This window comes from Haemaphysalis longicornis, unplaced genomic scaffold (genome assembly GCF_048455015.1).
Source record: "Haemaphysalis longicornis isolate Haplotype H1 unplaced genomic scaffold, Haemaphysalis longicornis Haplotype H1 scaffold_13, whole genome shotgun sequence".
Taxonomy (NCBI): Eukaryota; Metazoa; Arthropoda; class Arachnida; order Ixodida; family Ixodidae; genus Haemaphysalis; species Haemaphysalis longicornis.
This window is the reverse complement of record NW_027526233.1, coordinates 51,471,912-51,544,000: the sequence shown is the minus strand read 5'-3', so window position 1 is coordinate 51,544,000 and position 72,089 is coordinate 51,471,912. Positions and strand designations below refer to the sequence as shown.

The window sequence follows — 72,089 nt, the reverse complement described above, 5'->3', positions numbered from 1 at the left end:
CGTAGCGACAGACTACATGACGCGCTACGCAGAGACCGCCGCTCTTCCGAGAGGGACTGCACAAGAAGTGGCAAAGTTCTTTATAAGCCAAGTTGTGCTGCGACATGGAGCCCCGCAAGTCCTAATCACAGACCGCGGAACGGCATTTACTGCGGAGCTGATGCAAGGAGTATTACGCTACAGCAACACGGATCACCGAAGAACGACGGCGTACCACCCCCAAACGAACGGACTAACAGAACGTCTGAACAAGACAATCGCAGATATGCTGTCAATGTACGTTGACGTTGAACATAAGACTTGGGACGAAGTGCTCCCGTATGTCACGTTTGCGTACAACACGGCTATCCAGGAGACGACGCAGCTGACGCCGTTCGAGCTTGTCTACGGTAGAAGGCCGACTACGATGCTCGACGCCATGCTTCCGCACGTAGAAGACGACGACCTCAACGCCGACGTCCACGGATATCTTCAACGTGCGGAGGAGGCCCGCCAGCTCGCTCGAGTTCGCATAACGGACCAGCAGCTGGTGGATGCGGGCCGCTACAACCTCCGTCGCCGAGACGCCGAGTACCAACCAGGGGATCGTGTGTGGGTTTGGACTCCCATTCGACGACGCGGACTCAGTGAGAAGCTCCTGCGACGCTATTTCGGACCCTACCAGATTCTACGGCGTGTTGGCCAACTTACCTACGAAGTGATCCCTGATGGTGACTCCGGCACATCACGACAACGCAGGCGGCCTGAAGTCGTCCACGTGGTTCGCCTAAAACCTTTCTACGGACGATGACGAACTTTTATTTTCATTTGTTCGGACTGTCGCTTATGTTAGCATCGGGTCGATGCACTCTTAGAGGGGGGGTAATGCCGCGAACCATACATTGGGTTTGCTTATTTGTGTTTTGCTTTTACCGCCCGGCTGCGCCGGTCTGCGTTATCTCTGCGCCAAGGGAAGCGCGTGTTCCATTCTTTCTTTCTGTGCCGCATGCGTTATCTGTTGTGATGGGGAGAGCGTTCCGATCTAACGTGAACAGCCCAGAATGATCTTCTTGGATCTACTATGTTCTCGATGCGAATCGACGTTTCGAGAACCACGCGCGCCGAAAGATAAAAGGCCTGCAGTGCGGACGCCGGGGCATTCGATTCTGCGATGCTCGCTGACGCAAGTCACTTTGTTGACCGCTGCTTCGCCGCCTCTGTATTCTTTTGAGTTGTTAGGGGAGCACAAGTTCGCTCCAATAAACTTGTTTCTCCTGCAAGACAACTGCGTCGTCCTTGGCTTCGTGACAATATATATATATATATACAGAAAGAAATGCCGGCAGTCTACAAGGCCAAAGAAGGCATAGGGGAATGGTTAGACAATTTTTACCGTTAGTGACGTTACATTGTTTTTTTTATTATAATACGTGAGAAAGAAAGAAAGAAATCACGCGCCCAGAGTGGGGACCGAACCCACGCCTTTCGATTAGATCTCGAATGCCTTACCAATTCGGCTATCTGGGCGACTGTGTTCTCCGTCACTTTCTGGGGTATTTATATTTACCACAACTGTATCTGACGCTCGAGGGTGGTAGCCAGCGCCACTCAGACTCAGAGGGTTCCCCGCCAGTTGACCCGCTCATGACAGGTTGTAGACGTTTGAGTCACACCCCGGGGGTTGAAAAGAAGGTCCCCTTCTCCTCGTGTAGTCTGAGTGGCGCTGGCTACCACCCTCGAGCGTCAGATACAGTTGTGGTAAATATAAATACCCCAGAAAGTGACATCCCTTGCGGTTAGTGTGCGCCAATCTCACCTGTACAACCGACGGGGTATGACCGGAGGAAGGACTACTATGGGCCGCATGATGATGGCAGGCGCAAGGTGCTGCGCGAGAGAAGAAGAGGCACGGTCAGCATCGCGTGGCTCGCTCTAAGAGAACGCACCGAGACATCGGTCTGCGCTGCCACATATATATATATATATATATATATATATATATATATATCTATATATATATATATATATATATATAGATATAGATATAGACATATATCAAAATATTTATATATATATATATATATATATATAAATATATAAATCGCGGCAGACCGGTATTCTGGAGGTCGTGGGTTCGCATCCCACCTGGCGGGCATTTTTTCTCCGCTTTCTTTCTTTCTTTCCAAATTCTTTATCTGTTTGTTTCAATGACCTACCACAACCTCCCCTATATATATATATATATATATATATATATATATATATATATCTATATATATATATATATATATATATCTATCTATCTATCTACCTATATTTATATATATATATATATATATATATATATATCTACCTATATATATATATATATATATATATATATATGTATATATATATGTATGTATATATGGATTGCGAGAAGGGCTGTCTTTGGTTGCCGTAGCGAATAGTAAAAAATGGTATAGCTTCTAACAAAACTGTTTATTGGTCGACGTTTCGATCGGATGCCGATCTTTGTCAAGACAACATTTCGTATTTCAGTGCACGTATTTATAAGCTCGTCGTCCAACGACGCCGAAAAAAGAGAGAGGGGGATTTGGGGAGAAAGGTAGCAACAGACACGCTCTCGGCGAGGTGAGGTGAAGGTTTGCAAAAAATAGAGGAAAAAAAAGAGCAAAAGAAAGAAAACGGAAAACAAATACAAACCTAAACATGCAGAAAAGAGAGAGGAGTACACAACTCTTTCAAAAGGCTGTCCTCCATCGTTCGTCAGCTTGTAGAACGAGTGACAGGTAGCCCCCGCTTCAGAGGGGGGCCGCTCTGCTTAAGAAACGAAAGCGCAAAGCAGTAACAGGGACGCTCTCACACCATCACTGGGAGGCACTGAATTCTAATGGTCACTGACATTGCGGGAAGAGTTGACAGGAAGCGGTCGCAGCTGCACACATTTCTCAGTGACGCCAACCCTACAAAACAAACAGGCAGGCTCGTTAAGAGTGTAGGTACGATCTCCGCATTGTGGCTCAAAGCATGCACGATTCCGCCTACCGGCAGGACGGGCGAGCGTCATTCATCATTCTTAGCTCTCTTCTTCTGCCCTGTCCGCGCAGCCGACAGGGTCGTCCCTGACTATGAACCAGGGAAAAGGAGCTTAACTAATCCTCTAACCGAACGCGGGAGTTGCGCGGGTCCTTTGTTGAAGTAAACGGCGGCGGGCCCCTCGATGTTGTTTGTGGCATATGCCGCCTGTGTGGGCAGCCCAGGAAGGAAATAAATAAAATAAGGATAGCTTGATTACTTGTTTGAACAACACAGAGACTTACAATTTAGATAGGGGATTATTCTGCAGCCAGATTATCAACAGCATGTATAGACGACGTAATGCCCGGGCTAACATTCATTCCTGCCTTTACGGTATTGAATTTCTAAATACTGTAAGATTCACGCTGTTCGCGTTCCCTTGTAGTAGAAAATCCACTCTGTAAAAGTGTGACCCTGATGGAGTCGAACGGGTGGTTTTCGGAGTTTATATGTCGTGATAAGGGTAGATCCGGGAGTGAACGAACGTGTGCGCGATGGTTGTTGAAGCGCATGCGGAATGCCGTGTCCGTCTGACCAATGTATTGGATGCCACAAACACCGCACTCCAGACGGTACACCACATTAGAAGAGTCGCAATCGACTGTCGCGTGAATTAGATGCTCGAAATTTCAGTTGGTGCTTTCTGCCACCGTGCTTGTCTGCATGTGTTTAATTACGCGGCACCGTGCCTTTCCGCATGGTCGACACGCACCCTGGGTGCCCTCTCAGTTTTGGCGTGTACAAGGTAATCTTTATTATTTTTGGGGCGCCTGTATACGACCCAACGAAGGGTGGGGAAGATTTTCGAAAGCCGTTCACTCTGTTATAGCATGTTGAAGTGCTTTTTCAAGATTTTGTTAATGTTTGAGGAATTTCCCCCGAACGTCAAAAGTAGGTTGCCTCTCTCCTTCTGGTTTAGTTCTTTTTCATGGTGCAGCAACTCTTGGCGATCAAGGTTGACCGCTTTGCAAATAGCGTCGTTGACTATGGGTGGTGAGTATTGTTGCTTCGCGAGTACATTGCGCAGGTTTTCTGCATTTGCCTCGAAGTCCTCGGTGCGGGAACAAATTCTCCTAAAGCGGTGGGACTGCGAGTATGAGATACTGGTTTTACAGTGGCGCGGATGACGACTGTCGAAGTGCAGATACTGCTGCGTATCGGTAGGTTTTTTGTACACGGTAGTGATCAGTTCTCCTTTGTCTGTATTTATATGCACGTCAAGGAAATTGATTTCCCTGGTTGAATAGGTATAAGTGAATGCGATGCTTGGATGGGCCTTGTTGAAACACTCGATGAAGTCGATTAAGTCGTCCTCCGTACCGGTCCAAATAAGGAATACATCGTCCAGAAAGCGTTTGTAAAAGAATGGCCTAATTCAACGGGTTGATAGAAATTTTGTTTCGAGATCGTTCATGAATATATTACCGTAGTTGGGTGCCATTCGAGTACCCATCGCAGTGCCGTTTATATGTAGGTAATACTGTTTGTGGAATTTAAAGCTATTTAATTTCAGCACTAGCTTGGTCAAAGTTTCAATGACTTGTGGGCTTGGCGACTCATGGTCCCGATGTATGCTATAGGATTCAACCAGGGCTTCAATCCCATCTCGGTGAGGTATATTTGTGTAGAGGGAAGTTACATCTAGAGTTACAAGGAAGGCGCCATGAGGGATTTTTATGTTGTCGATTTCCCGTAGGAAGTGCTTAGTATCACGAAGATACGACGAATGGGTAGCGGGTATTTTCTTAAACAGGGAGTCTATGTAGCTTGATATCGGTTCAGTGAGAGTGCCTCTTCCCGAAATTATTGGCCTACCAGGGTTTCCTTCTTTATGAACTTTAGGCAGCATGTAAAACCTTCCTGGCGTTGCCTGTGCTGCTGTAAGTGCTTTACAGAGGCGTGGCTCTATTTCCCCAATTTTGACAAGAATATTTAGTGTTGTTGTTAATATTTCCTGATGTTAAACAGTTGGATCCGCGTCAAGTTTTTGGTAGAAAAATTCGTTATTTAACTGAAGGTGGCCTTCTTGAATGTAGTCTGGTTTACTAAGTATTACAATACCTCCACCTTTATCGGCCGGTTTTATGACAATGTCTGTTCGATCACCCAGTGCCTGAAGTGCCCCGCGCTCCTCTTTATAAAGGTTCTGGGCCCCTGGTTTGCGAGCGTTATAAGCCCGGAGGACGTCTCTTTGAACGGCCTCATTGTACGAGTCCAAGTGTTTTTCCCGCTCTGATTTCGGTGTCCACTGCCGCCCTACATTGACGGAGGTTGGTGCAGTGCGCTCTTTGTCCGGCTTATCGAAAAAATATTCTTCTATGCGTAAATGTCGTGAAAAATTGTCCAGATCTTTCAGCAAGCTAAACTCATTGTATCGGCCGGTACTGGGGCAAAATGTCAGCCCGCGAGAGATTAACGACCGCTCATGAATAGTAAGCTGTATCCCGGACAGGTTAATTATGTTTTCATCTATGTTCATTTTGGTTTTTGACATTTCTTTCGACTTGCAGGGTGAAATTGGGTGTGTAATTTTGTGATTTCCAATGTCCGTGTGGTGCGGAGCTGAATTGATTAGAGAAAACTCGTTTGAGTATGGAACTTTATCCCTGGACAATTGTTTTAATTTTGATTCTCATTATTATATCTGTCTTCTTTTTCTAGAAAAATTCCAGTTCGCTGGCCTCCAGCGCAGAAAGGACAATATTATTCCTAGCACGAAGCTCCTCCGCCCTCAGAGACACGAGTATATTATCACAATGATCCACTACGATTTTAGTTAGCTGAAGTGACTCGGATTTGAGAGTTTCGTTCGAATTTTGTGTTTCACGTTTGTTAAACGTATGCATCGATGGTTTTAATGACAGAAGAAGGCCCCGGGGGGCGATCCCAGCCGTTAGATATATTTTGAGTGTACGCACATGTAGATCATGGCGCACCCGCTTGTCAATTCTTAAAATCTTAAAAAAATTAGGCGTCAGCAGCTGATCACGCGTGTCATCTGAGGAAGAGGAGGTCGGAACATTTCGCGGCCAGGATGTCAATTCATGCAAATGCGACGTGCAGAGCCACAGTGTTTTCGGAGATCGTACCTTTTGACGGCAGGGCCGGCAGGGCTTTTCTCGTTTTCTGGACTGGATTCCAGAATCTCACAGTCTCTCGCGCTCGGCTGGGGGTCAGAAGGTTGTGGGCTCGTTGAAGTCCGTGGGTTGAGTTCTGACTTCCCGGGCTTGGGCTCGATCATCTGCAGGTTTTCCGACGGAGATGCGCTTGTGGCTGAGAGCCCTGGGTCCGGGCCTTGGTGTTGTTCAGGTGGTGCACTGCTTGATCCGGCGATGGGTTTGGCTAGTTGCGGTGCTTTACGAGGCTTTTGGGGTTTTTTGTTGATAGCCCCAGAAAGAACGCTGCAAGTTGTTTCGCTGGGTTTCCACGTGGAGTCCGCAGACGCTGCGTCACCTTTCTGGGGGGTCACAGTTGTACGCGCACTCCCAGCTGTAAGCCTTCGGTGGACGTTGGGACGAGCGACCGGGCTGGGCGCCGGTTCTCTACTGCTAGCAGAGGGACTGTTCGAGCTGACCACCTGGGCGAAGGATGGTATCACTGGCTGCAGCTAGCAGCTAGAAGGATGGTATCACTGGCTGCAGTTAGGAGTGATACGGTTAGCCACTGATTAGCAGGAGCCGATCATTGGCTAAGCCGTTTGCTGCTGACCACAAGTGGCCTCTATCTCCCTTCTCCACAAACCGTTTTTCTGAAGTAGATGAAACTCAAGAACGTCCGCGTATTGAGATTTTGATGCACGTTTAAAATCGCAAGCTGGTCAAAATATGTCTGCCGACCTGCAAGATAACGTGCGCCTCGGAGCAGAGATATAGCGCGGGCATCAAATGCGCCAGTTTTTTCAATGTGTTTACACGGAGAACAACAAAAAAGAAAAGGCGGATCAGGGTATTTTAAAATATTAAGCAAAAAGTAAGTAAAACCAAGTAAGTAAAAAAGCACCAACACGTCGATGTTGCTCTATACTTGGCTTTGCCCTGCCTTTCACATACAACCGTGCCACCAATGCGAATAAAGTGAGTTCCGTGGTCAGTATTTGAGGTCAGCACAGTGGAAAAGTACCGTTTTTACAGATACAAATACCAACAGATATGTCAGGCAAAACTACTAAAGGGCGCACTTCATCCCTTGGCAAAAAAATGCAGCCCTCAACCTTGTCGTGGAAGCAGAAACAGTAATAAAGCAGATGACGCGTGCAGAAAGGCAGGCAGGTGCCTCACACTGTCCCATTCGCCCAGCGATCATCTTTTTTGCTGGTTCTACAGTTTTGTCTTTCGGATGCGCTTTTTTCGAAGGTGCACCTGCGCTGACTGCCCAACTCGCCACTTACTTCTACTGTTAGTCTTCTCGGAGGGGATTGCTGCTGTGGACGAATTAAAGAGCGTCTACCTAAAAAAGTCCCATCTCTAGCTCCACGCGTCAAATTTCCTTTCATTTTTAACAGCATATTCTGCTATAAGATTCCGCAATCTAGCACGCCTAACGATGGCCGGGGGTACGGTGACATTCAGATTGTAATGCACACATCCAGAATAGCTACCGCAAAAGGAATTGCAGTGGTCAGAGATATAATGCAGTGACTGAGCCTTAACTAAAGCTTACATTTAACAAAATTGTGGCTAACACATTCGATAAGTTGGCAGCTAACAAATTATTTAGGGTGACCAAATATTTTAGTTATTTGTAGTATTTATGTGCCTGTTGTAGGATTTTTTTGTTTTGTTACAAATATAAAAAAATGTGCGCCATTGGTATTACCCATTGGTATTAGAACGCGCCACTACACACGCCTAAATTTAAGGCTTCAACGTTAGCGTGATGGGCGATTTCGTAGCAACGATTGCGATTTCAACAAAAAAGGAACCGGCAGAAAATATATCCCACCGTCATATCTCTTGGCGGTGGCTTTGTGAATAGTATCTAGGACAACATGAAGTCTGTGCGAGAAAGTAGGTTGTAAATCGTCGCCACTTCATATTTTTTCCTAATATCTCGTGATTGCTTAACGTTTTGTTTGCAATTGCGTTACTGACATTAGAGAACAGCAGCATTTTGAAATTTTGTTTATGTTTTTGCACTAAATCTGTTTTCAAATTGCAGAGATAATTGAGCTCATTGAACTTTTCGCGAACCGGATGAAGCTCCCGACTGAACCGGGACGAAATTATTTCACCCTGAACCCGAACCTTTACCGAACGCGTATTTTTTTTGGTTCGACACCCTGATACATATATAGTTTTATTATAAATTGGTGTTTTTAGAAGGGGGCCTACAGCAGGGTATTGATACCTGTTATGAGCCAGAGTCCAAGCTAGATCAAGAGTCTGCACAGAGGTCTCGCGGGGGAGCGTTGTCGATGGAGCTGCTGCACTGTCCGTGCTTTGCATGTATGCTCACTGGCTATCGTCGGTTAAGATACCACGTTGCAATCAACGGTTCTGGGTCCCAGTTGCAATTAGGCGTAAACCTTTTTCAGAAAATAAAGATCGCGATGGAGTGATCAGAAGTGTCAAGCAACCCATCGACATTGTGAATTTGCTCCTACTGAGGTATTTTCGGCAGCTAGCAGAAGATGGCAAGCAAGAATGCATGGGTAATGCTGCCTGCACATCGGAACCAAAAAGGGACTGGCCCACTTACCAAAACTGTTTGATGTTGTGGCCGCCAGTTGCTTGTCGCCTGGTTGCGGACGTTTAAAAAGGGAGTGTTCAGCACCAAATAAAGGGAGGAAAGAATAAAGGATAGAGGCTGACCGCGAAACAAATGCGCAATGCGGAAAAACGTACAAAAGTGCTGACTTTATAGAGTCAGAAATGAAGTACATTGGACAAGCTTCAGAAAAGAAACGGGTATCAGCTTTATGGTGGGGTACTTCATCCGTCTGCAACGTTTTTAATGAAGGAGAAAATGATACAAACATCCCATGTTGAGCTTGAACGCCTGCCAGTTTATGTGAAAAGTTCTTATGAGATTTTAAGCACAATGCCCGATACTTACGAAACTGGTACATGGTTACGAGAAAACACAGCTCGATCTACCAGTCGGCTTCGCAATATAAGTGAAAAAGACAATTAGGAACTCGCAGCGGTGTCGGCACAGAGCGCCTACCGAAGAACACCAGACGAGGAAAAGAAGTGGAAGTGAGATGGCACTCGGAGGCAGGACGAACGCGGTGATCGGCGAGTTCTCTGCTGGGCGAGAGCATCCAGAAGACCTCAAGGCCACGCCACATCCTCCATTTCGTATTCAAGTTTGTCTACCACGTTCTATAATTTCTGAAGCACCACTAGAGAGTGCACAATTTTGATCGGGCCTTTGGAGCTTCCCAACAGCCAGCGCAAACGTCAAGGTCACTGGGCATGCAGCCATCACAACAAGCCCACCATCGACTCCCCGAACGTGAGCCCGACATACCCTTTGGGTAGAACTTCCTTTCGTAGAGTTTTGACTGTTGTGTTGACATTCCTTTTGTAGTTGTTCTGGATGTCCCGTCAATACAATTTGTCTTTTGTCTAAAGCCCAAATGCCTTGTTCCGCTCTTCCTCATACAATTAACAACCGTCCTCACATTTAAAAACCACCTTCATCACAAAAATGGCGTCCGCGACAGGACTCTCCGTAATATCCAGAGAATTGCGTAGTCGAATACGTGGCGCTCGAATGGACCTGGAGTTGGAGAAATTGTTAGCGGTTCGCAAAGAGTCTGGTTGAAAATGAGCTCAGGGAGTGGGTTGAGAAAGAGGCGAAGGCCGCGAGGAAAGAAAGGTTTCTTGCGCGAGATTGCGAGCACCAGTCGCTGGCGCTAAAATCTGACATTGTTGACGGTAAGTTCCGTCCTCTCGGAGGAGAAAAATTCGAGGTGGGCATGGGCAGAGCTGGATCTTAAAATCCCAGAACGAGAGCGTCGCATCGTAGAAAAAAGATACGAAGTAATTCTTGAACCTGACGCGCGTTAGGGACAAGGTACGTGGGTCGAGGCCGGCTAGGAAAGTACCGGCATAACAGGAAATAGATTTTCAGAAGCCATGCATTTATGTTAAAGGGTTCTTCGAAGTGCGACAACACTAATGGAATGAGCATTGCATGAAGTTATGCAAACTGCAGGCAGACCAGCCGCGTGGAAGGTAGCGTACTAGGCAAACGTCAGTGGAAGGCAAGGTGCTGCTATTAGGCATATTGGACAAGTTTGATAGTCGCACAACGATCTCTGATATAGCAGTGAATGAAGCTGAGGTACTTGCGGTACCGTGCGTGCTTACACAAACAACCAAGAACCAAGCGGCCAGTGGCTAGAACAGACTGCCAGGGGAAATCCCGCGAGCAAGTGAACGCAGTTCGCAAAGCTGCCCACGCGTACCTCTAGTAAAAAGCGCTGGAATGTGCCCGAACCCTCGGTCGCAAGCGAAAGAGCTCTGGTAACATCCCAAAGTTGTTAGTTCTAAAGAGTATATTGGACGACGTATGGAGCAGTTAGCACTGCAGGAAGGAAAAAAAATTGTGCGTCTGGATCAAAATAGATCACGAAATTCAGTGTACCCACTGGAAGTGGCGCAAGAAAGTGAAAATTAAGGAGATCGTGATGAAACCGGATTGAAACTGCGGAATAGACTTCGCAAATAATAGAGTAATACAGGTGAATTACGCGACAGGGAAGGTAATTGCAGAAAATTATTTTGTGTTGTAGCTTTGGGTAAAGATGTGAAATGTTCAGGGTAACTGTAGTAGTACTGTGAAATGGTGATGCACTTTTGGGAGTCTGAATGAAGAGATGGCTAAGAAAAGTAGAAGTACTATTCTCGTTGTTTGTAAAATATGAAAGTGTACACGTTGAATTTTCGATTCGTCATTTTAAGGCTTTAGGGTTGTCAAGGCTTTCTGGATTTATTTCTGACACGCTGTTTAAAACAGTGAGCGATATCTTTGTATGACCGAGTAGGTGTATTTTATATTTGTTTTTTGACTTGTGTGTTACATCGTGTTAGCAAAGTGCTACGCCTGGTTGTGCTATTATTTTAACTTTATAGTGCGGGAGTATTGCTATAGGGTTTATTTCTTGAGAACTGTGTTTGTGGATATTAGTGATGGGCGGTGCAGTGCGTGGACATTGACTGGAGACTTTATTTGTCTAGACAAAAACTTCGCACTGGAAGTTGATTTTCTGAAAACCTTCTTCGATGGGGCACATGTGAGTAGGCGCTGTTAGAGTCAGCAGTTGGCGTCGCAGTAGAAGTGAACAAGGCAGCTAGGTGGTTGCACAGGTGTCGGCAAAGAGGGCCTGGCGAAGAACACGGGAAGAGGAAAAGAACCGGAAGAGAGGTGGTATGTCGGAGGCATGAGAAACGTAGTTATCGGCGAGTTAGCGTCTGGGCGGAAACGTCCAGGATACTTCAAGTCCGAGCCCCCTCATTTGTTTGCCTTCAGGATTTTCAACCACGTCCCTAGAGATTCTGCGGCAGCACGAACGAGCCTATGAGTTTTATTGGCCCTTCATGACTCCAAACTGCCAGCGCCAATGTCAAGGTCACAGCGCAAGGAGCCATCACATCGGCCAGCCATCGACTTACCGAACGTGAGCCCGAAATATCTTGTGGGTAGGACTTTCTTTGGTAGAGACTTGACCTCTAATTTATTGTTATTTTATTTTTCTGGTTGTTCTGGATGTCCCGTCAACACAATTCGTCTTTTGTCTAACGTCCAAACGCCTTGTTCGCTGTTCCGATTAAAATTAACTGATACTCCTCTCCTATAAAAACCATTTGCATCGCAATAGTAAATGAAAATGAACCGCATCCAAATACACAGACCCCCTCTTCCCACGCACACAGGCACCACGATATAAGTGGCCGAAAGTTATTGTTCATTGGCACAAGATCAGATTCACAAAGTACGACCCCAGGACCTTGCCCACCAATCAACCGAGAAGTCAACCAGGCAGTTCACAGCATTAATTATATATATTTTATGTTTCTTCTGACAAAAATGTATACTTTCCATGAAGTCATGGGTATTACTATATGAGGGTGCTATTCAGGGAGTACCAAATATTCCCTGTCCTTCTTTGTCACAACATTCGTCGATTTTTTGTTTCCCTTCACTATTTTTTATTCTGGATGGGTATCATATTTACGCTGTTTTATCATATCCCTCATTACTTTGTAACAAGGAATGTGGTAAATACGTGGATTTCTGCAGAATGAGAAAAAAAATTGCCTGCATTCTTCTCTTTCAACGTCCAAGTCCCTGAGCCACCAGGCGCAATCGATTGAACCTGAAAAGTGTTATCGAGAGAACCATTTTAAATTCGTGTGTAAAAATACCAATGTCTCCCAAAGATGCGCAATAAAAATTAAACGTGAACAAGTCGCCGCCAACAACTCAAGCGTAATATTATTGGAGTGATGTGGTATTTATTTTGTTAAGTACCGCCAAGTATTTATCTGAGATAATTTAGAGGCGAGTAATCTGTAATCTGTTTAGCACAAAGGAAATCTGCGGCTTTTACCATAACTAAAAAATTGTTTATGAGAACCAAACGCTATACCTTTGATTAATAGCCCGGAAGAGTAAAATAATTCCCATAGTCACGATCCCCTTCACGACTAACTGAGAAAGCCTTCGTGTAACAGGTCCGGACATTACATTTCCTTGTTTTGCTTTTTCGAACGTCTGCAGCTTTCTTTCAAATCATTAAAAGTGTCCATCACTGTTTGCTCATCCAACCGTAATTGTACTACTTTAAAGTTAAACTTGGCTTTTCAGCGATATCCCAGGCGCCAAAGTGCTTATCAATCTGCCCGATTTTAAATAGTTTCACTACGATCGTCAATGCGCGCGAGGCGCGGTGTTCTTTTTGCCTGTAAGAAAAAAAACTATTAGGTTACACGGTCAAAACACGGGCTTTTATAGAAACATTGTGGATTCTTTGCTGTCGGGAACCATTCTGTGTTCTCCTGGGCGTGTGTTCTAGGCCGCCATGCCACAGCCCCGACGATACCTCTAAACTTGCAGGATAGTGTAAACGAAGTCGCAAATAAACAACTAACTTGCATTTACGTCTGTTTGGTAATTTCAATTACCCCAACATCCGCTAGATAAACCAAGCTTCGGCAGCATGAACGGAACAAAATCTACCGAATTTCTGGATGTGTACCTTAACTTTAACCTTACCCAATTTGTATAGAAACCAACACCTGTGGCAACTGCTCCGACTAAGTTCTTCAACCTGTAATGGCCGATCACCTAAAAAGTTAACTGCCCTCAGGTTGCTTCCAGAAATTAGCGATCACAGCTTTATTCATGCTAGTTTTAATTTCTCCCCAAAACACGGCGTGCTTATAGCAACGATCCTTCTATCCTAAAACTTGATTATGCTGACATAAACAATGAAATAGATATTTTATTCCTTACCTGCCGAATGGATTGCTATGAAAGTTTTTTATACGATAACTGGATTATATAAACGTAAACTATTGCAGTTAATTAACAAAGGGCAAGCAACGTTGATTTCCTCGAGACATAAAAAAGCAAAGTGGTATAAAAACGACTCTCTGACCTTCTTATGTTGAGTTCACTGTCACTCGTAACGACTGTCAAACGGAAAAATACTAGACAGCAGAAACTGCGTACTTGACAATGTTCACAGAACAAAGCACACGCTCTATCATGAACACCTACCTAAAATTTACGCCACCAAAACACAAATACTGGCACAAAAAAACCCAGAGAGCACACCCGTGATCACATTAGTAGATGGAACTGCATGTGAGGTCGACGGTCTAAACCAGCTAATGCATTTATTATAGATTTTTTAATCAAGAAAGAGACACTCCGCAATGGACGCTGCGGTGAACGCATAGCGAGAGGTAACGTTCTATACTGGCGGAAAAACGGCCCTCAACCATTAAACTAAAACATTTTCCTCGGCTGGCATTCGCGAACTTAACACATACGTTTTAGTAACTGTTAAACTTGTAGGTGAATTGTTTCTGTCTTGACTGTCCTTGCAGTCACAGGCCCGAAGCACGGTTCCCACCGGTTCAATAATATGGGAGGTCATTCCAGTCCACAAATGCAACAGCAGACCTTCACCTTATAATTGCCGAGTGGTTTCTCTAACTAGCGTCTGTTGCAAATCAATGAAAGATATCATGCACTCTCGTAGCGTGTATTTTTTTGGTTCTAACCGCTTATTTATTCGTCAAAGCCGGAACTCAGACAGCACTTTTTGTGTGAGCCACAACAGGCTACTTTTCTTCATGACCTACACTCCAACCTTAATACTAATGGTGATACTTCAACTTCCCTAAAGGGGTTGGCAAGGTTCCTCACGCGCGTCAACTACTTCAGCTTTTTGAATTGAGCGCACACCCCATTGTAATGCAATAAATTGAGTCCCTCCTAATCAACGGGTCACAATTATTTTTTGTAATGATCAATGTTCGCGACCCCTCAAGTATCTTCGGATGTGCCACAGAGATCCGTACTTGGGCCCCCTTGTGCTCCTATTTGTATTATTGACTTTCCAAACCAATGTCTCTTTTAAAACCTGCATTTTTGCTTAATATTGTGGTAACTTCGTTGTATTCTCTATTGAGAGCGATGAAATAATCATTCAAAGAGATTTATCTACTGAAATCAATCTTTAGCTTTCCTCTACACTATTGTTAACACCGTCGTTGAAGATGCTCACAGCTGTAAAAACATCGGTCTCACATTTTATGACGCTATCTTCAGAACTTACAACAAAAATATCATCCCATTCGCAAACAAAGCACCTGGTTTTCAGAAAGAAAAGGCCACCATCGCCATGGTCTGGATCATGTTAACCTTTTCACCTATGAAGACCTTGTTCGATCCACACTGGAATATGCATCCCCTTACTGCACCCACCCCAGATATAGCTTACCGATGCACTAGTGGCCTCAAAATCGCGTACCAAAACTTATTCATTTTCCTATTCATATGACGTCAGAATATCACCCTCAAAAAACTGTCCGGTTTTCCGAGCCTTCTCATGTACTGCTGAATTGCCAGACTGCGTTTTTCATAGATTTCACCATAGTTGTCTCAAACACCGGCCTTAATTGGTTCCCCCTGCTCGCATATCACATCGCAGCTCTCTCTTTCAACTTCGCCATCACCGTTCTAATTCTACTATTTCGGCCACTTTTTTCTTGCCTAGAATGGCACGTGACTTAAATGGCCTTCCCCAAGATGTATCATGTGTGTCGCAAAAAATGTTGAGACGAAAACAGTGGTTTATTTCTAATTTTTAACTCGTTCTCAACTGATGTATTTTGACCCACGGCCCTGTATAGTCCCTCCTAGGACAACTGAATTAAACTCAACATACCCAAGCATGTTTTTCACGGAGAGGGATATCTAATTCACAAATCACTTCTGATAGAGACTATACATGAAGAGCATTTCGAATTTGGAAGTAAATGCCATATACAAGACTTCTCGAATGAAATGAAAAAAAAAACGTTCCCCAATAGAACTCGGCTAATTACGTAGCACATCAATTCCCTGCTTTGAAAGGACGTTGGTAGTGTACAAAAATATACACCATCAAATATTAGAATGCATTCCAATGGAGAATCAATAAAATGAGTTGGCAGGAATCTCTCTTGGAGGTTGTGGGACTGTAGTTGGGGGCTTAGCAACGTGATCTCTATTTACGTGTACTTACGCCTTTTACAGATTTCCAGTGTGTAAGCTCAACTGCAATATAAAACATAACTGAATATTACAACGAGAATTTCAGCCACTACGGGTGCAGACGGCTTCGAGGAGTATAGACAAAAAATGTAAAGCTGAGATTACTATGTTATAAGCTTCCATTTTGAATCGAATATCTCCCATGATGTTTAGACTGCCACCATTGAGCAGAACATATTTTAAATACATTTCATTCTATATACCCCCGACATAAACCAGAACAGACACCCTTTTCACAATCGACACCAGCCTGAGAGGATGCGCGCCTCACCCCATACTACCGACGTCTGGGCTCCCGTGACTTAGCCGAAAAGCTTGCTGCTATTGGTGCGCGCTGCTTTGCCTTGTACATCAGGCTAAACTATGGAACTGACATCAGGCTGTTCAGACCCCTCCTACCACTTGCCGTGGTAACGCGCTCGCACGCAAGCGCATTCAGACCTACCATGCTGCGTCGTGAACAGCGGCATAACGTGCGCCCTTCTGTCACAACGGCTGCCTATGTGTTCGCTTTACCAAAACCAAAGATGACACACATTTAGAGGCTGCAAATCACTATCTATGCTCTGATATGCCATATAATTGGGCGCTTCTTGGGCAGTTTAGATAATTCTAAAATTTCTTATTCCCCACTTGTTTCAATGCCTACATTCTGCTGTGATATCATTTGCTCATATCCACGGAAACTTCTAGAACATTGCTGGCGACCGATTTTGTTGTCCCTCCCACGCAGGACATACTTGGCTACTACAAGTATCTATCGTTATAATTGGTTGCGTTACTGATGCGTGCGCCCCTGGGACTTCTCTGCACTTGTGAACGAACCTGACATTTCCCACACAGCTGGTCATTGGTATTTTCAGAAATGCATGTGTCACCTGCGGCCTTCGTTCTGCATGTGTTGTTCTTGTTAGCCAGCTTACTCTGCAGTTCATGTGCTGAGACGTTCGCTGCACCATTTGTTTATTCCTCTAATTCGTACGTGAAGTGTGTTTTTCGCCAGCTTTCGACACTGTCTTTTTTATCGAATGAAGTTGAATACTGCTTTGTTTTTTAGAAAAGAGTTTGTCTCTCGGGGTGCAGCATCTCCTGTCGCTACTAAACGCTGCTTTTGTGTTTTCTTCTTTCTTTTTGCTGTAAAAAAATAGTGAGTACCTCAAAGTCACGAAAGTTCGCAAGCACATGCATAGTGCACTCCATTTCCGTGTTACCTCGCCCCAACCCACCAACTTATCTTCTTAACAAGGGTGCACTGTAGCACATCTTCTGCGCATATGCAAGCGTGCGTGCTTCAAGGTTATATTATACTCAGATGAAGACTGGTCCTCCATTCGAAACGTCAGTAAACCGCAGTTTTTGTTTTTAATCATGAGTCAACCACCAGAATTTTCTATATTATTTTTTTATTGCCCACCGAGAACTTTCTTCTAGAGAGTAGACAATAACGCTTGAGGTACGCTTTATTGGCAAGCGCCGGGCATAGCCATATAAGAACAGGAACCGTGCCAGCAGCGGCGATGACGATCACCCGTCGAGTAGAAAGTAAAATGAGATGATGAGCGGGCACAATGTAGAAATGAGAACGAAGCATAAAAGGGATATTGGTTACTCCCGTTGCCTAATATCACGTCTGCCATGTTCGCGGTCACACTATTACTCCCTCTCTCCTGATGCTGCCATCCAGGCCGCCACTGTCAGGTAGAGGAATCGTGGTGAAAAAAAGACTTCGTCTGGGAAACATGTGCGATCTAAGTTCCATGGCACCGACGGTCTGACACCTGAAGTAGACGTTATACCGTAATCCACTGGTGAGGCTTGCTCTAGGATTCTGTAAGGGCTAATGAATCAGGGAAGAGCATCACGCATAATCTAGGAACAGGGAGGGGAGGATCATGCAGAACTTCTTCATCAGGTTGATAACAGGCCGCCGTGCTTCAACGGGCAAGATTGCGGCAGTGAGCCAGTCGAGAAACAAACTGGTCGAGAAGACTCGCTCTTGGCGGAATAGGTGCGGAGAGGAAAGCCGCGTCAAGTACAGATAAAGGGGGATAGCCATAGACGAGGAAAAATAGGGAGAAACCACTGGTTTTTTGCAAAGCTGTTTTGTAGGCGTAGGCAACAGACGCTAAAATAGTGTCCAAATTATCGCGGTCTTCGCCAATGTGGATGGAAAGCATGATCGAGAGAGTCCGATGGAAGCGCTCTGTGAGGCAGTTTGTTTCAGGGTTGTAGCTTGACGTAGTTTTATGAGCAGTGTCAGCGGCTCGCAGCACTTGGGAAGGTAGAACAGAAAGGAACGTTCGTCCGCGGTCACTGAAAATAACGCGGGGAGGAACGTGGCGCAGGAAGATTGCTCGCAAAAAGAAGTGTGCAACTTCTGAACCGCTGACCGAGGGAATAGCAGCAGTTTCGACACAACAGGTCAAGTGGTGCCGTCCATCGGTGCACAACCCACCGATTGCCGGCTGCAGTTGTAGGAAGAGGACTGTACAGGTAAATTGCGACAATATCGAAGGGAGCTGAAGGGCATGGAAGGGGTTGGTCGAAGTGGGCCGTTTGCGGCCTTGGTATGGTTTACACGACGCCACATACTTTGCGACGCTTGTTGAGAGGCCTGTCCAAAAGCAACGGCTTTCAATGCGGTCGTATGTCTTCTGCAAGGCAAGGTGACCAGCCGTAGTGTCGTCATAAAAAAAGGCCAAACATGTTTGACCGCATCCAGCCAGGAACGATGGAGACCCACTTGTCGACGGCAGGGTTGTAATTTTAGTAGTAACCGCCACCACCATTCAAGAATCTAATTTTTAAGTTGAGCTGAACCTTCCAAAAGGTCAATAAGGTGGCTGCACTACCTGTCGAAACGCTGAAGAGAGACGAGTTCAGATGTGAGTTCCGGGCTGACACGTTGGGCTGACGGCAATAGGGAAAGCAGCCACTTGCTGAGCAGACGCTAAGCAGCTGTCCTCCATAAAGTCCAGTGGACAATGGGAAAGAGCGTCGGCATCAGCGCGTTCCGTGCCGGCCTTGTTTATCACAGTAGATTTGTACTCCTCTAGTGGAAGTGTGCGGCAGCCAAGGCGTCCGGTTAAGTTTTTGGTGGACAACAACCAGCAGAGTGCGTGGTGGTCGGTCACAACAATGAAATGACGTCCGTACCAGTAGGGCCGGAAGATTTGAATAGACCAAACGACAGCGAGGCACTCCTGTTCGGTAATGGTATAGTCTTTTTTCGGCTTGCGTGAACGTGGGGCTGGCCTAGGCAACTACTTCTTCCACAGAAGAAGCAGTGCATTGCAAGAGTACAGCCCCTATAGCATGGCCACTGGTGGCTGTGTCTAGTATTGTGGCTGCGTTTTCATCAAATTGACTGAGCACAGGAGAAGTGAGGGCCTGCTTGAGTGTTATAAACGCTGTCTCACAATCTTCCGACCAGTCAAATGACGAATTGGCAGCGAGGAGTTTGTGCAACGGTGAAGCAATTGTAGAAAAGTTCGAATGGACCGACGGAAGTACGAGGCCATTCCAAGGCAGCTGTGAAGTTTTTTTTGACGGAGGGGTCGGGGCAAAATTTATGACGGCCGTAATTTTGTCGGGTTGAGGACGAATTCTATTTTTGATCAGAACATAACCCAACACTTTGATCGATTGACTTGCGAAGTGGTATTTTTGTGTATTGAGTTGGAGGCGAGCATTACTCAGTTAAGTTAAAACTTGGTGCAGGAGCTGGAGGTGCTCTCGAAACGTGGAAGAAAAAATAGGAATATTGTCGAGGTAGCACAGACACGTTTTTTATTTCAATTCACAAAGAACGTGCTCTATCATAAGCTCGAAGGTGGCCGGAGTGTTGCAAAGCCCAAACTGCGTGACAACAAATTCGTCGAGCCCATCGGGTGTGGCGAAAGGGATTTTATATTTATCTGCCTCATGCATGGGTATCTGCAGTACCCGGATCGAGGATCAATACTAGAAAAACGGTCTGTACCTCGCAAGCGGTACAAAGCATCATCTATTCGTTGCATCGGGTACACATCTTTGCGCGCCAGTTTGTTTAGTTCCTGATGATCCACCAAATCTCACGGAGGCGTCTTTCTTTTGACCTAGCACCACGGGTGATGACCAGGCACTCGCGGAAGGACGAACTATGTTTCTTTTTAGCATGTCATAGACGTTTTCTTGGATAATTTTGCACCCTTCAGGCGAAATGCGCTACGGGCGCCGGAGAACGATGCAGGCTCCATTCGTTTCAATCCGAAGGGGGCCGCTGAAGTCGGCCCAGAACCGCGCTGTGAGAGCCGAATATTTTCTTGTGTTTGGACAGCAGGTTTAACAGTTGTCTGGTTTCCTCGGTGGTAAGGTTAGGTTTGATGAGTGCACCAGCAGGAGCAGGCTAAAATTGGGGATTCGATAAATTATTCGTAGGGGTTAAGTAGCTGTGAGGAAGGACATCCGCAGCGTTATTGCGGGGAACGAAAGCAATTGTTTGGTTTTGAGATACCACAATGGTCTCTGTTGTACTATTCTCTGCGTCGAAAAAGGCGGACCTATTTGAGAACCGGACAAGACACGGGGGTATTAGCAGTCCTTTAAAGAAGAAATTTCCTGTTGGTGAAATTAACAGATCGCTGTCAACAATGTCGTCTGAAGCTACGGAGATTACGATGTGTTTGCCCAGAGACACGGTAAGTTAGAAGTAGAGGCAAAGCGTAGTTGTGGGTCGTTAGCGACACTAGCAAGGTCTGTTTTGGTAATGTCAATCATCGGTTTTCCGCATGAGATAACAGGAGATGCGGATCGCGAAAAAGGACATCCTAAAATGATTTCCAGAGGGCTAGCATAGAGTATCGCACACTGAATGTGATGACGAATGCCATCGATGAGTACACGCGCTGTACAATGTCCTGAGGGTTGAAGCAATGTCTAATGCCCACGTAGAATGTCCACGTAAAACTGGACCAGAGTAAGGAATTCTCACTTTGCCTAGTCTAGAGCACATACTCTCATTATGATAGATATGCTGGCGCCAGTGTCTACAAGTGCTTCAACGCTAATTCCCTCAACTGTAACAGCCAACGTAATCATGGCCGGTAAGGGGACTTGCACTGTTCCTTTGTGATGCAGTTTCACCCCCAGAAACTGCCGCATCCAGTTTTCACACGGTTCTCACCAACGTGGGAGGCCGGGCGAAGGGCGATGTAGAGCGACGTTAGGGTGGAGAGCGACGTCTAGCCTGACGTGAGTCTTGAGCGAAGTTGGTAGCATCACGAGGACGAAAACGTTGGTGGGGAAGTGGCGAGTAGACTCCTTGACTACGGTTGGAGCCCAAGTAGGGGTCGCGTTCGTAGGGTGCATAAACTCGGTGCTCGTCCAGCCGGCGTCGTCGGCAAAAACGAGTAATGTGTCCTCGTATGACACAATAGTACCACAGTGGCTGGTCACTCGTTGGCAGGGATACCCGCCATGCTGGAAAGGAAGGTGGTGAAGGCACATGTGCAGAAATAGAAGGAAAATAGCCGTGATCAGTTGGAGAAGCGATTGGGTCCACAACATGAGAATAGTTGTGGAGCCAATCATTAGACTAGTAAAGCATGATAATGACAACGAGTGGAGCCAAGCATGAGAATGGTGCGAGGCGTGTAGCGGATCAGGACGGAGCAAAACCCCTTTACAATGCTTTTATCTATTACGAGAAAGCGTTGGAATTCATTTTCAGCGCAGCCGTTTTACAAACACTCAAAGGTGACGGAATAGAGCAAACCAAATTTAAAGATATCTTACACTTACACAAGGAATGCGCGGGTAGGATAACCCTCCACAAAGAATGCGGTAAATTTACGATTTGAAAGGGAGTAAGACACGGAGATTCGATCTCTCCAAAGAATTCAGCGCATATCTGGAGGGAGTACTTCGAAATTTTTTCTGGGAAAACGGGATTATGCCAATTCGGGAAATAGTTGCGCCTTTTGATGTTTCCAGATGAGGTAGTCTTGCTGAGTGCGGTGCATAACACATTAAAAATGCTTGAGGAACTACAATGACAAAGCAATGCCCTGGCGGTAAAAATAAACTTAAAAACTTAAAAACTAGTGATAAATAAGCCCGCCAAAAATGCCCCCTTCAGCTTTGAAAACGTAACGCCAGAGGCCAATAACATGGCGAAGGCATTAAATACTGAATTTCGAGCGTGAACTGCGCACTAGTCAAGCACCGGATAGGCGCGGGATGAGGTCAGTGGGAAACGCATTTGGCTTGCAGTGGGTGATGATGGTTGTTGCCTAATGGTGCGAGGCCAACAGGGGCAAAGAGCGCCTTAGAAAAAGTTACTTAATTTTGACGAGACCATAAATACTAAAACATGTGGCTAAAAGTAAAAGTGGCGCAAAACAAAAGACATTGAAGATCTCTGGTGAAGATGGCCACGATGATTACACGTGATATAATAGGGGCTGCAGAAGGTTTACCTCAGATAAAATCTTAAAAACACGTTGATTTGAAAAATTTCGTTCGGCGGCTAAAAGTATGATTGGTGCAGTGGAAGGCATCGTCGGTATAATTCAGGGAAAAGTTTGTGTCGCGTTGTGTCAAGTGCCTTGCATGTCTATAGTATGTGGATTACGGATAGGCCCTTTCCACACCTGCTACACATGGGTCCTGAAGTTCCAGTGAGCAGGTAGGAGTGCGTCACATGTGTGTGGCCTATCCGCAGCTTAGCCATGGCGACTTCGTTGTATCTGTTCTGTGAGTCAGTTATGTAGCGTCCCAGTTGTGTTTTTTATTACGAGTAGTTTGTTGTCTGTCTGTTGACTCCAGTGTAGTTGCCATGTGTTACGAAGCTATCGTCTGATGTGTGTCTTTAGGTCGCTGTAAGGTACTGTTGCATTGTCAACTGTGGTTCGGAGAGCAGCACCAGCCATTTGATCAGCGATCTCATTGCCAGGGATCCTATAGTGACCTGGTACACAGGATATAGTTATTTGAACTGTTGAGGCGTATGCAGTCCTTATACTCTTTAAAAAACATTGATTACCTAGTTTTTAAACGACCTTCCTGATGACAGTGCCTGCACAGCGCTTAGAGAATCTGTGTACACGATGGACTTGGGAATTTTATGTTTGATGATGTCATATGAAAGGATTAAGATGCCACACGCTTCTGCCGTGTAAATACTGCTGTGAAAATTTGTTGTTTTAGTTCCGCTAAAGGATGGTCCGTGCGCTGCACAAGGGACAGTACAAGCAGTTTTTGACGCGTCGCTGAAGAATTCCGCACACCTCTACTTGTTCTACAGGAACATGAACTTCTGGAGAATGGAACTCTTGGGCACCTTTTTTTCTACTAGTGTGAATGACAGGTCGCATTATACAGGACGCAGACGCCATGGTGGAATGAAATTATGAATGGGTGTCTCGTGCATGCCTGAAAGGGGGACATTTAGTGCAGAGCGTCCTGCCTAACTCTTAGAGTGAACTGTAAGGAAATAGATGGCCGCTTCGAAAAGAGTTGTAAAGTTGATGAATCGTTTATGTTCGAATTAAAAGGATGGTTGGTGCGAGACACGATCTTAGATGCATACAGGAGGTCAAAATACTCCTGCTGATGCCCTAGGCACCATATGTCGCACTCGATATAGAGACATTCGTCAGAGCTAGTGCGGAATGCACCGCATGAGAGGCGAAAACCAAGATCCAGCACTGGGTCGAGCATTTTCAGTGCGGTTTTATGTAGCCGACCCATACACCACACTGCCGTAGTCGAGCCGAGACCCCACCAAGGCTGTGTAATGGAGCAGGAGGAGTTGCTTGTCAGACCCATGAGATTGATGTAAGAGGACCTTAAGAATATTCATCGTTCTGCAGCATTTGCATTTGAGCTATCTGATATGCGGGATGAATGTAAGCTTTTCGTCCAACAAAATACCTAAAAACTTCTGCCCCTTGTTCACAGGAATCGGCACAATCGCAAGAGCTATGTCTGGGCGAGGGTGGACCCCACGCCCCTGGAGAACAGAACACAAGAGCTTTTTGCCGGATTAAGATTAAAACCATTCTTGTCAGCCCAATCGACAAGTTCCTTGACGCCGAGCTGGACTTCACGTTCGCAGATGGTCAGTGTACACGAATTAAAGAATATCTGCACGTCATCTGCATACATGGAAAAAGAGATTGCAGGTGGCAATGCCTTTCCTAGAGAGTAATCTTTACTATGAAGAGAGTGCAGCTCAACACTCCACCTTGCGGCACGCCAGTGTCTTCCACGTGATACTTTGACACTGCACAACCAACTCAGACGCGAAAGGTACCTCTGACATATAACTACAGAAAATATTTAACATGTTGCCCACAACACTGATTGCCCTCAGGTCACTAAGAATGCTGTTCCGCCAAGTGGTGTCGTATGCTTTTTCGATGTCAAACAACACCATAAGACAAAATTGTTTATGCAAGAAGGCATCCTATATATAAGATTCAAGAGCGACCAGTAGGTCATTCGTAGATGGCCACACCCTGAAGCCTGCCTGGCAGCTGTCGACAAGACCGTTTTACCCTAAGAGGTATACGAGTCGTCTGTTGATCATTTTCCCGAGATGCATGCACAGGCAGCTGGTCAGGGCAATGGGTCGATAGCTAGCAGGAAGGAATGGTGCTTCCTTTCTCTCAAAAATGCTACAACTGTGGCCTCCGTCCAAGACTTTGGAATGTGCCCCGAAAGAAATATCTTGTTGTAAAGGTGAAGGTGTGTATCAAGAGTGTCGGCGTGTAAGTGCTGTATCATTGTATATGTGATGTTGACTGGGCCTGGAGCTGAGGGTTTACAGGTGCTCACAGTACCCCTCAGCTCATGAAGCAAAACCTGGGAGATATAAGATGCGGTGGATCTGTCGCTGTCAGGTAAAGGCTTCTTTTCCGCTGACACTTTGTGTTTTATGAAACTGTTTGTGTAGTGTGCTGAGCTAGAGACGGGTTGAAAGAAGTTGGGTGAGTTTGTCAGCCTGGTCTTCGAGTGTGTCCCCTGTTGGGCTCACCAGAGGCAGGCTGTGTGTTAGTTGAACCTTGAGTTTGCATATTGGTGTCCAATCTTTTTGTGTGTCGGTGTAGGAGTTTATTGATGTTATAAATGAGAGCCAAGACTCTCGTTCTGCCCCCGGCGCACACGTTTTCGCATCACCTTTGCTTTTTTGAACAATAAAATCTTTCCCTACGTGGGATATCGCCAGAGATTACCCCACGCCTTGTTCTGGGCCTCTCGCGCCCGCCTAAAGTCCTCATTCCACCACGGCCTCCTATGGTTGCACAGGGCACCAGAGGCGTGGGGAATGGACTTTTCGGCGGCGTGGAGGATGTGCGCCGTGAGAAGTTGGTTAGCTTCTTCAAAGTGTAAGCGTCCTGTGGATGTGTGGGGTATTTTGGAGGTCTCTGTAATTGTAATCCACTTAGCTCTTGCTTCATTGGACCTGTTTTGGGTAGGTAGACTGCATGGGCCTTTACCAATCTATGTTACCGAAGTGGGGAAGTGGTCACTACCATATGGATTCGTGCCAACGCCAAACTCAAGACATGAAAAGAGAATTGCAGAACCAATCGTCAAGTCAAGATATGAGTATGTATTGTGTTCAAGGTATGGTTTGTTGGCTTTTGTTGTTGAATATTTATGCTCCCGAAGATGTTAGCAACTTCTTTTTCAGGAGACATCAGCCACCGTGCGAGAAGAGCCCCCAAGAGAATTGTATTCGTTAAGGTCGAACATGAGAATGAAACGTTCGGCTAACTGATCTACCAGTCCCTCAAAATCTGAGCTCGATAGCTGGAGGTCTGGGGGGATGTAAAGAAAGCACAGTGTTTTAAGCCTATAAAGATTATGGTTCGAATTGCCACAGCCTCTAGGACAGTATGTAGTTTTACAGTGTGGATTTTCATGTCAAGGATTTTCGGGCAATGATGGGCACACCACCTGAGGATGTGCCACCACCATCTCTTTCCTTCCTAACTACCATTCAAGAAATATGTGTGCCTGGGGTTTAGATGTGTTTCTTGAAGACACATTGCAAATTGCTGATTGGAGTGCAATTTCTCGTACACATCGTCAAGGTTTCTAACAAGGCCTCTGCAGTTCCATTGAATTATGTTTTCTCTTCCCATTATTTCAATTGAGACCTACTGGAGTGTGAACATTTAGGTGTCGTCTTTTGGGGCGGCGACTCTCGTGTTTTTTGGCTGGTCGGGAGGCTTTGGAGTCGCGATGCGTTCCTTGCGGTGCACCCCAGAAAAGAACGGTCCTTCTTCCCTAACAGTGCGCACACACGAAGACTAAGGCAATGAAGGGGACAGGACGAGCGCTGACTCACAACTACTGTTTATTGAAGAAAGACATAAATTTATGTAATAATAAACACCAGCTCGCATGACAATACAGAGGAAAAACATCAGATTAACATAAAGCTTGATACGAATAACCGAAGCCAAATCATCAAAATTTACGCCACTGCAAGAAACAAAACTTCACCGGTTATTTAAAAACTTGAATTCCTCGTGGCTAATTGATATCGACTGATGGCTGACGCACGTTTTGCCCAGTTTAGAGATAAGGAATGCCTCCACTACCTCTCGTGTTATCCTACCTTTATGTTTGAATAGCATATTTGATACTAAGGAGTGAGGGTAGCACTGTGAAGGACAGGTTTCGCAAGGCATCGAAAGGTGCGTCTGCGCGTTCTTTTTTTATGCTATTCCTGCGCTCTAATAGGCGCACGTTAAGGCACCGCCCGCTTTGGCCAAATAATTGGCTTCCGCGTACAAAGGCAATACTGTAAACCATCCCCATGCAAGATGGAACAAATGGGTCTATGTGGTTCATCCCGCAGCCTCGACGCCTACTAGCTCCATGAACATCCCTCCTTTCAACCGCCTGACACACACCGCTTACCTTTACAGGCGCTGAATGAACGACGTCAACCGTATACCTTTTTTCAACATTTTTTGAACCGTGTGAAATTTTATGCATATAGGGGTGGACGGCTAATCTTTTTCTTTCTCTGTGAGACGTGCTTTCCGGCACTTCAGCCGACTATGTACCCTGGAGTCACGTCATAAGGTTCCGACTGCTCCACGCCAAAACCTCAACAGGGTACACAGCCGACTTCAGCCGGGTTACTCGTTCCAACAACGCCTCTTCAAGCACGTGTGAACAAGACTTTTGTAGTGAGGATCGAATGCAAGACTTTGCAACACCGCATTTTACATTCTTAGAGTGGCAAGAATCAAACTTCAACAATGGCTTTACGGATCCTGGCCTGTAAAGCCAGCACAGATGACTGCTCTATACCTGGAGGGTTAAGTCCAAGTACTGGAATTCCTTAGACTGCTGTACTTCAAACGTAAAGCACAACCTCAACCACCTTTCCTTTAACTTGTCCAGAATGTGCGCCATATTATTCTGAAACACTTCGTTCTTAGCAAACACTAGATAGTCGTCAACAAACCGTAATAACCTGATGTGCAGGTGCCTGAAACCCTACTCCAATGCCCTGTCTATTCTACCAAGAAAAATGTTGCTGAGAGCAGGCACGACGCAATAGCCAATGCAAACTCCAGACTTCTATACATAAAACCGATCATGCCAACCAACAACTGCGGACTGGAGGTAAAAAGACAGTAACTCTAAAAATGCCTCAACAGAAATTCCACTGCTTTCTCTAAACAGGGCCTCGTTACTATCGTCTGTCATACAGCCTTTTATAGACTTCAACAAATCATCATTCGGTATGGAATAAAACAAATCCTCTACATCGGCACTAAATGCATGACACACACCAGGATTCTCATCCTTCAGAAATTTAACCACGCCCCCAGAATCCTCCACAAGGAATGGGTCACCCACTACCATAGACTGAAGTTGCTTCTGTAGAGTAGCTCGACACTGCAAATTGCCATGTGTCTCTTTCAATGACCATAGCGCGGAACTGTATCTCTGGCTTGTGCGTTTTTGCAGAAAAGAATACTTGCAGGTGAGTCAATTAAGACTTCTTTACACACGGCCGCACCTTCTCGAGGTTAAGGTCGTCAAGTAGGGTCAGGGCCTGTTCCTTTTCCTGCTCTCATTAACAGAAACAATGCTAAAATTCTTTTCAATTGCAGCACAGGCCTTTTCATAAAAAATCCCTTTAGGCAGGAGAGTATACCACCCTTATTTCCGATAGTACAACACGGAGCCCATTAGCAGCACACCAGCTCCAAATGGAACCAACAGGGTGGCGCTTAGGCCTGGCGCCCCCCGTTCGCTTCAAAACCTCAACACACTCATGTGCGCAACGCGCTCAAACATCTTGCGTAACCAGGTTAGAAGTTACTTTGGACAGCGCCAGCTGCTCCGGAGGGCCAAGCCGGGGCTCGAACGTGAACTTGGGGCCCAGTCCAAGAGCCTTGGCATGCTTTTCCGGAATGCTCTGCTCACCTAGTACCCGTACTGCGGCTTCTCGTGACATGGTCGGAGTCTTGTCTTGTAGGTAGAAACGGTCGGGTCGAGTGCTATAGAAACTGCGTGAGTTGGCCAGAGATTTCGCACGATTCACTGTACACGTGCGAATGGCGTCTGCCCCAGCCTACCAAATCACACGCTGATATGAGACAGTTCCGGGCGGTGCTTAACGTGCGTCTAATGGAGCACAGGAGTAGGATAAAAAAGGACGTCGAGACGCACCTTCAATACATTGCGAAACCTGTCCTTCATAGTGCTACCCATCATTTCACAGAAACAAAAGTGCGCTTCAAACATAAAGATAGGATGACCCGAGACGTGTTTGAGGCATTCCCTATCTCGAAACTTGTCAAAACGTGCGTCAGCCATCCGTCGATATCGCTTAGCCACGAGGAATTCGAGTTTTTAGATAACCGGTGAAGATTTGTTTCGTGCAGTGGCGTAAACTTTTGATGATTTGGCTTCGGTTATTCATATCAAGCTTTATGATAATGTGATGTTTTGCCTGGTATTGTCATGCGCAATGGTTTTTTGTTAGTATATAAATTCCCGTCTTTCTTCAATAAAAACTAGTTGTGAGTCAGCGCTCGTCCTGTCCCCTTCTTTGCCTTAGTCATCGTGTGGGCGCACTATTAGGGAAGACGCTGGTAAAGAACGGTAAGACGTCAATTTTTTGCTCGGATGTCCTCGGAGTGCCCGAGAGATCATGCTCCTTTCATCGCGGACCCTTTGGGGCGTGCGTTTCTTTGCCCGCAACCGCCAAGGGTTTCTGGAACACCTCGGACGGCGCAGGTGGTGCGTTGGAAGTAGGAGCTACCGCTGGTTCCCCCATCTCAATCACCTCCGGGCCCTCACGTGTGGTTTGAGACGGTGGAGCGGAAGTGCAGGATGCAGCGTCACTCCCACCAGACGTGGTTGACTCCACAACCACTGCTGGCTCAGCAAACGATGTAGAGATGAGATTGGCTGCAGGAGACTGCCCAGGGGGTGGGGGCGCGGGCGGGACAAAGTCTGACTCGCAGTACTGTGTCCCCGCCGAAGCCAGACGCCGCTCCGCCACCCCGGCGAAGTGTGTCGGCGTACCTCTTCATATTAAAAGAGTCGAACATCTTCCGTGCCTCTGGGAAGGTGATGTTTCCAGTGACCTTTATGTTTATGATTTTCTTTTCCAGTTGATACTTTTCACAGTTCCTTGACTAGGCCTCGTGTGGACACTGGCAGTTTACGCAAGAAATTTTGCACGTTACGGTTTTCGGACGTGGCGTCGTTCTGGGCGCATTTTGCACAGGGAAGTAGGCCGCGACAGGTGTTTGTGTAATGCCCGAACCATTTGCACTTGAAAAAGTGCCGCGGGTTCGGCATGTAAGGCCAGACTGGGCATCGCACAAAACCTTCATTGATGTATTCTGATAAGCTCGACCCCGTCAAAAGTTAAGGTCACGTACTTTATTGGTATTTGTCTGTCTTCGCTACGTGCGTTTATGCTCCTCACCCTTGTTACGCCCTGGCCTCGAACACCTTCCGTCAGGTTGGCTTCAGTTTCCTTCAGTAGATCCGGATCGGAGATCTCGCCCTTGGAGCTGTTTAAGCTGCGGTGGGGTGTGACCCTGCAGTGCAAGATCGACGATTCGGGTCTGGCTGAAGAGGTTTTCTGCCTGCCGCTGCGTGGTGACTTCCACCAGCAATTTCCCAATTGTTTGTTTCTTGGCTTTGTACGCCTCACCAATTATACTTGCCAGGAACTTCGATACCAAGACGGACAATGAAGTGACAGATTGTGCTGTGTCAGTTGACTATATTACAAGAAAACGAGAATAATTGTTTACGGTTGTTAGAAAAACAGTTACTAAAAGAGATGGAAATGAAACTTCGGTGCGCCCCTTTTTCGGGGGCGGAGTACGTTTGGATGGGGTTTAGATAATAACATATAGCATAGTATAGAAGCAGGGAACGGAGGTACTTTCTTCGTCAGCCTTACCCTGGTAGCTGAAGAGGTCCCGAAGCTCCCTGCCTGGTAAACAGACAGGGAGCCCATCCACCGGAGCTTTTCCAGGGCTCCGACTGCCACCGTTCGAGGTTTCTACCCTTAACCGTTCAACACATCGCCACGGTTGGTTCTAGCTTAGGTTTGGGGGCTCGGGGACCGCGGTATCGCCAATACCGTCACCAAGATTACTCAAGGTGCCCCGTGTGGGGAGGCTTGCAGTGGACCTTAGCAGGTTGTTGCTGCTGCTGCTGCAGTTGTTGATGATGACGCTGATGGCAAGAAAGTACAGAATATCATATATGCTAATAGCAACAGCTTGTTTTGGCTCGTTAGTGAATAGCTTAATCTATCGCGCTAATTGGTTCTTACAGAAAATGAGGACAAGCCCGCGAAAATTAAACCTAATAGTAACTGAGTTAAAACCAAACCAAGACGTGTTGATGCTATAACGTATAGTTTAATACAGTTTATTATCTTGAGTTTGCGAATAACAAAACAGTAACTACAACTTTTTCTAATCTCAGACGTGCGGCTGAACAATTTTACACTTTGCGACAGGGATTTTGGAGAAATATGGACACGCCTTGCTGGTTTAGTAGGTATTTTAAAGGTGCAGCTTATGCTTCCAATGAGAGCAGATCTTTCCCTGTATCCCGAACAACCCAGTCGCACCACTAGCGCTGCCATTTCTTTCTGGGAACACAACAGCCACACATGAATGTACATTGATCATTACACCAAAAGGACCTACAGCCAATGTCTAGTGCACCGCCTTTAGCATCTTTCGGTTATTTCTTTTCGCTTTCTCCAAATAGGCAAATCCAAATATATACCAAAACAAGTTCTGTGTCTGATAGTGCTAGCGAATAGGCAAAGTTGTCACCATGAAGCAAGACACAATGTACACTGGCACGTAAACCAGCTCACAAAAATTTTAACCTACTGACCATTTAATGCGCATTGCCTTTCGCGATTAGCATATGCGATTTGGACAACACATAAGTCCACCATATGTCTTACAGAACTCTTACTACTATGTCTCCACAATTCAGAATTTCGGCGGATCCTCAAGTAGGTGCTTACGAAATTGTTTTATGGTGCTACTTTTTGTCGTTTTCAAGTAGATTTTCTATTGCATTTTCTGATGTCTCCTATAGTGACTGTGTCGTTCAGTGCGACCGCATTATCAAGCCACGGGTACCAAAGTTTCTTTCAAGCCTCCTCGGGCGTTCCCAAGTAATAAAAATCGCTTCAACTTAATATCAAGCGTTCTATCACAAGTATTTTCGGAGCGGTTTAGAAATTCACTTGCTTTAGGACGACTTCGTCATTTCGAACGTTGCGTTATTTTCGCTAGGATTTCCTGTGTCAGTGATGTTCAAAGTTCGCCCTCTTCGGGAGTCGTAAAATTTCTCCTTTTTTTCCCATAGTTACAAGTTCGCGCGATATCATTCTACTAAGAGTCATGATGAGCCGCACATAACAATTATTCGAGGCACTTACCTGTATCACATGGTGCTTGTGCGCTTTCATTTTTATCTCCTAAGAGGAGATTAAAAAGGCTATACCGCTCGCCTGGCCCCTCCCATCTTGGTATGTGCCGCCCGCTCGTGAAGATGGTTTTTGTCCGTCCGGCCAACTCACTTCTGAACCACCTCAAAAATGACCTAACTTGGGCGATAAACTCACCATCTTTTGAATAACAAGCATTTAATTATGTACACACAGCGTGCTGAAAATGCGGATACAGACTGGCTTGTGCTCCATTGGCTGCGTGCAATTTGGTTGATTTTCTGCGACCTTCTTTTTGTGTCATAATTTGGGAATACGGCGAGCTACATTTATTTTAGTCAGATCACCGTCATTTTATCGTCGTCCTAATTATGTCGACCATCCGGTGTCAGGCTGCTTAGTGGTACACACGCATGAACCGCCGATGCCAATAATGGTTTATTGCCGGCGAGAGCCGTAGCCGCAGTCGCGCTCCATAGATAAGTTCAAAATTCCGGAGCAACCATTGGCAGTACTTATCACATGTGTGCATGGTATGCTTGAGTTTATTTTCGCAAAAGAATGCAGCCATTCAATCCGTGGGCCGTGAATTTTGCTGAGTGCTTTGATCGCATAATTTTGCATTCGAAACCTATATCGGCACATCAACACTGAAAATGTTTTAACACACCACGCACTTAAACGCACTTCCTAAAAAAATATAAAGTATCTCTAGTGAGACAACGGTTTAGAGCAGATAGCGCCTTGCGACGCGAGTTGAATAGGATCATAAAACAGTGTCAGTATGCTCACAACTGTAACGACATTTAGAACAAGACTGTGGCTGGTTTTATGACACACTGACAGGGGGTGTTTGTTGGCATCAACCGTGTTCTTTTGTGTCTAACTGCCACGTGAAATGTTCGAATTGCAAGACACAACTTATCGGCAAGCACTCTCAAGCAACGTAAGTGGCCTGTCAAGCCTAAGACGAAGAAAAGAACTGACAAAGCCGTGTGCTCCAAATAACACATTATGGCAATCAACAATTCGAAGCGCCCATTACTTCAACTTCAACGTAGGTTTTGAATGTATGCAAACTAACAAGAGTCGTTGATAAAAAAAGCGACCGAGTGCAGCCGAAAAGGAGCCCCCTACTTTTGACAGCAGTTCGATAAAACACCAAATTCGACGGGTAAATCTTATAGTGATTGGTGTTTGAGAAGGTGCAATACATGACTTTTTAAGAACGGAAACACCTGTTTCAAGATGGCAAGTAATGAGGATTCAAAAGAAGTTTGGCTGTTTCTTTAATGGCAGCGGCGTACACAAGTAGCATTTGGCTCCCTTAACCGCATCCTTTTTTTTACCGCAATCATTTTTACATGAATAAAAGGCACGTTCACAAATCTTGCATTGGTGACCGTTCTTCCAGCCTTCTGCAGTACTTCGCGTGCAAGTATAAGTTCTTTGCGACGCAGCGCAATGCCATTACGCTCCCAAACAAGCGATCGCAGGTCATTAGACTTTCAGGACGTTCTTTGCGTAGACTGACTACCAGCCGTGGATGTCAGGTGCCTACACCTTGTATATTTGTCCCACCCCTACCTGTTTTCAAAATATGTAAGTTTGCTGGCCGGATGATCTGGCGGCCCATTTTTTGCTTTGCTTGCCTCACAACCTCGTTGCGGATGGCATTCCTTTAATTTCCTCTGAATTGAGGTGAACAGCCTTCCCGTTTGAGCACTTATTACCGGACCCTAAGACTCGACAGCCTCCGTACCTCTGTCGACGCGCAAAACGCCGTTTTCTTATTTCCACTGTTGTTCACTGTAAAGTATAAGGATCAACTTGCCGTACCCAGGCGTGGGAAGAAGAGACGCTAGTAGGGCTCTCACTTCAGCCGCCCGGTACTTGAAGCGTAAACAAACAATCCAACAGGAATTGCCTGGCCCTGAAAACCTCAGCCGCTTAAGACGAACGGGTTGGTTACTTTACCCAGCACCACTTAAGTTTTGTTTTCCGCGCCGGCCAACATGTTATCAACAGCAGAAATTTTACTATGTCTAATATCACGGGGTTGAATCTATCAAACCAAAGCAACTAAACGCTCAGCACAGCGAATGAATGCAACTGAAAACAACTCAGCAAAGAACCTGAATATTCTCATTTCCATACAGCATGTGAAATACCCTCTCGTTTTACAACGACTGGCTAATGCTATTGTAGTAATGTAGTTTCGAAGTTTTTAGCTTAATTTCTCGTCCCTTGTGAGACAAATGCCCCCCAGCCATGACACTGAAGTTGAAGATACTTTGACCAAGAATTGAAGTGCTGGGACAATGGGACAACTGAGTCAACACACACAAGGAGCTTTCTAAATAGTTTTATTACCAGACGAATACACAACATAACACTGGTCTTAACACTGTCCCACGTCATAGAACAATTCCATCACGTCACACTCGACTCAAGAAAACACGCTCTTTATTGGGTAACACGACTGACGCTGTAATAACACACTCATGGTCTACTTTTGCAATTATGTGAGCTTACAGTATCTCTCGCGTTAGCTGATTCATCTGCTTGGCAACAACGCGCTTTTCGAACAGGGGCTTGTAACCACTGTTACGCAAGCCATCCCCCGATGTTGTTTACATTATTGCTGTGCTCAGAGACGATTTCTGAGGCACCGGCTTGTTTGGATTATATACCTTTTCCCATTTTCCAAAAGAAGGCTGTAAAGGCGTTTTCGTGCAAGTTACGAGAAATTTTGGCGCTCTTTGTGGCACATCGGTGTAGTACCAAGGCGAGGTTCTGTCAATCTGCATACCTTATCCTATTTTTGGCAGCCGATAAAGCGACCCTTACCTACGACCGCTCGGCTATCTTGTCAAATTGTACAAACGTTGAATTGTAAACATAGGGCATAACCGCCGTTTTTGCTTTTCAATGGGCGTTGCCTAGATCTCGTAATTGCCACCATTTTTGCGTTTCTTGAGCAATGTTTCGGCGACCGAAACTAACTCATTTTTGGGATACCCGGCCTTGGGTAAGCACACATCTATATCACCCAGCCGCAAGAAAATGTTCCTATTTCGATTGGAACACTTTTTCGAGAAGGACTAGCGAGAGGATGTTACTGTAAGACTTGTAAGCTAATGAAATGAACTCCTCGTTTTCTTTTCAATCACATCCTCGCCTCAGGTACGAACCACTAAGCTGAGGAACTGGGCAATATCTCGCCGACCGCTCCAAAGAATTTCTTTATTTTGCGCGAAGTTCTGTCGCATTCTGTAATTTAGTATTGCATATTCTCAACAGGACGACAACCTCCTTCGGGTCAAAGTCGCATCTTTGTACACTGCAAATGCGTGCACCACCCAGGCACAGTGGCAATGCAGGAGAAACTGTCCGTAAAATTATTTCCCAACCCCTGGTGTGAACCGTCGTTGCTGGAGCGTTTAATTCAGCTTAAATACGAGGTCTCCTGCCACCAGTGGTACACCAATTTTGCTTTTGTTGCATGTCCTTCCAAACTGACTTTGAAAGGGATATCTCATTCAATTTCTTTCTATGCAGGCTAAAAAGAAACACTAAAGTAGTAATGTAACCTGCCCGACTATTTGTATTACAGTGAACCCGGCAGCTACGTCTACCGGATTTACGAGGACCTGCTTCTTGCGACGCATGACTGCCGCCCCAGGAATCTCCCTATAGCAACAACGCATTAAAAACATTGGTTATATGACGATCGGGTGCGCCCAATCCCCTTCATACGGCAGACCCTGGGGTGTGTAAACCTGCTGTGATGCAGGTTGTTTTTTCAGACGGGAGGTGTTAATCTGACCAGGCGGAGAAGGACGAGACTGTTGGCTGCGGACAAGGACAACGTGTATTTACGGGACAAAGAACTAACTGACAAAAAAGATAAATCAACATTAGCCTAATCAAGACAAGACAGTGAATGTCCTACGCGACAAAGTTCGCGCCCCAGAATAGTTCGCGCTCACGTGTTGGTCTCTGTCGGTGAGCTGGCCCGGTGCGCAGGGCTCGGTGCGCTGCTACGGTGTTCTTGTTGAGGTCGGTGCTCCCGCCGACAGAAGACACGTCGGCTTCAGTTGAAAGTTGTCTGGTCGTCAACGGGGAAGGTGAGGCTCGAAGCGGAGTTCCCCCGAACGTTAGCGCCCGGCAGGTCGCTCCCCGAACCTCGTTCTTCCTGCTCGTTCGTGCCACCACCGTCTTCTTCTTCACTCTCAAATGATGACACGGCGCTGCTGCCCGTGCGCTCGCAGTTCGGAAGAAGGCTGGTGTGAGGCCACCATAGAGACAGCGTTGCCAGTCCGCAAGGCCAGGAGGGAAATGTGGCTCGGCTCTGAGTCTCCTGGGCGTTCGCGTCCAGCAGAGAACTCGCCGAGAACCGCGTTCCTCCTGCCTTCAACTTGCTACCTCCGTTCCGCCTCCTGTTCCTCTTCTTTCTCCTCCTTCCCGGCGTGCTCTTTTTCCTTTCCGCCGCCAGCAGGAGCGCTTCGTTGTCTTCACTTCTCACTCAGGCTCCTGGCTCTTAAAAGCGCCTCCTCACACCAGCGTTTTCCTCATATTTTACAACGCTTCGGCGCCTTGTTCCGACCTTTATTTATTATGAACCCCCCTTTGACGCTGCTTGATCTGCAAAGGTCCGTGTGTGGGCCCGACCACGTGGGCCATACCATTGCTGAACAGGCGCAAGCCAGCAGGCGGGTACAAGTTTCTTTTTTCACAACGCTATCTGTCCCTATATCTCGGCTCTCTGCTTATCGGTCTTGCAAAGCCGCATTGTCATTCCGCTGCTTTCCTTGCAAGGATGTCTCGTTTCACGCGCGTAGCTGCAAGGATGGAAACCACGGATGGAGACACGTACACATCTGTTGGCAAAGCCATTATGGTTCATTTGCTGGCAGCCGCCGCAAGTCAGCGTAGCAAGACCGCGCTATAATGTTTCTCCCCAACACGCTTTAGTCACTGGTCGGCGACTTTGGCTAGTTTCTGTTTCCGAAATTGGGGCCACCCAAGTGGCAGGGTGCTTTGGCATGGCCCTTCCCTTTCACTCAGCGGTTATTTCTTTCTACACCTTCAACCCTTCCGCGCCTCCTCACGCATGCGCAAAGGCTCACTGCAGCACCCTTTAGCTCACCAGCCCCAACACTGTTTTAAATGCAGAGCATTTCTTTAACTCACGATGTCACCCGTTCTAGCAATCCATAGTAGTCCGCATCGCTCACAGGTGCGCCCTGTCCCCCGCTCCTCGTCGCCTACTCTCCACAAGCATCGCGCGCTCTCTCCGCGGTAGGTTCGCACCACACAGGTGGGGGCGCGCGCGTCGCGGGATCAACAACATCTGTGGCGTGATCGTGACGTCAGCATCGCGCGCGCGTGGCGCGATCGTGGCGTGAAAAAGGCGGGTGTCGGCGAGGCTGGAACGCACTCATCGCCGCGCTCTCTCGTCAGCAGTTGCCACAAGTGCAACAACATTAACGTAACGCAAACTACCTAACGTAGTGCGCCCCCGGAAATGCTCTGCATTTGATCGTGCCCCTCGCGAGGGGGATGTTTCACTGCGTCGTTTGTACTTTTCGGCAGTCCATGTACAATACCTAGATTCCTGCCCGTTGAAAATTTGACTGCAGAGCCACTTACTGAGCACCATATGTGTTTTTTCTTCTTTCGGCGCACGGCGGGCCAGTTTGGTGCGTGCGTGAGCGAGCCGGCGTGCGAAGGCCCTGCGAAGGCGGGCGAACGCCGTCGAGCCGGCCCTGCAGGCAGGGCTGAATGTCCTTCATGACTACATCCAGCAGTGCGGCATGAAAACCTCTCCATAAAAAACCGAATACGTGGCTGTCATGAGCAGTCCGGGACTGCGACCCAAGGCCGAACGAAACATTATATCCCTTCGTTTAGGGGGCTCATCTATATGCTGGAAACGAACAATTCGTATACACGGCATGCTTATTGACGATGACGGAGGACCTAAAAGGTTGCTTCAATACACGATGAATATTTGCCATCAGGCCTTACAGCTTATGCGTCGGGTCTCCGCCCGTGGATGGGGAATCAAATAAGCGGGGCTTCGATGGATCCCCTAGCCCTCATAACGTCAAAAAGTTTGTGCGCATATTTGTACATGAGACTGAACGCGACCCAACGCCTTCAGCTTGAGAGAATAAATCGCAAAGCGATGCGCTTGGTCACTGGGCTACCGCAGTACTGCCCAGTGACCTGCATGACCTGCGCTCATGCAGCAAAATCAATTCCCTGCAGGATGTGGCTTAGCAGCAATCGCAAGCCCAGCGCGTTCGTCTTTCCACAACGGTGGAAGGCCGTCACATCTTGCAGGCATTGGGATACGACGTCGTCAACCTAGAACCGCTATCGTCGCCTGCTCCACCATAGGAACTCATCGACTTAGTGGATGCTATACCAATACCAAAGAACATGAGTTCAGCTAATCCGCAAAGGCGCAAAGCTGCCGCTAAACGCCCCATGAAGATATCACACAAGCTATCCCTAAAAGGGACCGTCCAACTATACACAGATACCGCCCACTTCCAGAACGGCGCCGCAATAGGTTGCCATGATTCCGAGACAGACAGGACTGTAGTTCGACGGCTCCCTGAGGAACACACGGTCACCAATCTTCAGCTCATCGCCCAACGCCTTGCCATAACTCGCATAGTGGAAAGACGGGATCCGTCATCTCGCCCCTATTAAATTTACACCGACTCGCAAGCAGCGTAGACCGCCTGCCATGCAGAGGGTGTGGAATACTCCGTTCTTAACACAATTTGGAAAGACGCCCGTCGCCTACGGGAGGAAGGCTACAACATAGTCATCAAATGGATTCCTGCGCATGAGGCAATTTCTGGGAACGAAAAGGCACACCAAGCAGCGCGCGCTGCAGCTCTTTCCGCACCTTTGCCTGCATAGGCTGTCCTTTCCACTTCTTCGGCCATTGCTGATTGTAGTGAAGGGGCCATGCAGAGTGGGGGCCAATCCGCCGGTGCCGGTGGCGTAGCGTGCGCGCTGGGGGGGGCAGCATCGAGGAAGCAGGGAAGAGGAAGAAGGACGTCGGAAGCTGTTCGTTTCGGAGGCAGCAAGACGGCCACCCTCGCGGTGTAGGCCCGAGGACCGTCGCCGGCTCTCCCGTCGGAGCTACCGCCCGCGCTGTCAACGAGACGACGGCCGACGAGACCACAAGAAGGTGTTGCGCCAGTCAGGGTGAGCGGTGTTCCGGTGGCATGGAGCGCGGGCAGCGAGGCATCGCCATGGCGCAGGCCTAAGCACTTCCGTCCCGCCGCTAGCCATCGGCCACTGTCACGTCCCTGCCAGCGAGAGGGCAACTTCTCATCGACTTCACTAGTCTGCCCCGTCGCCATCCAGAGAAGTACGTCTCCGCGTCGTCGCATCAGCGATCGTCTCGCCGCGCGATCGGCGTCTGTGAGCGCGTGACTTTCTTCAAGACTTTGTTTACTGTCTTCCGCACTTGAATGTTCCCGCATCTAGTTCGCTCGTGTGCTACAGTGTCTTATCGGCTTTCTCCATTATCCAGCTAATATAATGGTGTGTGTGCGTGTGCGAGAACAGAGTAGTCAAGTCTCGTGACTTGCTATGCGGCCCGGCCCAACATTTTTTACACTGATTTTGCACACCCACCGTCGCCTCTAATGGATAAGGCCGAGACATGGCATCGTGCTCAATGCTATCACCGCAGCATTATCCGGCATTTGGCGAAACACGAGGAAAAATATCGGCCACCACCCAGCATTCTTCGAAGGATAGAGGCGGTCATTCTTCGCCGAGCCCAGACGGGCGAACGTCTGTCCCCAGCGCGGCTACACCTCATCAACCCGCACTCATACGTGACCCCACAGTGCCCGTTATGCCCCTAAAGAGGCACGACTGAACATATTGTAGGGCAATGCACAGCCTTTACCGCGGTTCGGGAGACTGCACTTCAGACGCCCGGCGTATGCCGACCTGGAACCCTCAAGGAGTGGATAGATCCACCAGCGCACGTTAGACCATCGGACGCAATCCGGCTCTGGCGGGCTTTTCTTAAATATTTTAAAGACGAGAGAGGACGGGGCCGCTTCTTTTCAGAGCCGACGTCGGGACCACACCACCTCGAAGACGTGGACAGCGGACCCCCTCCCCCTGAACCATAAATTCCCCCATTTCTGTCGCAAAGTTCATAACCTGTACAAAGCAAAAATACAGACGTCATAATATATATATATATATATATATATATATATATACTTGAGAAAATGGTAGACGCACGATTAAAAACAAAAACAGTGGTTTACTGACGTTTCGACTGCGGGACCAGTCTTCATCAAGATGAAGACTGGTCCCGCAGTCGAAACGTCAGTAAACCACTGTTTTTGTTTTTAATCGTGCGTCTACCATTTTCTCAAGTATTTTTTCTGGCTCCTCGAGAAGTTTTCTTTTACTGCTTATATATATATATATATATATATATATATATATATATATATATATATATATATATATATATATATGAATGTATTCTAAATACGGGTTTGCGCTGGAAGGAGCCTTACCCGTCCTGCGCAACTCTGTGGTGCAGCAACACAGGGCGAAACATTTTGGCCGACTATCTCGCCTTCTCCAAAGACGACAGGTAAGCAAATTAGATTTGTAATAGTAAAAGTAAATTCTTCAAAAGCCGACCGATAGCACTATTCTGCTTTGCGTGACGTCAAGTCATGCGCATGACGTCAAGGGCGAGATGAACCTCGCAAAGCAATGAGGTCTGTGGTCGACCCCTACGTGCACAATTTCTCCCACCGCCTTAAAAAGGTTGCGAAGAATTGTGGTGCCGACGTCGTGTTCACCGCCCCCGATAAACTAGCACGAATATGCTCCGCGGTGAATGGCGAGAAAAAGGGCAACCGCTGTGCTAAGAGGCATGCCACGCAGTTTGTTGGTTGCAAACAAGGTGTTGTGAACGAAGTGCTTCTATCCTGTGGAGAATGCTATATCAGGCAGACTGGAAGGTGCATTAACGACAGGCTCCGGGAGCACCGTACAGCTGTTCAAGCGCCCCTGCGGGGGCCATTTAGCTGACCATTTCCGCCGCTGCTGGTACGTTCAACAATGTGTTCAACTTTACGAGAAGAAACAAATATTGCGTTGTTTTAAGGCACAAGACAGCCGTGAATTGTTTGAAGCGTGGCGCATCATGAAAGGCGTTGATAAGTGTGTGCGCACGGCATCTATTAAATTGTGAAAAAAAAGAAATAAAGTTTCTGAATGCAAACATGCACGTGTATAACGGATTGCACCAGTTGACCCTGTCACGATTTTTCTTTGTATTTTGAGCATGTTCACGCATGCGCGCTCCTGTATATATTTCGATACGTGTAGTAAAAATTCAGTTGATGTTTAGCGCTAGTCCTGTTTGGTTTCTAATTTTGTCCCGTCCTTACCGCGCTACTTAACCATGTTTCACAGTTCGAACCAACTAGCCCACATTTACGCATTGACATGCATAATAGTATTTCGCAATAATGACCCGCTGCGGTGGCTGAGTGGCTAAGGCATTGCGCTGCTCAGCACGAGGTTGCGGGTTCGATTCGCGGCCGCGGCGGCCAGTGTTCTGATGGAGGCGAAAAGCAAAACCGCCCGTGTGTTCCAGATTTCGGTGCACGTGAAAAATCCCCAGGGGGTCAAAATTAATCCGGAGCCCTCCACTACGGCGCCCAACATCGCCTGGGTTGCATCGGCGCGTAAACCCCAAAATCAATCAATCAAATCAATTCGCAATAATGCGCTGTACCACCGTTAGCCGCTCACTGCTACCACCCATGCAATTAAAATTTCCCGCATTGGCTTTGCTCGCGCGCATCGAGCCTGGAACTGCGCCAGCTGGAGTTTAGTTGCTTTTGTGCTTGCTTTAATTTCGTATCCCGGAGCTGTTGTGCGTCCTTTCGACACGCAAATTTTTCTTGCGCGACTGGAGCCCTTCTGCATCATTTTGAACGCGCCATTTTTTCTGCTGTGGTAGCTTTTTTCACTAGTAGAACAAAAATAATAACCAACCCAACGAGCATTTTTAACTAAATGAACGCAGGGCGGTAATTACGTACATTTTACCTCAAACGTACCTATAGTTTTCTTTGCGCTAGACAACGGGGAGAAGTAGGACAAGCGCCAGCGGTTCACGAGTTTCCAACCCTTTCCACTATATAAAGCACTGGCTTTCAGGGCCTCTGGGTTACGCCGCCACGACAGGGCTACAACGGAACGCCCTGTTGCTCTACGTCGGTTTAGTGAAGGAGCTACAATGACAATAAAGCACATAAAGTGCTCTGCACCTAACATTTTGCGAACGGCGCACGTAGCGCGCGGCGCTTGGCTGCGCACTAACTCGTATGTCCTAGAGAGGAGGCTGGAGAAACATACGCGTTTCTTTTAGAGGCGAAGCTCTTTTTGCTCAGGCCCTGTCCGTTCCTCGTTGCTTCTATATCCGGCATATTAATGATGATTGTGGGAGGATCCCACTAGTGTTTGGCCAACCAAAGATTGGCCGAAGAGTTGAAAACGTTCAACACGTTCGTTGCTACCCAACAAGGGGGAGAGGAAGAAGAAGAGGTTGTCGTTCGTCGCCTGCGAGCTCAACAAACGTACTGGGGGTCGCGATACACGACGGTCTGCCGAAGGCGACGGCCAAGGTGGCTAAAATGTCACACACAGAATTCGCCAACTTACCCATGGAGATTCTCATCGTCCCAAACAAGCCCTACATAATCACCACAAACATCGACGTCGTGGATGGGCTTGTCAACGGAGCGGTGGTAAGTTTGACGTGCCGACTCTTTATATGATGTGCGGGCGAATGTTTCACGGTTTTACCGATAAGCATTTTAGCTTCTCCCTTCTCATCATCATTCACTTAATGGAGATGGCGCAATTTTTTCGAAAAACTTGGAATTTCAGCTAAAGGTTCAGAAATCATGCGAGAACACGTTAAATATTGTAGTTTAAAAAGATCTTAGCCCATCTATCGCGTCAGTGCGTCTACTAGGCCGGCAATCACCAGCCCCCCGGTCGTACGACACCCCGGTCCTACGACGCTTTCTCGAGGTCCCTTGAAGGTTGTATTATTGGGGTTACACTGCATACGAAAAATATTCTCAGAATATTGCCTTCATAAAAGCAATAATGGATTCTAACTTAACAAGTGCTATAAATAAAGCTTTGATGGTAAATAGAATCTGTTAATGAATGTTTATTCCTTTCGATGTGCGCAGAAAACAATTGGCGGCACTTTTTTTGCAAGTAAGCCACACAAAAGGAAGCTCTAGATTTTAGATATAATTTTTGAATCCGATTTTTGTAGCGTTAATGAAAAGCAATATATATTGCGAGGATAAATCTTGTTTTCAAAGTGGGAATATTAGTACGTCAGAAGATAAAGTGACCACATCTGCTATTGCACAATGGGACCCCATTTAAACCTTAAAAATAAGTCTGTGGTTAATTTGAATATATTTACGTTGTTGCAACATGTTGAAAATTAGCTCACACTTTTGTGAAGAAAAAAATGGGTTAGGCGTTCGTTGTACTTACCTGTGCCGGCATGTTGTAGTATTGCACCGTATTTATCCAGACACCAAAGCTCGTAATTTGCAAAACTTGTTCCTGAAAGATTGAAAATGCAGTTGTGAGGCAGGTTGTTGTAAGTTGAAGGAGGTGTCAATCTGACCCGGTGGGAAAGCACGAGGATGTAGGCTTTGGGCAAACGCAATGTACACTGGAGGAATGAACTCAGAAGACGCAATTAGCAACTATACATTAAACGTAATCTAGGAGCTACTGTCCTATAAGAACAGTCCTGCGCGCGAAACACTTAGGGCTCGCGTCCGAGTACGATGCCTTCCGTGCTCTATCTCGGCGCAAGGGTCGTTGGCGCTGTCGTAGCCGAGAGAGCTGACGTACGTGACGGATGACGTGTGATAACATGACGTTGTTGCCTCTGTGCTCGCCGGTCACTGACCAAGGTGTTATGAATGTTGGGCCGGACAGCGTGGAGAGCAATGAGCCGGACTACTGTTCCTAAGCCAACACACGCGTTATATTAAAACGGCAATCAAAACGGCCAGGTGCGAAATGGGGAAGACAACCATTACAAGAATCGCAGAGGACTGGCGAGAAACTGGTAAACTACAGTCCGCTGCGGCTGGCACGGAAGATGAAGTGTAGACGGACCTTCGGTGAGACGACGCGACGTGGCAGTCTGTCCGCAGAGCTGACGAGATGTGTGCGCAGAGAATCTTCAATCGGGCGTTATTTTCGACGGCAAAGAACGTGGTGGTGCCAATCATTAGCGGCGGGAGGAGATAGCTTGGGCTCGAAACGAGGCCTCGCTGCCCGCTGTCTGCGTCACCGGCACACCACTCACTTTTGGGCCGGATCCCGGCTTCTCCCGGCGGCGTCCAGGGCTGTCGTCAAGCCTAAACCACGACGCACAGGAAACTTGGAAGGAAGAGCCAGCGGTGGACTTCGGGCCTACACCGCAAGGGCGCCGTCCTGCTGTCGTCTTGGCCGACCGCTTCCAAGCTCCCAATTTTTTTTCTTTGTGGCTTTTTCTCTTCGGCTAGCGGTGCTCCAGCGGTTCGGCGGATTAGCCACCACACTGTCCTGGCTCTTCACTAGACTATTCCCCTCTACAGAAAGTTGTTAGAAAGAACTATTCTAGAGAAGTTGGTAAAGGAGACAGAGCGGCAAAGATGGTCTATACAGCAATTCATATAGAAAAGTCACCCAGCCCAGTCCCTATGTGCGCACTCGTTGAACAAAAATGTTCAAACACTAAATTCCAAGCAAGCCCCTATAGCAGTTCCCCCGGGCAGAAAAACATTACCAAAAGTCCCCTCATGCTGCTTCAGAACTCCTCCTACATGTTAACTATAAAATGTTCCACGCTAACAGAGGAATAGAATAAGTGGGCACGCGAGCAGCTTTCAGCACAGTATGGCTTACGTGTATCGCCTATTTGCCCCGCAGGTTTTCCTGGCACTGGCGTATTGCTGGATCCCTTCATCGTCACACGTGGTTCCAGAAATCTTGCCGTCTGCTGAAAAACTGCATCCCGAACATCGCCTTGACTACGCTCCAGCTATCGTCCCGGTGACAACCAACAAATTCCCCCTTACCCTGCAAAAACCAACATCGCCTACAGCGCCACCGCCCTTCACCAAGACTTTAAAAGACTCGCCCAGCCTTGTTCTCGCCAGTGGGCACGCGAGCAGCTTTCAGCACACTATGGCTTACGTGTATCGCCTATTTGCCCCGCAGGTTTTCCTGGCATTGGCGTATTGCTGGATCCCTTCATCGTCACACGTGGTTCCGGAAATCTTACCGTCTGCTGAAAAACTGCATCCCGAACATCGCCTTGACTACGCTCCAGCTATCGTCCCGGTCACAATCAACGAATTCCCCCTTACCCTGCAAAAACCAACATCGTCTACAGCGCCACCGCCCTTCACCAAGACTTTAAAAGACTCGCCCAGCCTTGTTCTCGCCAGTGGGCACGCGAGCAGCTTTCAGCACAGTATGGCTTACGTGTATCGCCTATTTGCCCCGCAGGTGCGTAACCAAACTTGTTTATATGCTAAGCGATGCGATTCTAGAGGTCTATTGCTGCTCCCGTGCCCACGGGTTCTTTGTGATACTCTTCGAGATTGTGTGCATGCTGCCCTTTTATTGCTTCGTTCTGGCGATATCGAGACCAACCCTGGTCCCACTAAACCATCGAAGTCTCGCTCCGAATCAGCTAACGAAGTGGCAGCTGAAAATTCAGCGGAAGGTAGTGAAATGCTACAGATGCTAAGAGATATTAAGAAACGAACTGAGGAATTGGCACAAGGTCAGGCAGAGATTAGAACCAACCAAATGGCACTTGACGCAAAGTTGTCCCAAATATTCAAACGTATTGAAACCCTTGAAGTCAAGTCTAACAGCATAGACGCTCTAGGGGACAACCTTGCTTCTATCCAGGAAACTACTAAGCGTTTGACGTCAGAACACGTAAATTTAAACTGCCGGCTGGACGATCTTGAAGATCGAGCTAGGAGAAATAATGTGATATTTCACGGTATTCCTGACTCGCGCGAAACGTGGGCGCAAACTGAACAAAAAACACTTGCGGCTATTTCCTCAGCACAAGGCAGCGAATTCCCCTCCCATGCTGTTGAACGTGCGCATCGTTTGGGCGTATTTTCTAAGGCGAATTGCCGCCCCGTATTTATGAAGTTAAATAATTTCAAACATAAGGAAAAAATATTCTCTTTGCGTCCCAAACTTAAAGAGAACGGCATTTCGGTCTCGGATGACTTCGCCCCAGCAACTCGACACGCTAGGAAAAAACTGTTGGAATTCGCAAAACGTCAACCGAATTCCCCCCAGTTTACGCTAAAATACAAAAAGTTGCTCATAAATGATCAGTACTTTGCGTATGATGCGGAGACCGACGGCATTCTTAACATAACGTCCCGAACTTCAAACTCTGCTGCATCGGTCCCGTCACGCAACGCTGCTGCCAATGATGCTGAGACAGATAGCGTGAAAGACTCAGATCCTCGGTCTGCTAACGCCTCACCACCATCATCACGCAACTCCTCACCATAGGAAGTCGAGAGGGGAGACGATCTTGTTTCACCAGCCTCAAATTTTTCCATACTTCTTGCGAACACGCGAAGTGTCATTAACAAACGTGAACCTCTTACCTCTGGTATTGATGCGTGTAACGCCGACATAATATCATTAACAGAAACATGGTTGCATTCAAATGTTCATAACCACGAAATTTTTTTGCATCAGTCAAGTTTTAATATTTATCGACGCGACCGAACTTTGCGTCAGGGCGGTGGTGTACTGCTCGCAATAAGGAAATCTATATCGTCACGCGTTATTCATGTTCAATCTGAGCTTGAAGCTGTCTGGGCATTTGTAGAAATTGGGTATCGCACATGCATCTTTGGGGTCTGCTACCGCCCTCCCTCTTATCCTCCTAGTTTTGTTTCCGAATTGCACGATGCGCTTAATTTTGTTACGACACGTCACCCAAATGCTTCGCTATTTTTATTAGGCGATTTCAATTTTCCGTCAATTTCATGGACTGCTGTACCTCCGAAATGCATCCCGTCCTCTACTCAATGTACCGAATTTTTAGACCTGTGCTCTTTGTTCTCGTTGTCCCAACTAATTCTCGAGCCAACAAGAGTTTCAAATGCAGTCGCTAACACCCTTGATCTAGTCCTGACTACTAACCCCGAACTCGTCCCTGAAGTATCGTACTTACCAGGACTTAGTGATCACCTGCTTATCTCATTTGAAGTTAGAACCTTTGTCACAAAAACGATCAGCAGAACCAAACAAATACGTGATTACCGCAATGCAAACTTTGACATTATTAACACCGAACTTTCCCGGTTTATTGGCCCTTTCTTAGAGCACTTTGACGAAAGAACGGTTGAAACGAATTGGAACGTTTTTAAATATAAAGTACACGAGTTGATAACCAAATACATTCCCTTGCGCAGTCTCCGTTCTAACCCAAATGCCCCATGGTTCAACACCCACCTTAAACGGCTATCTAATCGTAAGAAACGTTCTTTCAGGGCAGCTAAGCGCTTTCCTTCCGACCAACGATGGGTTTCTTACAAACTCGCTAACAACGCCTACGTTGACGAGTTAAAACGTGCGAAAAATGATTATCTTCAACATACATTGCCCTCTATGCTTATTAACGATCCTAAAAAGTTTTGGCGCGTTATTAATCCCCCAGAGCGTAACACTATACAGCTAGTCAATTCCAGTGGCCTTTCGATACCGAATGTTGACTGCCCATCCGTACTTAACAGTGTATTTTCTCAAAATTTTGTAACCTCTTCTCACGATTTACCTTCCTGTGAGACCGAATATCATTGCCCGCCAATGAACCCTGTCATAATTGATCCACAAGGTGTTGCCAAAATTATTGAATCATTGAAAGAGTCATCAAGTCCCGGCTCTGACCTTATCACTGCGAAATTTCTTAAGAACACTGTATTGCATTCCTCGGTTATTTTGGCTCATATTTTTCAGCAGTCACTAGACAGACACACGGTCCCTGCTGACTGGAAGGTCGGGAAGGTGGTGCCCATCCATAAGTCCGGTAAAAAAGACTCGCCTAACAATTACCGACCCATATCGTTAACCAGCATCCCATGTAAACTCTTGGAACATATCTTGTACTCCCACTTAGTAACTTTCCTTGAAACAAATTCTTTTTTCTCGCCTTATCAGCACGGTTTCAGGAAGACTTTCTCTTGCGAAACGCAGTTACTTTGCTTCACTCATAATCTTAACACCATTCTTGACCGTGGTTCATGCGCAGATTGCCTTTTTCTTGACTTTTCAAAAGCATTCGATAAAGTATGCCATAAATCCCTTCTCGTCAAACTTAGCCAACTTAACATAGACAGTAACACTTTTTTGTGGATAGAACAATTTCTTCTGAACCACTCACAGTACGTAACGTGTAATGACCAAGAATCATCTCCTAGCCCTGTTCACTCTGGCGTGCCTCAAGGCTCGGTATTAGGCCCCCTTCTCTTTTTAATTTATATTAATGATCTACCTGATTGTGTCTCTTCTAGTATTAACCTATTTGCAGATTATTGCGTTATTTTTCGCGAAATAATCAACGATAACGACACTAACATGCTTCAGCATGATATTGACGCGGTATCCGCATGGTGTAGGAAGTGGCACATGGAACTAAACACTACTAAATGTAAAACTATGCGTGTCTCACGGATTTCATCTTCTCCAACCATTTATCATCTCAACAACGTTCCGCTTGAAGCCGTAACGTCGTATCGCTACTTAGGGGTTCACATAACGTCGTCGCTTTCTCGGGCATTGCATATTGAACAAATAATTAACAACGCCAACCGCATGCTTGGATACCTTCGCCGTAACTTTTCATCTGCTCCTATTTCCCTTAAGACACTTTTGTACACATCCTTGGTAAGATCTAAATTAGAATATGCTGCACCAATATGGGATCCTGGCACTGAAATTTTAATCAAATCTCTCGAACTCGTTCAAAACAACGCTGCGCGATTTATTACAGGCAATTACAGTAGAGCATCTAGCGTAACATCCATGAAAAATACCTTGCATTTGCCCCAGCTCGCCCATCGTCGTCAGCACTTTCGTCTTTGTTTATTTCATAGAATATACTATCACAATCCCTAGTTGCGTTCCATCTTGGTTTCTTCGCCTTCATATGTTTCTGCCGGCATTGATCACCGTCATAAAGTTGCAATCATGTCCTGTCGCACAAAATCTTGTTCTCAGTCTTTCATGCCTCGCACAGCATATGACTGGAACCACCTTCCCGGACCAATCGCCGCCATTGAAAACCATCAACAGTTTCGCATAACTTTAGCTAACATTGTTACTTTAGGAACCATATAGACCTGTTATAAACTACCTTTTTTGCTGCATTGTATTTTCTGTTCTTTTGTGTTTGTAACCCACTCCCCTCTGTAATGCCTCTGGCCTTGAGGGTAAAATAAATGAAATGAAATGAAATGAATATATGCCTAAGTGCCGTACAAGAACATCAACCGTACGAAGCTGTGTACAGCTGGAAATCGTTATTGACAGAGTCATATTTCCTTGTCCAAGCATGCGTGTCCGCGAGAAAAGCCTACGGTTGCCTAACCAACTGGGCGCCTCTTCCGCTAGGGCAGCCCGACCCTTTGCTTCTACTTATTAGTAGAGTGTTTATGTATAGATTTTACGGTAGGAACAGGGTACTATTGACATGTGGTGAGGATGTCACGTTTCGTGCGTCTTTGCGGCTTTTCAACCCACCGGCGTCTCATCTTAATCAGTTTACGGGAACGCTTGGGGGAAGTTGTTTTACGCGGCGTATCACTTCGCTGAGTGATCCGGATAGCAGTAAGTCGTGCTGCGTCACAACGTCACTACAATCCATTCTATATGAAGTAGCACGCCTCTTAAAAATATTCTAGCTTGACGCATAACATGACTGTTTTTTCGGCTCAACTTAGGCAAACATGGAGTATCGAAATGATCGAAAATCTAATGGCACTGTCGATTCCTGTATCTGCGACAACGCGACTTACGTACCGACGTTTTTATGGCCGGATGCATCGCAGTCTTTCTGTGCCTCTTTGATTTCCGTGGTATATTTTGGAGCGCAAAAACGTCTGACTGGCGGCTCCGAGACCTTTAGGAATATTGACTTCAGGGCCGTAATTTGAATACGCTTCGAGAATACTCGAACACGGTGCCTTGTCTTCCTTAAGACGGTCTGCGTTGTGGTCATGTGTCTCCGGTTCCTACAAACCAAGCTCTCGTTGAGCTGGCACTGAACAATTAGCAGGATGGCTAGGTGCGGGGGCTGGCACATGTAATGGGGTACGCGATATGTCAGCCGGACAAGCGAGGCGTATGTGCAATTCGGGAGTGGCGATTTCCTTGTTGAGGGCGGCAATCCTTCGTTCATCCGCGTCCTTCCTTTCGTTATACTCTCTGAGTGTCTGCAGTTGTCTGCAGTGATCCAAAAGCGGCCAATCTACTGAATAGTATGGGTGGGACCCACGAAGAGGAGCAGCAGGAGGGCACGGAGGCGGTTCGTTCTCGGCGCCATCAAGACGGCTACCCTCGCGGTGTAGGCCCGAGGACCGTCGCCGGCTCTCCCGTGCGACCCATCACCAGGGCTGTCACCGAGACGACAGCTGACACAGAGACGAAAAGACGCTGCTGCACCCGCCAGAGTGAGGGGTGTTCCGGTGCGGGGAGCGCGGGCAGAGAGTCCTGGCCATGGCGCAGGCTAACCACTTCCGTCCCGTCGCCAGCCATCGGCCACCGTCACGTCCCTGCCAGCTAGATACCACCTCAACGACTCCTCTAACCTGCCCTGTGGCCAGCCAGACAAGCGCGTCTCCGAGTTGCCACATCCAGACCATCTCGTCTGGGCAATCGCCGTCTGTGAGCATATGACTCCGTTCATGACTTTGTCCCCCGTCATCAGCACCTTTTTGTTTCCGCGTGCACTCCGCCTTTGAGCTGTTCCGTCTATTCCGGCTTTGTACATCTATCCAGTTATTATAGTTGGTGTGCGTGCATTTGAGAAAGCGTAGTCCAGGCTCGTGACTCTGTACGCGGTCCGGCCCAACATTCATAACAGGAGGCTGCAGTGAGTACACCGGAGAGACGGCTTTGGCAGTCTACAAGGCCAGGAGGGAAGTGTAGGTCGGCTCTGAGTCTCCTGGACGTTCTTGTGCAGCAGAGAACTCGCCCAGAGCCCCGTGCTTTCAGCCTCCAACTTGCCACCACTTTTCAGCTTCCTTTTCTTCGTTCTCCTTCTTTCCCGCGTGATCCTCGTCGGAAACGGCTGAGTGCGTCTTCATCCTTACTTTGAAGCGCTGCGACAATCGTCTCCTCAAAGCAGTGTACCGACATATTCAGTTGAAGTTGTTGTAGCACATTCCTTGTAATAGGGGAATGCGATATCGATTATGATTTATTTTCAGATATGAAACATGTGGTGTTTGCCTTTAAAAACAATACAGTGCTACAAGAAATATTTGAGATTTAGGGTTGCATCCCGCCATATATATATGTGCAAATATCAATAAAAAAGAAATTACTCAAAATGAAGAGACCTTTTCTATGACATATATTATGTACTACCATCCGCGATTATTCATAGTCACACGTTCATCTTTACAACTGGGAAACGTTTTAAATACAGGAGAAAATTCATTCCTTCTTTCAAACATGTGTGTTTGCGCCGTCACAACACGCCCACTTATGTTTACAGATGAAGCAGATGAGGCCTGAGCACCACTATTGATTCTGTATGTTAGAGTGATTTGAAGTCATAGGAGTTGAACATATTATAATTTTATTGATCTTGCATTTAAAACCAATTCGTGCACCTGCTACCATATTTACAACTATTTTTTGTTACAACTACTGTTTTACCTAATCGCCGGAAAGTAACATGGGCGTAACATGTGGGACGCACCCCATCTGAAACGCTCCAAGGAGCACAAGCAGAACATAAAAGCCAGGGTCAGGCCGAGTCACACAACACGGTTTAGTACTAACCAGGCGCCTCCGGAAACTACAAATTACCACAATTCCCTGGTTTACCCTGACAGATTTTAGAGACGAAAGCGCATCTGGTAACACTATAATTGGGGCCAGTATGCCTAATGTGACAGTGTTCGATGCAAGCGGGAACGGAAACATGCAAACTGATAGCAAGATACCTCTTTTCACGTTATACCTTATTTCACGTCTTTTTTACAAAATATTGGTTGGTTTCTTCTAGCTTTGGTGGTGGCACAGAAATTATAACAGAACCAATGATCTAACCCATGATTGACTTTGTCTGTTGCCTAATTTACCATATTTTCATTGCAATACCGAGCCAAATTGGAGACCCCAAACATAATTTCTCCAGGCGCATGCATGCCTGAATTTTCATTTGAACAGACAGCACCAGATAATTTGGCTGGTGTTATTCCTTGGACGTCCTTCCCAAGGAATTATTGCATTTATGTCAAAATGGCTAAACAATAAATGTGTCTCTTAAACAGTTTTTATCAGGTCCTGGAGTGCAGCCGCGCTCGTACGGAGGCCTTACGAACTCACCTAAAATATCGTTTCTGATGGCATACTCTGGCTGGATTACACACATAGGAAGAGGTGTACGCACCGCCAAAGACACGGTCGAAAGAAACAAAGATTTGAACTGGTTGCACTGGGACCTTCAAAGGGAAACGCTGACTGGCAATATTCGCCGGTTGATATCACGGCCGTCATAAAATTGTTTAATTAATTCTGCGTATGTAAGCTTAGAGACATAGGTGCACCGCAGTCTTACATTTCAGCTGTTGTATCGATGCACGATTTCAATGTAGGACGTTGTCGACCACACTTATTAGCTATCTGGCGAGTAATACGTAGGCCAAATATTTGCACCAATATTTGTGGGGTTAAGATATTACATAGATCTGGGAATAGGATTCCTGTAGGTGCATGTGCCCGAGGACCTCAAGTCTGTTGGCCACATGCTTGGTTCTCCAGTAGTTGACAGATAATTAGATTGTCTTGCTTTTTAGTTCCTTGTTTTAAAATCAAGAATTTAACATCGATAACCTTCGCAATAAAAATGCACTACCAGGCGGGACAATTGAGAATAAAGCATTTAAAACAATTCAAGATGCGCTTGCATTAGTAATAAAGCGATGTTGTGATAAAAAAATGGCGTCTGCGTTCTGGAAAGAACCCTCGAATAGCTATCACTTGCAGTATGGCAAGACGCGGTAAAAGAAAAGCAATTCAAACTACCAGCGTCTCTCCTGAAAAAGAGGGCCATTCATAATTCCGCGTGCAACGAATTCCAGGGTGCGCAAGCAAGTATGACAAAAGAATGTTTCGATAAACTGTTTGGCAGCAGACTTCGGGGACATAATGTCGCAATAAATATTGCGGGCAGTGGGCAAAACGTGGAGAAAAAAAGAATTATCAAGTAGCGTGGTTTTTTCTACATATCATGACCTTTCAAAATTCGGTGTACAATAGAATGTTTTGTGCTCAGGCAAATGCTAATAACCAGCTACTTTGATAAAATATTTGGCAGCTGCTTCTGGAACAGCAGCCTTGTGATAAACATCTCAGGCCATGGGCCATGATGTAGAAAAACAAAACAAATTTCAACTACCAGCGCCTGTCCTACAAACCGCAGCCATTTAAGTGGAATGATTAACTAAAACTCCAAAAAGAAATAGGACATATTGCCGAGGGGGAAAACTGCACCGTATTAGACGTTCCGTCTTTGTTCTGTTCCTTTTGACGAAGTATTCGTTCGTTAAATGTTTACAAAATATTTTTGCAACCTTTTTAAGGCATTTGTTTCACGGCACACTGCTTTTCATTTTTGTAGTCCGTTCTTTGAACTTTGTTTATAGATTACTGTTATTTTAAGAAATTCTCCTTGAAAACGGACTTCAGTATTTTCAGCGGTTTGAGGTCAAAGAGGCTGCGCCGGCTCAACGTCATCCGCATATAAGTAATTAATCACGCCTCAATACGCCCTAGCCTTGTGAGCGCACCCCATGACATGAAAGTGTTTTTCTGGCAAGTACATTACATCATCAGATGGGAAGCCTCATTTTTGTCAAGCTACGTTTACGGGGGTTATAAAATCTTGGCTGTTAAAAACAGCTGCTCAGTTTGCTGAAGACTCTAAGTGCCAATCATATTTTGTTGCTTGATGTCATATTTTGTTGCTTGATGTTGCTTTTGTTGCTTGATTGCAGCGCCTAGAATTAAGAATGGCTTCAAGATGTGCCTGTCTTATTGCTTCCCGTAAATATGCGCAACATGTGTGAGTAATAGAACCAGAAATATAAACTTACCCCCTGCGTTGTTTCAATCACCTGCGCCACATCGCTGGTGTCGACCTTTCAAAATAAACAGAAATACCCCTCATAGCAAGTAAATGACTTGTCCTCTAGGTGTTTCTGGTGTGCCCATGGATTGTAGCGCGATGGAATTCAAAGTAATATCGCCACTTTCGTTGACTACCTGTGCCTGCAGAGGGGAGGTGTTGACGCCCTTTATAGGTTAACTGAGCACCATCCCGTGCATTTAAAGGTGTGTGTACATTGTGCCGAATGCCTTGATAAGGTGATGATGATGGTTGGAGGTTATGGCGCAAGGCTAACTGGGCCAAAGGGAGCGAAAACAGTGTTCTTATATAACAGATGAAGGCGGAAACACTAAAATCATTCAGAAAGAACAAACTAAAATCAGTGAAACACAGTGAGTATGACAGGTGTAGAAGGTCAGCTCGTGATTGAGCCGAATAGTTAAAAACATTCTTTAAAGAACACGTGGGATCTTCAGACATGAAGAACGCTAGGTACAGTGTGATATCTTTTCTTTGGATATGGTGAAACGTTTGTCTCGTCTAGTGTCTAGAGTTGTGCAATGTAGAAGTACATAAATTAGGATAGGCACTCTCGAAACCTGCTACACAGGTCCCGTCAGCAGGTCCCATCATAGACCTGCTGTGATCTCGTCAGCAATTAGCACTGTGTGCCATGGGCGTAGCCTATTTGTCACTTAGAGTGCCCATTTAGTGAGTGGATTCTGTATCGCCCCAAGCGGGGTTTTACTTTGTGTAGTTTGTTGTTTGTCTGTTCACTCCAGTGTGTCTGCCATGTTTTGCAAAGTTGTTGCAAGTAATATGGCTTTATGTCGTAAAAGAGCAATATTTTTATGTGTACTGTACTTCTCGGTGTAGCAGTTGCGGGCGTTTGATACGCGGTTTCATTTCCGGCTATCCCCCAGTGGCCTTCGTATATTGACACTTCACGTATATCCGGACATCAAAGCCTCCAAAACAAGATTGATTACTTTATTTTTACCACTTTCTTGTATACAGCGCACGTTGCAAGAAGGATAGGCGCACGACACAGATTGTAGTTCCCATGGTGAAATAAAATCAATGACGGCTGTCTTCAGGATGTAAGAAGATGCGACTTTATCTAAGATTCTTTAATTCTTAGAAGGAACGGCATTCGAAAAGATGGAAGCTTCTAAAAGAGTGGCTGTGAATATGCATTCTCAAATATAAGAATAATTTGTGATAAACATAATTTTGAGGAACATTACAAGGTTTGGTGCTGTAGGAACCATTAATTGCACTCTAAATAGTGGTTGGACTAGGGGCACTGGGGAAAGTGCTACAGGCAAGGTGAAGACCGAACGTCATCACCAGATAAAGCCTTTTAAATGATGATTTTGTTGGCGACTCATACACGACACTGCCGTAGTACAACCGAGATCCTACCAATACAGTATAAAGACGCAGGAGGTTCTTGTCTGCACAATAGCGTTAGTCTGAGAGGAGTGTAAGTTTTGTTTTTGTATTTGGGCAGTTTTAGGCTGTTTTAACTATAGCACGAAAGTCCTTCTGGATGATGTCTTGCGTCAGAAAAACTTCACACGCTACGTTTTCCGTGTTGTCACTTGACTGGCGAAACTTGTTCTTGCTTTATTTCTACGCCTTAGGGTTCGTGACGTTTAGTCGTCCTCTTCGTTAGCCGAACGGCCATGAGCTTGTGCACCGTAAATGTTCTGCGTTCTGTGTTATCTAGCAGTATGGCAGCACTTTGTGCGGTTTTTAACTGCAATCGATTGTGCTTGGCGCATTACAACCTGAAGGTTGCTGCGCCACAAAACCTCAACTTCATCATCATTAAGAGTAAGCCACACGCTGTTTAGAGTAAAATCTGCGGGGGGCGGCATACCGCTCCTCCGGCTAAACCCAACTCAAGAATTTTTTCGTGGTTTATGTAAAACCATTTGCTCCCGCCAATCTACCTCATTTGTAACCCCAATCTGGAATTTACGTTGACCGAATCAATTCTTCCATGCTTTAAAAGATATTGCTGCGAGCCGTGCATTGTGTTTATTTGTGCTTTGCTTTTAACTCGCGCCTGCACCGGTCTGTTTTATCTCTGTGCCACATCTGTTATCTGTTCTCAATGGGAGAGCATTCCGATCTAACGTGAACAGCCCAGAATAATCTTCTTGGCTCTACAATGTTCTAGATATGAATCGACGGTTCGAGAAACACGCGCGCCGAACGATAAAACGCCGGCAAAGCAGACGAAGGGGTAATCGACTCGCCGTAGCTCGCATGCGTACTTCCCTTTGTTGAGTGCTGCTTCGCCGCCTCTGTATTCGTTGAGTTGTTAGGGGAGCACAAGTTCGCTCCAATAAACGTGTTTTCTTTGACGACAACTGCGTCGTCTGTGGCTTCGTTACATCTGGTGGAGATGCGGGGTACATGAACCCTAAGCCATCGTCAAGCCCTCAAGCCAGTTCAAAAAGAGCCAGCCCCCGCCTCCTTGTTTTACCAACCGAGCTCGGTCAACTACCGGAGAAGGTGAAGAAGAAAGATATCGTAACCAACACCACGGTCAACCAAGCGTACACTCCCATCGTTCTACAGCAACCTCGGGAGCCCCTATCATTCCGAGGATCTCTTGGGGAAGAGCCCAAAGAGTGGCTGGAGAAGCTGGAGCGCGTCCGTAAGTTCAACAGATGCGATGAAAAAGAAACCGCGAGGCAAGTGTTTTTCTACCTCAAAAACTCTGCTCGAGTATGGTTGGAAAATGACGAGAGCTCGCTAACGTCATGGGGCAGCTTGAAAACAGAATTTGTGAAAATGTTCACAACTGGGGTGAGCAAAGAACGAGCTGAGCTATTGTTGCAGACGCAAATTCAACACTTCAACGAAGGTGTTGTAGCATTCTTTGAGGAGATCAAGATGCTGTTCCGACGAGCTGACCAAGAAATGGAGGAAGAAAAGAAGCTGCGGCTTCTCTTGCGGGGCGTAGAGCACCAGGAGCTCTTCCTGGACTAATTCGCAACCCCCCAAGGACCGTCGCTGATTTCGTGACAGAGGCGTCCATGATCGAGAGGACCCTGGGCATGCGTTTGCGGCAGTATGATCGACCAAAGAACGCGTGTTTGGCGAACGCCGTCAACGCCCCTGGATTCGCGACAGAAGACGTACGGGAAACAGTCCGTGCCGTCGTTCCCGAAGAACTAAGGAAACTTTTCCCAACAACGCCGCAAACCCAAGTTGCCTCCCTTGACCAACGTTATCCGAGAAGTTCAACACGCACTGGGGACTTCTACACATCGGAAGCACCCCGTGAGCCACAAGCTATTGCCGACCCCACCTATTGCCACAAGCCACAAGCGATTGCCGACAAGCTATTAGTCGACCCCGCTCTGCTCCAACTCGTCGTAAAGAGGCCCTGCCGTACCACCGCCCACTGTCGCCCGCCCGACCCCTTGTGGTCGAAAACCAGACGCCGAAAAACACGGACGTATGGCGAACTCCCGATAATCGTCATCTGTGCTACCACTACGGAGAGGCCGACCACATCTACCGTCGCAGCCCTTACAAGAGAATTGGGTTGCGAGGGTTCTCCGTCGACGCAACCCGCCCCCGACCCTGCCAGCGCCAAACGGAGATCGAAGAATACCTGCCCAACACCAGCTGTGGACCAGCCCGTTTCAACCGATCGCGGTCACCCTACCCATACCAGTCTTCCAATCGCCATAGCACTGCTGATTTCGCACGTGGAACGTCCCCCAGCCCACGCGGGGAAAACAAAAAGCAGCAACTTCTGGAAGTGAAGTTGCACAACGGCAGAAAAATGAAAACACTCCATCGACACAAAGGCGCGCCGAAGAAAGTGATTCACATGCCCTCACCCCGACAACTCGACCGAATCCTGACGAGACTGAACTGAACGTGACCGAGACTGGGGCTGAAAAGACGACAACGACGCACAGTGCCCGACCGTCAACACGCACAAACCGAGATGCGACGCCTCGACGGACCCGGAACTCGAGGAATGCGGCACCCGATGTCCAGTTGTCCATCGACGGCTCTGACGTAGTCGCCATCATCGACACGGGATCCGACTACTCGGTAATGAGCGCGTCATTCGCGTCAAAGCTGAAGACAGTTACAACAAAATGGGACGGTCCGCATATACGCACAGCAGGGGGCCACCTCGTGACGCCAAGTGGAACGTGCACATCGCGCGTCACCATAGACGGCACGACGTACCCAGCGGCGCTCGTCATTTTGCCTAACTGCACCCGCGATGTAATTTAGGGAAGGACTTTTTGACGGACAACGGCACAATAATCGATATGCAGACGAAGTCGATAACTCTTTCCTCCGATCACTCCATGACGCCGGATTTGAAACCCGCACACCGTTCAGCTGTAAAGATCGCCGATGATGACGTCACCCTGTCACCCCGCGCACGATTGATGGTGAGTGTCTTATGTGAAGGTGCTGCTCCCGTCATCGACGCAATCGTGGAGTGACCACAGGTTGCTTCTCGACCGCGGTGTGTCTGTCGCAAGAGGCATTGCGGGGTTTAGGCAGCGCTAATCCCACATTTTGGTCTCCAATTTCACCGAGGAGTACCACCATTTAAGCAAGCATTCTTCCATTGCGTTGCTAGAAGACACGCAACAAGAAAATGACGCGATCGCAGTCGCCGACTTTGAACGCGCACCCGACGACACCCTCAAGTTTCCGCATCCCTTCGACGTGAATCGGGCGCTACCGCATGAAGAAAGGAACTAGTTATTGGCTTTGCGGCGTCGCTACAGCGAGTGTTTTTCGTCGAACTTAAAGTTACGTCAGACACCTCTGACGAAGCACCGGATCATAACCGAGGATAGAGCCCGACCTACCCGACAGTCACCTTGCCGCGTGTCTTCCGACGAGCGCGAAGCCATCCGGACTCAAGTCAACGACATGCTCAAATATGACCTCATACAGCCATACTAAAGTCCGTGGGCTGCGCCGATCATACTGTGAAGAAAAAAGACGGCACACTGAGGTTCTGCTTTGACTGCCGGAGATTGAACCAGATCACCACAAAGGACGTGTACCCCGTCCGACGAATCAACGACGCCCTCTACCACGTCTGCCACACAAAGTACTTCTCATCGATAATTCTGCAGACAGGCTACTTGCAAATTAAAGTGGACTGGAGAGGTCGAGAGAAGACTGCATTCATAACCCTGGACGGCCTATACGAGTTCAAGGTGATGCCGTTTGGGCTGCGAACAGCGCCAGCAACGTTTCAAAGAGTCGTGTACACTGTGCTAGCTGGCCTGGAGTGGCACACCTGTCTCGTATACCTCGACGATGTTGTGGTATTCTCTCGGACTTTCGACGAACACCTTGCAAGGTTGCAGTCTGTACTCGAGGCCATCGTACGTCGGAGTTAACGTTGAAACCTGAAAATTGCCGCTTCGCGTCAGTCATGGGCACGTTACCAAAAAAAAGTAACAGTGTTACAGTTACAGTTAGCTAACCCAAAAAAGTAACTTTGTTACAGTTACAGTTACGAATTTTCCTAAAGTAACTAGTTACAGTTACAGTTACTGCAAACAAGTAAAGTCGTTACTTTTCCGTTACTGTATAAAAATAAGTAATAGCTATAAAGATTACAGAAGTTTTGCTATATTACCGAAGTTTTGCTATCCATCACAAGTAACTTTTTTTTGTTTCTGCACTCTCACTGCAAGAAATGTATTTGCAAACATCATTGTAGCATATAATTAGTTGTTTTTCAGAGTTGGAATCAGAGAGGCCGAACTTAAACTATACCGAGCTGAAGGACAACACAGCCGAAACAATCTTTCAATGTCAACCTATTTTATTTTCGCCTACAATGCTGTCTCTTGACCACCCTGCGTAGTGAGAGAGGATGGGAAAAAGGGGGCGGAGGTGGCGGATCGATGGAAGGCCCTTGTAGGAAAGGAAAAACAGACGTGGGAGTACATCGGTTTTCGAGGTGTTTTTGAAAGATACTCAAAAAATAGTGCTTCGTTAACTTTTTATTTCGTAGGTGTGGTCGGAGGCGGAGACCAATTTGGAGCCATTGACGAAGCGACGTTTGTCCGTGGGCCCTCGGAGTCGTCCTCCTGCCCCAACCCACAGCCACCCCCATCGCTTTACTGTTTTCCCCCTTCCCCTCCCCCTCCTTCCCCCCCCCCCCCCCCCGTCCTCATAAAGGCGGATTTTGCCGTCTCGACCAGAAAAACTGCTCTCAGAACCCCAGCCTTCCACAGCAGTCACGTCGGCAATCTCAGGAACCACTCCCTTCGTCTGCTTTGAGGCGTAGGCCGAACAAAGCTCGCCCAAGTATTCGTGGCACCCAACATTCAAAACCAGATGTAGCTACTGTTTTCGTTTCGGCCACAGCTCTCGAAAAGAAGTCGCGAGTCTTCCCTAGAACATTTCTTCGTGCAGTGGCAGTGTGGTCAGACGTCTGCCGGCCAAGAGGCTGGCTGGTGTGAGGGCACTTGGGGGCCACCATCGTTGGGGCCGTGGTATGTGTGGAGGGGCATGAAATTTATTACTTCCTAGACCTCTTTCGAGCCCTTGGTACAGCTCGATGAAGCCTCTAGACCAGGGGACCCAAACGGGTGGTCCCAAATACAGCCAGAGGTCTCTCAAGCGAACAATGGTCGCAAGTAACTGCGACTTGTGAATCGGACATTCTAGAGTGCGCACAGGGCGGGACGAGCGTGAGGCCGACGAGAGACTCCCCGCGGCCTTTTATGACCCGGCAAACGGGGCTGCACGTCGCTAATGAGAAAGCGACGCCCTGACCAAAGTTTTCTAGGCTTCCGCGAAAATGAAAAAACTTTCAGTGCGTTGTGCGGCGTTTGTGGGTGTATGTTTTCCTGTTCGCCTTTGCGTCAAACACTTTTACTGCACTCCAGATGTGGCGAAAATGCATCCACGTGCGCTTAGGCGCGTGTCGCACCGTTATTTATGGCCTGGGTGAGAGCAATGTCGCACTGCTGAGGAAATACTGCAGCTAAGACTTAGAAACTTCGAGCCCTTAGTAGACCGCGTGGGAAACCTCGCACACGTGCACGCCTAAACATTTCTAGACCAGATGTTTTTCACCCATGAGGAGGGAGTGAGCTGGTATAGATGAAGTAGACGAAGGTTCTGCGGAAGAAAGGCCGAAAAAGTGAAACGCGCAAGCTGTACATCGTTCGTTAATGAGTGTTGCCGTTGGATAATTTTTTTATAGAAATAAAGTAACTGTAACGATATTTCTCGTTACAGTTACTCCATAAAAAAGTAACAGTGTTACAGTTACAAGTTCCTCTAACTTAAAAGTAACTAGTTGCAGTTACAAGTTACTGAAAAAAGTAACTAGTTACCGGTAACGCGTTACTAGTAACTAGTTACTGCCCAAGACTGCTTTGCGTACGAGGAACTCACGTTTTTGGGCCATGTCGTCAACGCCGCGGGAGTCCTGCCTGACCCGGAGAAAACGTCAGCCATTGCGAACTTCGCAAGGCAGAAAGATAACAAGGGCAGCGCAGGTTTCTCGGACTGCGCACATACTACTGGCACTTCGTCGCACACTTCTCACTGATTGCAGAGCCACTCACACGCTTTACGAAAGATAGCATGCCTTTCAGATGGGAAGGTGCCCAAGAGGAGCCGTTCTGCGAAATGCAACAACGCCTGCGAAGCCCGCCCATGCTCGCTCATTTCGACGAAGACATCGAAACGGAAATTCACACGGGTGCCAGTCATGTAGGCTTGGGTGCCGTCCTCGTCCAAAAGCAAAGCGGGTGCGAAAAGGTAATCGCCTATGCCAGTTGTGGTCGTTGCAAGGAGGAAAAAACTACTCAGCCTCTGAGAAAGAATGCGTAGCGATTACATGGGCGATTTCAAAATCCCCCCGTACGTGTATTGAAGAGCATTGAGGGTTGTGACAGACCACCATAAGCTGTGTTGGCTCGCCAATTTGAAGGGCCCCTCTGGCTGTCTTGGTAGGTGGAGCTTGCGCCTGCAAGAATTCGACGTTAAAGTAGTCATAAATCCGGGAAGAAACACTCCGACGCCGACTTCCTGTCTCGCGCCCCCGTCGACCCACCACCACAACATTCCGACGAAGACAGCCCATTTTTCGGAGTCGTGATGGAAAGAGACCTAGCCACCCAGAAGCGTGCCGACCCCGACTTACGCCTAATGATCGACTACGTAGAAGGACGCAACGTCGCCTGGCCTAGGACCTCCAAACGGAACTTACCAGCATTCATCCTGAAAACTCCGTCCTCGTGAAGAATTTGAGCCCCAGAACAAGATTCGAATTATCTTCTCGTGATTTTTACAGACCTTCGTGATTAAATTTTGGAAGCATGGCACGACGATCCGTCTTCTGGACATCTCGGTACCCCTCGCACAATTGGAAATATCAAGATGAAGTACTTCTGGCCCCGCCTTGCATCCGACGTCACCCACTACGTCCGGAGCTGCCGTGACTGCCAGCGACGAAAGACGCAACCGACGAGACCCGCCGGACTTCTGCAGCCGATCGCCATCCCACCAAGTCCCCTCCAACCGATTGGAATGAACCTTCTGAGCCCGTTCCCTACGTCACAATCCGAGAACAATTGAATTGTCCAAGCAACAGACTACATGATGCGCTACGCGGAGACCGCCGCTGTGCCATGGGGGTCTGCACAAGAAGTCGCCAAGTTTTTCATAAGACAAGTTGTGCTGCGGCATGGAGCCTTTGAAGTCCTCATCACGGACCGCGGAGTTTTGTTTACTGCGCAACTCATGCAAGGAAACTTGCACTGCAGGAACACGGATCACCGAACAACGATTGCGTACCACCCCCAAACGAACGGACTAACGGAAGGCTTGAGAAGACGATTGCGGATATGCTGTCCATGTACCTCGACGTTGAACATAAGTCCAGGGACGAAGTGCTGCCGTATGTCACGTTTGCGTACAACATGGCTATTCAAGAAACCACGGAGATGACAACGCTCGAGCTTGTCTACGGAAGACGGCCGATTACACTGCTTGACACCATGCTGCCGCACGTAGAAGAGGACGACCTGAACGTCGACGTCCAAGGTTACCTTCAGCCTGCGGAGGAGGCCCGACAGCTCGCTAGAGTTCGTACAATGGACCAGCAGCTGGTGGATGCCTGTCGATGCAAACTCCGACGCCGAGGCGCCGAGTACTACCGAGGGGATCGTGTGTTGGTTTGGACTCCCATACGACGACGCGGACTTAGTAAGAAGCTTCTACGACGGTATTTCGTACCCTACAAGATTCTACGACGTGTTGGCCAACTGACCTGCGTAGTGATCCCCGATGGTGACTCTGGCACGTCACGACGACACACGCGTCCCGAAGTCGTCCACGTGGTTCGCCTAAAACCTTTCCACGGAAGATGAAGAACTTATATTTTCTTGTTCGCACTGTCGCTTATGATAGCATCGGGTCGATGCACTCTTACAGGGGGCTAATGCCGCGAACTATGCATTGGGTTTATTTGTGTTTTGCTTTTACCGCCGACTGCGCCAAGGGAAGCGCGTGTTCCATTCTTTACTTCTGTGCCGCATGTGTTATCTGTTCTGATAGGAGAGAATTTCGATCTAACGGGAACAGCCCAGAATAATTTTCTGGAAATCTACAATGTTCTAGGTGTGAATCGACGGTTCAAGAACCACGCGCGCCGAAAGATAAAAAGCCGGCAGAGCAGACGCCGGGGTATTGGTGGTATTCGACTTGCCGTAGCTCGCATGTGTACGTCACTTTGTTAACTGCTGCTTCGCCGCATTTATATTCTATGAGTTTTAGGGGAGCACAAGTGCGCACCAATAAACGTGTTCTCCTCGAAGACAACTGCGTCGTGTGTGGCTTCGTAACTATATTTCAATGCTATCTGCCAATGTGAATGAGGAAATGGCTCGTGGAAATACCTTAGGGAGCGAGGTGTACTTAACTCTAAGCAGTGTGCAGCTCAAAACACCATCTTGGCACATGCCATTTTCCTGATCCCATAGTTTACAAAATGCACTACCAATCCTCACGCGAAAGGTCCATTCCTTCATGTAAATAAAAAGGGTGTTCAGCATGTTGTCCGAAACACCAAATGACTTCAGTTCACTCCGGATGCCGTATCGCCAGGCCTCGTTGGAGGCCTCTGCCATATCAAACGAGAGTGTAATCCACAACTGTTTATGAGTGAAGGCAGCTTTTACGTGGCATCCCAACGCAACGTACGTCACATGCGGTTGCCGGAAATGGCCGATTTTTTCTCTATTGCAGTTCCCGTTCAAAACACTCCAATTTTCTCCATCCGCTCGCGTCGCACGCGTTCATATTTGCAAAAACAAAGAATTTATTTGATAGTTGGTGGATCGCCACGCCCTGGAGCTTGCCTGGCTGCTCTCGAGAAGACCATGGCTCACTGAGAAGTAGATACGCCTCTAGCTTATCTTCTCTAAGAGCATCCGCAGGCAGTCTCTCAGGGCAATGAGACACTACTTTGCTCATGAAGACGCGTGTTTACCCTTCAGAAAAGCCACTATGTTCTCCCTCCTTCCTACCTCCCTGCCTTCCTTCCATCCTCCCTCCCTTTCTCCCTCCCAAAAATGGTAACGTGCCTTAAAAGCCATATCTTGTTGTATAGATAGGCAAGCGTTAAAAGAGTGTCTGCATGTAGGTGTTGTAATATTGTGTATGTGATGTTGTCTGGGCCTTCAGCTGAGAGTTAACACGTGCGCAGAGCAGCTATCAGCTCACGAACCAAAAATTTTGAGTTACAGGAAGTCGTGAACCTGTGGTTATAACGTATAGCGTTCTTTTTGGCCTATAGTTTCTGTGTTAAGAAATTGTTCTCGCAGTATGCACAGTTGGAAATGTGTCTGAAGTTCTGTTCAAGGGTGTTAGAGTGGCCCTAGAGTGCGTCCCAGTTGGGCTGGTTAGGGGTAGGCCATGTGACGGTTTACGTATTCGTGTACAGACTATATGGGTGTCGGTGTACGATTTTATTGGTATCATGAAGCAGCGCAACTAGCTCGTTCTGCATTAAGACGCAAACGTTTTCCAAACGTTTTTTTCTTGTTGGGCAATAGGAGGTTATCCAACATGGGGTACTGTCGAAGGGTACCCCGCTCCTTGTTCTGGGCCACTTGCGCCGGCATAAAGTCCTCGTTCTACTACGGCCTGCTCTACGGCGTGCTTTAAGACGGCCTGATTTTACCACAATCGAGGGGAATATGCTTTAAAGTGCGGTAGACCATGTGCGCCGTGAGGAGTTGTGTTGCCTCTTGAAAATATATGTTCCGTACGGATGTGTAGTTTAGCTTCGCTGTCTCAGGGAATGTATCCCGGTTTGCTCTTTCTGCATTGTACGTCTATAAGGATGAGGAACTGCTTGGGCCATCACCTGTAAATTGCAGCGAGCGTGAATCTGCAACTGCAAACAGTAACTCTCATTAGGCGCTGGACGAGTGCTTACGGCATGGCTCCACAACAACCTCTTTTTCGGCTGCAGGCTTTGCTTCTGCCTTCTTCGTCGCCCAGTTTTCGGCTTCGCCCGTGGATCACGACCAACTATCTACGCCTCTGCTCTCGCCTTGCCCGGACCGTCTCTACCACGACTGCGCGCCGCTGGTGGGCGGAACGGCTACTGCGCAGTTAATCTACGCATCACCAGCCAAATCGACTACCTCCACGCCCCCTGCTTCCAACATAAATAGCCGGCTCGGCTTCTGGAACTTCAGTGGGCACGGGAGCAGTGCTTAAGGCATGGCTCCAAAACAACCCGTTTTCTGCTGCGGGTGTGTAATCAATAATCCTTACATACTAAAAAAAGTGATGACATAGGTTTGCTAGTGTGCCGGTGCCCAGGAAAATTGCGTAGCATTGTGTGCGACTATATTTGTATGCCTTTTTTATTATTGCGCTCTGGAGACGTCGAGAGCAATCCTGGCTCTGACACTCGGTCGAAAACGCTTTTGCAAACTGAATCATTACTAGATAATCCCAGTGAACAAATGAAAGTTAAGTTTGAATTGTTGAAAGACCTGCATGCACGTGCTGTGCAAAGTTCAAAGTGTCAGGAGGATCTTGCTGCCGACGTAAAGAAAATTAAAACCTGTCAGAAAAGCATTGAAGGTGAAATGGCCAGTATAAACACCAGACTTGATGCACTGCAAAAAAAAGTCGGGAACAGTTTAACACTTCAGTCAGGAGCTTGCACGTATGGAAGCCTCTGTAGAACAACTTGCAACTGCGAACACCACTCTAACATCTCGCTTGGACGAGCTCGAGGACAGATCGCGGCGCGATGATTTATTCTTCCATGGTATTGCTGATTACAAATAAAGTTGGGAGCAGACTGAATTAAAACTACTGGCAGCACTAACACAAGTTATTGATTCGTTCCCTACAGGTTCTATTGAACGCGCGCACCGTCTAGGTACATACTCACTAGGAAAATCCCCTCCAATTAGAGCTAAATCTTCTAACTACAAAGTTTAGGAGAAAACCCTGTCCTTTTGTAACGAGCTAAAAAATAACAATATTACTGTGAGCGAAGATTTTTCTCTTGCTATTCCTAATGCCCGCAAAAAATTACTAAACTTCGGTAAAACGTTGCCTGGATCACCTAAATTTCAGCTACGTCACAACAAACTATTCGTCAACAAAAAATGTTTTGTCTACGACGCAACCACGGATAGCGTACAACAGATTGAGCAGCGCAATGAACCCGTGAGCCAGAGCACAGAGCCTCCGCAGGCCATGACTAGCTAGGAAAGCGCGAGGAGAAGTGGCAAAATATCGCAGTCAACCTCTTCACACCAAGTATATGTCCTCTTTTCCAATGTACGAAGCGTGCTCAACCAACATGACCAGTTAACATCTGCTGTCGACTCTTGTCAGCTGATATCGTGGCATTAACTGAAACCTTGCTTCACGATCATATCCGCGACTACGAAATTTTTGACACCTCATCTCAGTTTAACATATACCGTTGCGACAGGACTGCGCGTCGCGGTGGCGGAGTCCTCTTGGGCATTTCAAAAAATATTTCGTCCTCACCAATACACATTCGCAGTAATCTGGAAATTATCTGGGTTTCACTAACTCTCAGTCATCATACAAGAATTCTTGGCGTCTGCTACCGGCCTCCGTCTTCCTCGTACGATTTTGTTAACGAATTGCACGACGCACTTAACCTAGTTTACACTCGTTTTCCTACCTCCAAAGTAATCCTAATGGGCGATTTCAATTTTTCTAATATCACGTGGAACACCCAGCCACCATCCTTGCAACCATTCTCAAAGCTAGCTAATAACTTCATTGACTTGTGCTGGATGTTTTCACCAGACTCACATCTAACATAGCCAATATTCTAGACTTAGTTTTAACAAGTAGACCCGATTTCATTTCCTCCATTTCACATCTCCCTGGTGTAAGCGATCATTCCTTACTTGATATTTTCTCTAAATGTAATCGGGCCGAAAGCGAGCATAACTAGGAAAGCAATTCACGACTACGGAAAAGCTAACATTGCCGCCATAAATAACGAATTATCGACATTCACTGACCTCTTTTTTCAAGACTTTGATAATAGATCAGTGGAATCTAACTGGAACATTTTTTCCTGTAAAATAAATTAGCTATTTACAAGTACATCCCAAGACGCACCATCACCTCCAACGTTCATGTGTCATGGTATAACGCTCATATTAAACGCCTATCTAATAAAAAGAAACATATTTATCGTCGTGCGAAACTTGCCCCTACTACAGCACGTTGGACAGCTTACAAGTTAGCCTCAGAAAGTTACGTTTAGGCACTCAAGGATGCAAAAAATAAATTCTTAACTAGTGTTCTACCTTCTATGCTGACAACTGTATTACTTGTCAGCATAGAAGGTAGCACACTAGTTAATAATTTATTTTTCACTAGTACACGAAACGAACTAGTAACACGAAAATTTTGGCGTGTTATTAACCCACCAACCAACAATTCCATTACGCTTTTTGAGTCATTTAAGAACCCTATTCCTGCCAGCGATTGTGCGTCTATCCTTACTGACACCTTTATTATACATTTTTTGGCAACTTCTGACTTGGATCTCCCTATCACGCATCATTATGATTACGCTATTATGCCTCCCGTGGTCGTTGATGTACCTGGTATTACTAAACGCATTGAAACTCTGCCTAATCACTCCTCAAATGGTCATGATGGCATCAATGCGAAATTTTATAAAAATACTAGTGCGTTAAGTTCAATAGTATTAACAAGAATTTTTCAGCAATCAATAGACTCGTCTTCACTACCGTGTATGTGGAAAATTGGTAAGATAGTCCCAGTTTATAAATCAGGTCACAATACTTACCCCATGAATTACATACCTACCTCCCTCACACGTGTGTGTTGTAAATTACTAGAACACGTCATTTTTACTAACCTAGTAAATTTTCTTGAAAGTAACTGTTTCTTCACACAAGCTCAACATGGTTTTCGGAAATCATATTCCTGCAAGACCCAGCTCATATCATTCACACATAAACTACATTGCATTTAGATCGTTCTTCGTGTGTTGATTGTATTTTTTTAGATTTTTCGAAAGCCTTCGACAAAGTGTCTTACAAATTACTACATCATAAGCCTCAGCAAATTAATATTGACTGAAATTTATTGAAGTGGATTGAATGCTTTTTAACTAATCGATTGCAGTTCGTTTCAGCCAACAGTCATAACTGTCTACCAGCCAGGTTCATTCAGTTGTACCACAGGGATCGGTTCTTGGTCCCCTCTTATTTTTAATATATATAATGACCTTCCTTCTCTTGTAAATTCTAACGTACACATTTTTGCCGATGACTGCGTAATATTTCGAGAAGTACTGTCTGATTATGACACTACCACTCTTCAATCTGACCTGAATGCTGTAGCTAACTGGTGTAATTCGTGGCGTATGGAACTAAATATTAACAAATGCAAAGCTACGCGAATATCCCGCTCTATTACCACTACATGTTTTTACTATCTAAACGACACTCTGTTAGAAGCTGCAGAGTTGTATAAGTATTTAGGTGTCCACATATCAAGCAACCTAACCTGGTCCTTTCATATTCAAAATATAAAGAACAGCGCTAACCGCATGTTAGGTTACGTATGACGAAACTTCTATAACGCACCGCTAGAGCTTAAATTACTACTGTTCAAAACACCAATCCGACCAAAATTGGAATACGCTACGAGTGTTTGGGACCCTCACCACGCTAATGTAATTAACGGACTTGAATTGGTACAGAACAACTGTGTTCGTTTTACACTATCTAATTATAACGGACGTGCAAGTATAAGTGCCATGAAGTCAAACATTGGGCTTCTATTCTTATCATCTCGCCGAAAGATTTCTCACTTAACCTTATTCCATAAGCTTTATCATAATGTTGCGCTTCGCGATGAACTAATCCCACGGTCTTTGTGCCTTTCTTCTCGCATCGATGATCGTCACAAAATGGATTTTCAGCCAAGCAACACGAAATCGTTTTATCAGACATTTTTGCCGCTTACATCTCGTGAATGGGACCACTTTCCGATAACCATTTGTTTCGCGCATGCGTAGCCAAGATTGTATAATTAGGAGCAACGTCATGTATCTTTCTTATTAACAATTACACTGTATTTGTATTTTATATTTTTTTTACTTGTAACCACTCCCCTCTGTAATGCCTCTGGCCCTGAGGGTAAAATATATAAATAAATAAATAAATAAATAAATAAATAAATAAATAAATAAATAAATAAATGAATTCAGTGTATGTGCGAAAGACGCGACAAGAGGGACAGGTCTATAAAAAAAGGGAGAGGACCCGTATCGACGTTTTGCTATTTTGATTGTGCCAGTTTCGCCCTTTACTCGATGCATTTGTCGAGATTCTTCTGATTATCCGGTATTTCTCTTCGTCGTAGTTGCGAGAATTAGTGGCGGACATGCGGGACACACGCTATGCAATTTGGCACAGGACAGTCTGTCAACCAGTGCACAAGTCACCTGGAGACAATATTTGTGTACTAATATAGTCGCTGCCTTCAGGGCCTGCAACCGGAATTCGGCGCTCTGGTAGCACCACTCCGTGCGATGACAACCACTACGGCATGCCGAATTACTCAGTCCCTTGTAACCCCTCCCTCCGTTGTTGGTAACTTCCCCTTTCCAGCAATTTCATTTCACTATTTTGCTTCAAGCACGTCGATGACTGGTTAGGCCACTTATACCACGTGGCCACATTGAAATAGTTGGAGGATACATGAACACTCACTCACGTTTTATTGTTTCCTCTAGAATTCCGCGAAAACGTGGTTTGAGTATTGCGAGTGCTGACCGACGACCTGGAAGGTCTTTCGGCGGGCGCTGCTCGACACCCGCTGTTGTTGTTAGCACAAAACAAACGCAAAATATCCATCTAGTCCTCGGTTCATAAACTTATTGAGTGCCTACCCATGTTCGCCGAGGACGTGCTTGTTTAGGCTTGCGGATCCCTGTACGAGTGAGGAGAAGAGGCTGCGCCATCTCACACGTGGCGCGAAGGAACACCCTTTGGCAGCACTTGTGGCTACGCGCCAAGGTCGGTAATCCTCCAAAAACCGTAGCCGAGTTCTTGAGCCGAGCGTGCACAGTACAGCGCTGTTTCGATCAGCTGGAAGAGCAGTTCAGATGTCTGGCAAGCCTGGCTCGTAGCAAGTCCCTTTTCTATGATAAGGAAGCTGTCTAAGAGCTCCTTCGCAAGTTTGTTACGCGATGAGCTGCACTTTCTTGGTAGCTGATCGTTGCTACTCAGTGCGTGCTCTTAACGACGTCAAATGCGAAGAAGTATGGCGAACAGAAATGCCAGGGCCACCACCTAAACCTAGGCGTGTGGTAACAATTTCCACGGCGGCTAGGCAGATGCCGGCACTTGCATTTCCCCGAGCGACCTACACGGAATTGCTCTGCCCACAGATTCTTACAGGGCCCCAGTTTATCCCTGCTTCATGACAACAATTCTAACGATCATTAAACCCCGCCGTCTGATATAAGCCAATGCGGTTCGAAGAGAAAGCTGCTGTGTGGTGTACCTCAGACAACCGCCCCCTTCGCTACTGGGATGGCGCGGTTTTTCGGCTCATGCACTGCGTCCGGGTTATGGTCAGCAACCACCGGAAATTGAGAAACCCTTGCAGCCAAACATCGAAACAGCCCCTTTTTTATAATGCGACCCCTATCTGGTGCTGGCCAATTCGGAGTATGAGTGGTTCCCCGCGCACCTTTCGTTTCGTGAAGTGAGCTTAGAGATCTGCCTTGATGGAAAACCTCTCAGATGGGAGATGGCACCTTGTCCTACAGGGTAAGTATAGATCGCGTGCTTTATTCAGAAATTTCTCGTACGTACCTCAGAAGGTGTATGTAATAGGGTTAATGGAGTGATTTCGCCCGATTTTGCAGCGGCTAGTCTGAAGAAGAATTTTAACAGAGAAGTGGTATACGATAGAGACAATGCGGTGCTTTCACCTGGTTTAGGAGCAGCTATTCTGAAGAATTATTTTATTTCCAGATTGTTTTCTTTTTCCACATTCCTTTGAATTTCCAAATTTCCTTCCATTTATTCGCATATCTGCGCCGACTATTCGAGCTAGAGGAGGATGGTGTAGTCTTATATGTCGTTATTTTGAGTGACCAGTTTACGATGAAGTTTGCAAAATTTTTGGTTTTCTTCCCTTGGCGCTCGAGTCACATGTAGA

At 46.7% G+C, this 72,089-nt stretch overlaps 1 long non-coding RNA gene across 1 annotated transcript; it reads right to left on the bottom strand.

Annotated features, from left to right (window-relative positions):
* Window positions 1–12,065: 12,065 nt before the first annotated feature.
* LOC144164059 (uncharacterized) lies at window positions 12,066–43,486 on the bottom strand. The gene is made up of 2 exons (XR_013321026.1): window positions 43,415–43,486; window positions 12,066–12,385 (listed from the first exon to the last, which is right to left on the bottom strand). It is a non-coding gene; the product is annotated as an uncharacterized LOC144164059 (long non-coding RNA).
* Window positions 43,487–72,089: the final 28,603 nt, after the last annotated feature.